The sequence below is a fragment of the Bubalus kerabau genome, chromosome 18 (genome assembly GCF_029407905.1).
Source record: "Bubalus kerabau isolate K-KA32 ecotype Philippines breed swamp buffalo chromosome 18, PCC_UOA_SB_1v2, whole genome shotgun sequence".
Lineage (NCBI taxonomy): Eukaryota > Metazoa > Chordata > Mammalia > Artiodactyla > Bovidae > Bubalus > Bubalus kerabau.
This window is the reverse complement of record NC_073641.1, coordinates 38,143,885-38,215,973: the sequence shown is the minus strand read 5'-3', so window position 1 is coordinate 38,215,973 and position 72,089 is coordinate 38,143,885.

Below are 72,089 nucleotides of genomic sequence, written 5' to 3'. Positions count from 1 at the left end.
CAGTTTGAGAACAAATACAGCATCTGAGGCAGTAAACTTGCCTTCTTCAACATTGATGTCAGAAACGACAAGCTGAGTGTCTAGGATTCAGGTGGCTTATCTTCTTTATCTTGTCTTTTGAGGCTGTGTGGAGCAAACATTCTTTTGTGTGTTTGCTGCCATGTCTTTTGGTAATAGTAAGAGCTGAGCAGAGGAAGACATGGCTGTGGCTTTCTGACCCCTTTCTAACCAGGATGGTAAATATAATGACAATAATGAAAACACCCAGAGTGCTTCTTTATCTCTCCATGGGAAGTCATAAGATTGAATAGGACCTTCATTTAGTGGATTCCAAGGGTGGGAAGATATACAAACAAAGCCAAACTCATAGGAGCTGTCCTGGATCATAGGCTCCACTTCTGATCCCAGGTAACTGGAGGATACTGAGCAGACAGTGGAGTTAGATGGGGCTATCTCTTCATTATTCTGCTTGTAAGGGACATATGAACTATGTACTTAGGATAGATCTGGGGGGACATAGGCTACAAATTGTATAGGAATGTATAAGAAATGACCAAGAACCAAGGTTGGGATGGGGGTCAGATGAATTCTAGCAAAATGCTTTCCTTTCAACTAATTCTGTTATGAAGTCCAAATGGCCATTTTGAGCACCTCCATGATGTACAGGAATCATGTGGCTTGGGGACACTCCCCTCACCCAACACACACACACACACACGCACACACACACACATGCACATACACCCATGCATGTGTGCACATACATAGATACTTTAGCACAGACCAATCACTCTGTGAATTAAGATTTCTTAGAGAAGATTTATAAGTCTTAGGTCAGTAGATCATCATGCAACCGAGGCTGCACATTAGAATTATCTGGAAGTATTTGGGGGGAAAATAAGACCAATTTCCTTGACCTCATTCTAGACCAATTATATCCGATTCTTAGGGCAATGAGGTTTTTTTTTTTTTAATGGCCCCCAAATGATTTTAATATATGACTAGGGAGAAGGCAATGGCACCCCACTCCAGTACTCTTGCCTGGAAAATCCCATGGACGGAGGAGCCTGGTAGGCTGCAGTCCATGGGGTCGCTAAGAGTCCGACACGACTGAGCGACTTCACTTTCACTTTTCACTTTCATGCATTGAAGAAGGAAATGACAACCCACTCCAGTGTTCTTGCCTGGAGAATCTCAGGGACGGGGGAGCCTGATGGGCTGCCGTCTATGGGGTCGCACAGAGTCGGACAGGACTGAAGCGACTTAGCAGCAGCAGCAGGGTTGAGACACATTTTTTCAGGTAGTATGCTGAAATGGGTACCCTGACACTCTTTCTTCTCTTCCAAGTTTATAAGAATTTTCTGTTAGATTCTAGGTTCCTTGAGGGAGAGGTGGGCTTACATAGCTTTTTGCTTCCGGAGCATCTAGCTTCCAAGGAATAATTGTTTTGTGAGTGACTTCGCAACAGAAAGGGCACCCAGTTCTGGTGCTGCTTCATCTAGTCATTAGCTGGGTGACCCAGAGATAGGGTAGCCGGATAAAATACAGGCTATCCAGTTACATCTGAAATTTAGATGAACAGTGAATGGCATTTTAGTATACATGTTTCCCATTGAGTGTTTTCACATACATTTTTATTTGCTAAATCTGACAATCCTACACAGGAGTGTCTTCTTGGTCTCAGATTATTTGCTTCTAAAATGAGGAATGCAGGCTTCAGAGGTTAAATTATTTCATTTGGAAGGTAAAAAAAATTGTAAGAAATCAGAATTACTTCTAAGTATGGGTAAATTTAAGTTAAAGTGTGGCAAATCCTTTCATTTAGGTTTGTAAAACAAGTTTTTCAATGGGTACACATAATAGTGACCAAACCAATAGACACAGTGGTCATTATGAAAGTGCTTCTTTTTCTCCATATAGTGACGTTCATTTGGATTTCAAAGGGGCTCCTTCAGGTTAACAACGAACTGTGGTCTTTTTAGTTTCTCTTAAAGACTGGAGATGTTTGATTTTGAAAAGCCTTTCTCTCAACAGTTTTTTAACTTCAAAGCACACAGAAAGTCTCTGTAGTCCACTTGGTGGAGAGCACTTTTTTCACAGGCATATGAAAATTTTTGTATCTTTCAGACCTAAACTTAAATATCATTTTGTGTCTGCATTTGTGTGTGTGAAATTTTGTCCCCTTTCATAAACTTCCACGATAAGCAGCAACTTTCAGAGTCCTAGTACCTTATTATACAGTATTTATTATACAATATTTGCACACACACAATTATCTAATGCTAAAATGAGGGAAATAGAGATTACACCCTAAGGCAATTTCTGTAAGTTGAAGAATCATTAAAATTGGAATTGCCAAATGAGTTTTTCCATGTCTTAAACTTCATGGAATGGATTGAGTCAGATGTCCAGGAAGGTAATTAGCAGCATTATTAAAAACAAAAAAAAATTGCAACTTTTGTGGGGCAAAGATATTCCTAGTTTTACCCAACATTAATTTAATACTGTGGAGTCAGGAAAGCCTTCAAAGGAGGTGTGCTTGGTAAGGTCACCAGAGGGAAATTTGAAGAGTTTTTGGACTATTATGTGAATTTTACAAATATAGTCAACAGGAGAAATACTAAAATGTAAGTGTATAAAAAATGAGTTTCATAATATCTCACAGATACTGCCATTTTCTGTGGCTTTCATGGCAGTCACTTGGAAACTAGAAATCACTGGATTTACAAGTTTCTTTCTCTGTTCTCCAGTTTTTCTTCCCTCCTTCACCTAGAAGCTCTTAGAGAATGAGCCCTTTCTGATGATTCTTCTTATCCTGACTGCATCCTCAGTGGACAGTTTATTTGTATATTTAAAAGATTGAGTGATTGGTTTTTATTTTATTTTTGCCTGTGCTGGGTCTGCATTGCTGTGGGGGGGGCTTTTTCTCTAGCTGCAGCAAGCAGGGGCAATTCTCTAGTTGTAGTGCGCAGGCTCTCATTGTGGTAGCTTCTCTTGTTGTGGCCCAAGGTTCTAGAGTGCGCAGGCTCAGTTATTGTGGCACACAGGCCTAGTTGCTCCGTGATATGTGGAATCTTCCAGGACCAGGGATGCAACCCATGTCCCCTGCATTGGCAGGTAGAGTCTTAACTACCATATCACCAGGAAGTCCTTCAGTGGACAATGTATATGCTTCCTCATTGGCTTTCCCCCTTCTCTGGTATTCCTTGGAACCAAACACCACAGTGGGCTGCAGGATATCCTACTCCTCTCAAAAAGATTCTAGTCCTTGCTATTCTGTTTTATTTTAGTACTTGTACTTCTAACAAATTCTGCTCCAGAAAACATTATACAACGCTAATGCTGAGCCTTGTGTCAAACATTTTATATGCATGATCTCATTTGCTCTTTAGAACAATCTTATGAAAGAGGCAAAATTACTTTCAGTTAACAGATGAGAATTTTGAGGTCAGTAGAAGTTGAACACTGTCCCTAAGGCCATGTGGATGGTAAGGGGCACCTGCAGAATTTGGACCCAGGGCTCTGGATTTCTTGACTGCTATGTTATAGTAAGATCTTAGTTTTATAGTGAACATGACAACATTTATTTAAAAATAATGACTATTATTCTTATGGTAACATTCAACTTACAAATAAATCACTCTTGGTTCTTCCTAAATATCAGACAACTCTGGAATCAATACTCCAATACTTTGGCTGCCTGATGTGAAGAGCCAACTCATTCATTAGAAAAGATCGAAACTGGGAAAGATTGAGGGCAAGAGGAGAAGGGGATGACAGAATGAGATGGTTGGATGGCATTACTAACTCAGTGGACATGAGTTTGAGCAAACTCCAGGAGATGGTGAAGGACAGGGAAGCCTGGTGTGCTGTAGTCCATGGGGTCACAAAGAATCAGACATGACTTAGCAACTGAACAACAACAATGAAATCAATTGGTATTTTAATTCAGAAATCTGAGCCTTAGTCCAACTCTACATGTTCTTAAGATAGATCTGAAATATGATAGAACTAATGAACATTTTACCTCTTCTCTCCCCATTTACAGGGCCCTCCACTAATACATGGGGCTTCCCAGGTGGTGCTAGTGGTAAAGAACCTGCCTGCTGATGCAGGAGAATGTAAGAGACATAGGTTCGATCCCTGGGTCAGGAAGTCCCCTGGAGGCGGGCATGGCAACCCACTCCAGTACTCTTGCCTGGAGAATCCCATGGACAGAGGAGCCTGGTAGGCTAAGGTCCATAGAGTCACAAAGAGTAGGACATGACTGAAGTGTCTTAGCACACTGCTAATATATATGGTCACTTGGTAAAAACTCAAAAAGGGGCTTCTGTCCCCCTGCAAAAGCTTTGTGCCAGGATGCTCCCTGGACAAAGGAGTGTTCGATGGATCTTAAGCTCTAATTATCCTCTTGATTTAGGCCAAAGGTAAATGTGAAGTGAGATGAGTCAAGGACTCTAAACAAATCACATTTCAGATAATCATTGAGATAGGAATATGTGCGTTTCATGTGTTCTAATTTTATGAGAAGCAGGATGTTATTGATAGAGGAGAACTCAAACAAATGTTAAAGGATAAAGCCATTAGTTCTTGGACAGACCTCCTGGGCTGTATGTCATAGTTCTCATCTGTCTCCTTACAAGAGCTCCACAGTAGGAGGGCACACCAGGGCTTCCTTATATCAGAGCAGGATGTTGCCAAAAAGCACATGGCTTCTCCACATCCTTTGCTCTCTCTTTGCATCTGCAATCCTTGCTGAGGCTCCCTTCTGCCCTCTGACTGATTTCCATAAGTTTGAGATATTAATACATACAAGGACAGGGTGCTGTTATGCAGTGAATAACCAATATCAGAGGAGTGATAGAGAGCAACCCAAGTTGCTGTATGCTATGCTAAGTCATTTCAGTCATGTCCGATTCTGTGCGACCCCATAGACGGCAGCCCACCAGGCTCCACCGTCCCTGGGATTCTCCAGGCAAGAACACTGGAGTGGGTTGCCATTTCCTTCTCCAATGCATGAAAGTGAAAAGAGAAAGTGAAGTCGCTCAGTCGTGTCCGACTCTTAGCGACCCCATGGACTGCAGCCCACCAGGCTCCTCCATCCATGGGATTTTCCAGGCAAGAGTACTGGAGTGGGGTGCCATTGCCTTCTCCGAAGTTGCTGTAGTTCTAATCATTTAGAAGATCTCAACCTCAAGCAGTGAGGAGCAATGGGCCTGAATTGCCAGGGAAGGAGGAAGACTTTGGGGAGGGGGGATCCATAAAAGCCCTAATCTGCTTATGAAGCCCTAAGTTTAAACTCTTGATAAGATGTTCAACTTGTCTGTAGTTCCCATGGAACTTCATTCAGTGATCTGCATATCCTCTACTTAAATCTTACTTGAATAATGCTCAGTGCACAAAGTGTTCAAGCAAGGCCAACTAAAAAACCCTCATCTGATTTCTCCCTGGACTCTCATGTGAATAGAACAGATGTGACTCCCAAATATGAGGATAACGATGGCACCAAAGGAGTGTTCTGATTGCCCGTTATACTTGGAACTGGAAGGACTTGTAAAAGAAGTTAAGGTATTTTCCCTCTTCAACCACATTTATAAAGAGTGTCCCAAAGCCCTAGGCCAGGGTGTTACAGGGAAGGAGTATTGTAACTTTTTAGGGGCTTTCAGTCACTCTAATTTTGGACACATACCTTACAACATACAGGAGGCATGCCTGAATCAGTGCTCAGAAATGCCCTGGCTGACATGTCTCGTGGCTTAATTATAGCAATGCACACCCACAGCACAGCACTGCGTCTTGAATTACTCCCATAGCTATATCTGCCGCAGATTTCTAGGTGATTCAGCCCAGAGATGGGTACTGAAGTGCTGTACCATAATTACAGGTGTCCTGCCGGTAGGTTCACTTCAACTCTTCAGTTCAGTTCAGTCGCTCAGTCGTGTCCGACTCTTTGTGACCCCATGAATCGCAGCACGCCAGGCCTCCCTGTCCATCACCAACTCCCGGAGTTCACTCAGACTCATGTCCATCGAGTCGGTGATGCCAGCCAGCCATCTCATCCTCTGTCGTCCCCTTCTCCTCCTGCCCCCAATCCCTCCCAGCATCAGAGTTTTTTCCAATGAGTCAACTCTTCGCATGAGATGGCCAAAGTACTGGGGTTTCAGCTTTAGCATCATTCCTTCCAAAGAACACCCAGGGCTGATCTCCTTTAGAATGTACTGGTTGGATCTCCTTGCAGTCCAAGGGACTCTCAAGAGTCTTCTCCAACACCACAGTTCAAAAGCATCAATTCTTCAGCACTCAGCCTTCTTCACAGTCCAACTCTCACATCCATACATGACCACTGGAAAAACCATAGAATAAATATATCCAGAAGTCCTATACCTTAATTCTAATCCACTGTTTTATAAATTGTAGGTTGCAACTCATTAATGGATTTGAAATCAACTGAATGATTTATTACCAGTGTTTTGGGAGAAATGACATTGGCTAGAACAGTATTCTTGCCTGGAGAATCCCAGGGACAGAGGAGGCTAGTGGGCTGCCATCTATGGGGTCGCACAGAGTTGGACATGACTGAAGCGACTTAGCAGCAGCAGCAGCAGAACAGAGTAGTCAATATCAAAGTGGACTACACATAATAAAGGTTATTTTTTGTTTCTTGAAATTTCTTCTATATTCCATCCAAGACATAGCATTCCATCTAAGACATACATTTTTCATCATAAATCTCTTAAATCAGGATGAGTTTTGCAATAGACAGCACTTTTTTCTTTATCAGTGGTAAAATTATGGGGTATCTTACAATTGATAACAACTCAGATTTTTGTACATGTAGGGTTTCGGTGAACAATGTATTTCCCTTTGTGGGTCATGGCCGAGAGAGCTAGAAACTGACCATTTAACCCAGCCTTTCTAGGTTGCCTTCTCCACTGAAAGTTGGACGGTCTCCTGCTGCCTGTAGACTGCATGCAGAATTTCTGAGCCTCCAATGTCACCTCATTTCCTGATGAGGAATGGCTGTCTTCCCCTCACAGGGAACTATGCATTCCAGAATTGGCCCTTTCTATGTAGTCTCTCCTTGGATATTAAAGATGATTCAGCTAGGGTGGTAATAGTGTCAGAGATCTTAGGTAATGGGGCTTCTTTGGTTTGACCCTCTTGTCTACTATTGATGCCAGTGCCTCCTGGAAGAGACTTCTTGGTAATAAAGAAGCCTTGGAGGTAAAAGAAGGATGCTTCTAGATTTTGCTTTTGTGGGCACTACCTCCTAAACTTTCCTATGGTTTCCCCTAGGGCTTCCTGTGGCCACTCTCAAGAGTGAGGGTTTGCCAGAGCAGTGGCCTTCCAAGGTCCTTGGCATTGCTCATGTCTCAGGTGGTTTCTGCGTCTTTCTGGGGATGACAGTGCAGTAGGACTCCCAGCATCACTTACAGAGGGCAAGTCACAGGGTCCTGTGAGCCTCTGGCTCAGATGCTGTCCTTTATAGATGTGTATGGGCAACAGACCACCTGACCTGCCTCTTGAGAAATCTGTATGCAGGTCAGGAAACAACAGTTAGAACTGGACATGGAACAACAGACTGGTTCCGAATAGGGAAAGGAGTATGTCAAGGCTATATATTGTCACCCTGCTTATTTAACTTATATGGAGGGTACATCATGAGAAACACTGGGCTGGAGGAAGCACAAGCTGGAATCAAGATTGCTGGGAGAAATATCAATAACCTCAGATATGCAGATGACACCACCCTTATGGCAGAAAGTGAAGAAGAACTAAAGAGCCTCTTGATGAAAGGGAAAGTGGAGAGGGAAAAAGTTGGCTTAAAGCTCAACATTCAGAAAACAAAGATCATGGCATCCGGTCCCATCACTTCATGGCAAATAGATGGAGAAACAGTGGAAACAGTGACAGACTTTATTTTTTTGGGCTCCAAAATCACTGCAGGTAGTGACAGCAGCCATGAAATTAAAAGACGCTTGTTCCTTGGAAGGAAAGTTATGACCAACCTAGATAGCATATTAAAAAGCACAGACATTACTTTGCCAACAAAAGTCCATCTAGTCAAGGCTATGGTTTTTCCTGTGGTCATGTATGGATGTGAGAGTTGGACTATAAAGAAAGCTGCGCGCCAAAGAATTGATGCTTTTGAACTGTGGTGTTGGAGAAGACTCTTGAGAGTCCCTTGGACTGCAAGGAGATCCAACCAGTCCATCCTAAAGGAAATCAGTCCTGAATATTCATTGGAAGGACTGATGCTAAAACTGAAACTGCAATACTTTGGACACCTGAGGCAAAGAACTGACTCATTTGAAAAGACCCTGATGCTGGGAAAGATTGAAGGCGAGAGGAGAAGGGGACGACAGAGGATAAGATGGTTGGATGGCATCACCGATTCAATGGATGTGAGTTTGAGCAAACTCCGGGAGTTGGTGATAGACAGGGAGGCCTGGCGTGTTGCAGTCCATGGGGTTGCAAAGAATCAGACACAACTGAGTGACTGAACTAAACTGAAAACCCTAAAATATCTTGTGTTTGACTCCAAATTTATTTTCTGTCTTCAAATCCTGACTACTTTCCTTGAGTTCAAGTGTTACGCTTCCCCAAAACCTGACTTCAACTGCAGACCCACAGAATAACTGTCTCTTTTTGCAGGTTTTATGTAAGTGGAATTATATGGGATGTGCTCTTTTGTGTCTAGCTCTTTTTTGAAAAGGTTTTATTGTCATTGTTATTTTTTGGCTGCACTGTGAGGCATGTGGAACTTCCCCGACCAGGGATCAAACCTGTGCCCTCCGCACTGGAAGGGTGCAGTCTTAACCACTGGAACACCAGGGAAGTCCATGTTTATGAAATTTATCCATAGTTCTGCACATTCTTGTGGAGCATTCATTCTCATTGCTGTAAAGTATCATATTTTTGTGAATATACCACAAATTAGTCCTCCATTCAACTACTGAGGGTATTTGGGTAGTTTCTACTGTTAAACTATTTCAAATAGAGCTGCTGTGAACCTCCTAGTACCTTCTAGGATGTATACTTAGGAATAGAAATAATGAATCATGTGTGTGTGCTTAGTCACTCAGTCATGTCTGAATCTTTGTGGACTGTAGCCTGCCAGGCTCCTCTGTCGATGGGATTCTGTAGGCAAGAATACTGGAGTGGGTTGCCATGCCCTCCTCCAGGGGATCGTCCCAACCCAGGGATCAAACCCAAGGATCTGCATTGCAGGCAGATTCTTTACCGTCTGAGCCACCAGGGAATCCCAAGAATCTAATGAGTCTTAGGGAATATATATTCATCTTTAACAGATTCTGAAAATGGACTTTTTCATTTCAGCCCATCTGGTGAAAGTGTAATAGTATTTCATGTGGTTTGAATTTGCATCTCCCTGATGGCTAATGGAGTTGAGAATCTCTCTGTGCTTATTGATTATTCAGAAGGATAGCTTATTTTCTGAGTTGTCTATATAATCTTATATTGGGTTTTCTGTCATTTTCTTCTTACTGATTTCTGAAGGTTTTTTAATTGTTAACAAATGCTTATTTATTTGACTGCACTGGCCCTTAGTAGTGGCACATGGGATGTTCTAGTTGCATCATGGGAACTCTTAATTGCAGCATGTGGAATCTAGTTCCCTGACCTGGGACTGAACCCAGGCCCCCTGCATTGGGAATGTGGAGTCTTAGCACTGGACCACCAGGGAAGTCTCTGAAAGTTATTTTGGATGTGATTCCTTTATCAGATGTATGTAATTACAAGTATCTTTTCCACTGTGGAGTTGCCTTTTAATTCTCTTAATACTGTCTTTTGATGAACAGGTCCTCTTAGTTTTAATATTGTCTAATTTATCAACTTTATGTTTAAAGTTCTTTGTGTCCTCTTTAAGAGCTTTTTGCTTGCTCTAAAGCCATGAAAATATTCTCCTATGTTTTAACAATTTTAGAAAAGTTCCAACTCCTCCTTTTCTTCCTTCTCTGCTTCTAATCTTTACTTTTCTTGCTCTCTACAACTTCCCCTTTACCTGGTTCTCCCTTCTTTCTTTTTTCCCCTCTGGTTCTCTGTCCAAATAAGTAGCATAAGAAATCTTTCATCTTTTCATTATGAAAACCAGATTCATCCTCTGCTTAAAATATTCCACAGTCTACCAAAGCTTTCAGGATAAAGTTGGAATTTCTTAGCTTAGAAGCAAAGTCTATAATGATCTTTCTCCTCTCCACCCCTCTGGCCTCCCTTGGTTAATGTCTCCACCTGAAACATATTCTTCATTCTCTTCATTCCAACTATACTGTGATATTAAAGTTCCTAAAGATGTTTGTTTTCTTTTGCTTCTGTGCTTTTGCATATGCTGTCTGTCTCCCTGGAAATGTTGGCAATGATGTGGAACATCTAACTGGAACTCTTATATACAGATAATGGGAGTATAAATTGGTATAAACACTTGGAAAAAGCTGCTTGGAAATATCTACTAAAACTCAAATACCCTTACCTTGTGGATCTAACAGTTTCTCAGAAGTGAATACTTGTGAGTCCACCAAAATACTCCTAGATTACTACTAGAATACTCCTAGCAGCTTTTATGCATCATATCTCTAAACCTAAAATAATGTAATGTCCACCAATAGTAGTAGATACATAAATTCTGGTATATTGATACATCATCCATTCATACACAGTGGAATACCACATGTTAATGAAGAAGAACTGCCACGTGTAATAACATGGATGTGTCTCATAGACATAATTTCTAGTGAAGGAAGCCAGACATCAGAGATTAGACACTGTATGAATCCATCTGTATTGTGATCTAGGTCCAAGGGTGGTTGTCTTTTGGGTCTGAGTATTGACTGGATCGGAGAAGGCAATGTCACCCCACTCCATAACTTTTGCCTAGAAAATCCCATGGACGGAGGAGCCTGATGGGCTGCAGTCCATGGGGTCACTAGAGTCGGACACGACTGAGCGACTTCACTTTCACTTTTCACTTTCATGCACTGGAGAAGGAAATGGCAACCCACTCCAGTGTTATTGCCTGGAGAATCCCAGGGATGGGGGAGCCTGGTGGGCTGCTGTCTATGGGGTCGCACAGAGTCGGACAGGACTGAAGCGACTTAGCAGCAGCAGCAGCAGCATTTACTGGATAGGAGCAGGGGGTGTCTTCTGGAGTTCTGGAAATGTTCTGTATTTTGATCAGGATTGTGGTTATATGGGCAAATACCTATGTAAAAATTCATTGAGCAGTTCATTTAAGATTTACACACTCTACTTCAATGGCATAGTAAATAATAAACACACATACACGCAAACATTTTACAAAGTCTCTTTCTATATTCCAAGTTCTCCCTAGAAATAACCCGTATTATCAGTGTTTTAGATGAATCTTCTCCAGGATATTTTGTACAGGTATAGACACATGAATATATATGTACCTGCATGGATATTTACATGTATGTGTGCTTTTTTTTTTCTATTTTATAAATAGATAGTAGCTTTTAATGTGTGCTATTTTGTATCTTTCATTTTTTCCTCAACAATCTTGAAGGTTTTCAGGATGCTAGGGTATTTAAGTTTTATGCATTATAACATAAATGATAGCCTGAATTATTCTCTATGCTGATCAAAGAAGAATGTGGCAAAAAGCAAATAGAATGAGTACTGGCAGATGTTGTTAACTGTTAAGTTTGTTTTGTACTGATTATCTCAGTGTTAATGGCTTCGCTACCCTGGAACTGACATTAAAGCCAGTTTAGACTTGAAATTGGTAGATAATTTTTAAAATAACCATTCCGGAGATTTGTAATTTTCCAATTCTAGTCGAATGGTTTGTGTCCTTCTTCAAGTTGAAGTATGGAGTGATGTCTTCATTAAGACACAGGAAATTAAAAACCATTTTAAAGTCTCCTGAGCCCAGAGCCTGTTTGGAGGTTCAGGTTCACTCTTGAGGTCCCAGTGAATGTCATGAAGTCATCAGTCGAGCATAATTTTTGAGCATGTGCTGTGCCAGGTGCTGTCCCACTGTGTGCTCACCTGGCCTTTGTTCTGTGCACACAGTGGGAGAAGGGCTCCCTTCCTCTTCTATGAGGCCAGTGGATCTATGGGATTAGGGTCCTACCCTGTTGATCTCCTTTAACCTTAAGGACCTCCTAAAGACCCTATATCCAAATGCAGTCATATTGAGGGTTCAGTTCAGTTCAGTCACTCAGTCATGTCCGACTCTTTGTGACCCCATGGACTGCAGCACGCCAGGCCTCCCTGTCCATCACCAACTCCCGGAGTTTACCCAAACTCATATCCATTGAGTTGGTGATGCCATCCAACCATCTCATCCTCTGTCATCCCCTTCTCCTCCTGCCTTCAATCTTTCCCAGCATCAGGGTCTTTTCAAATGAGTCAGCTCTTCACATCAGGTGGCCAAAGTATTGGAGTTTCAGCTTCAGCATCAGTCCTTCCAATGAACATTCAGGACTGATTTCCTTTAGGATGGATTGGTTAGATCTCCATGCAGTCCAAGGGACTCTCAAGAGTCTTCTCCAACACCACAGTTCAAAAGCATCAATTCTTCGGCACTCAGCTTTCTTTATAGTCCAATTCTCACATCCATACATGACTACTGGAAAAACCATAGCCTTGACTAGACAGACCTTTGTTGGCAAAGTAATGTCTCTGCTTTTTAATATACTGACTAGGTTGGTCATAACTTTTCTTCCAAGGAGTAAGCGTCTTTTAATTTCATGGCTGCAGTCACCATCTGCAGTGATTTTGGAGCCCCCCAAAATAAAATCTGCCACTGTTTCCACTGTTTCTCCATCTATTTGCCATCAAGTGATGGGACCAGATGCCATGATCTTTGTTTTCTGAATGTTGAGCTTTAAGCCAACTTTTTCACTCCCTTCTTTTTCACTAGTTAGTTAGTTCTTCTTCACTTTCTGCCATAAGGGTGGTGTCATTTGCATATCTGAGGTTATTGATATTTCTCCCAGCAATCTTGATTCCAGCTTGTGCTTCATCCAGCCCAGCACTTCTCATGATGTATTCTGCATATAAGTTAAATAAGCAGGGTGACAATAAACAGCCTTGATGTACTCCTTTCCCAATTTGGAACCAGTCTGTTGTTCCATGTCCAGTTCTATCTGTTGCTTCCTGACCTGCATACATATTTTCTCAAGAGTGAGGTCAGGTGGTCTGGTATTCCCATCTCTTTCAGAATTTTCCAGAGTTTATTGTGATCCACACAGTCAAAGGCTTTGGCATAGTCAATAAAGAAGAAATAGATGTTTTTCTGGAACTCTCTTGCTTTTTTGATGATCCAGCAGATGTTGGCAATTTGTCTCTGGTTCCTCTGCCTTTTCTAAAATCAGCTTGAACATCTGGAAGTTCACAGTTCATGTATTCACAGTTCATGAAGCTCTAAGCCAGGCTTCAACATTGAGGGTTAGGGCTTTAATTTATGAATTTTAGGAGGACAGAAGTCAGTCCATAGCAGTTACTAAACCTCCCTGAAAGCTTGTTTCCTCATCTGTAAAATGGGTTACTGGGAAGGTTGAAAGACTATAGTGGCATACCCAAATTATCTGATGTTTGTTTTCTTTTGTCTTTTAACTTTCTTCCTCTGGGAACAAAATGATGAATGTGAGGACTGTCCTGACTCTGGTAATGTGTGGGCTTATTGGTAAAATAAGTCGGAAGGTCCCGCAGCATTTAAATGACTTGTCCAAGGTCACCTATTAAGCGAGTTGTAGAAACTGGATGGAACCCTAGGTCTCAGGCCCCTCAGGTCTGTGTTACACTACACTGGATGACTTATTTCACTCAGGGGTGACAGGAGAGGGAGAGCTTCTCAGCCGGCTTAGATTTGTCTTGGGTATTTCACAGCCATGCCGCCCCCAGACACATGCAGGCATTATGTGCTGAGGGGAACGCTATGTACTCTTTGGAATGCTATCCTTTCATTGGATTAGCGGGCTGGGGCGGCCTCTTTTGCTCTGCACAGGTCTGGCCTCGCGGTATCTAGTTTCAGAAGAGCATGATTGGCTGGCACGCAGGTCAGGGAGACAAGGTTCTGTGGGGGTCACCCATGTCCTTGGGGAAAGGGGATCGTGCTTCTCGCCGGGCAGGAGGCTCTGCACCAACTGTGTTGTAAAGCTCACCAGCTCAGGCAGCTGAAATAATTTGCTCTCCAAGGGCTTTGGGTTTTGAGAGACAATATCTGCGATTGAATGACTCTCTCCTCTGAGCTCCACGTGGCTCCTGTTACCCCATCATTCCAGCCTGCATAAACATTCTCTCTCTAGCCTGGGCAGCTGGGTACAGAATCCCAAACCTGCTGGTGAGAGTGTTTCCCGAGTGATAGGATTTAAGGGGCAGTTGTCCTCAAAGAATCCTCCAGGAGGGTGGCTCCATGCCTGAGCTCCCACCATTGGCAAGGAATTCTTTTGTGTGTTGAAGGCTTCAGGGTCAGTTCTTATCATCCCCCTTGGAGACTTTAGGACCACTAGGTAGGATGAGAGGAAGCTGGTGAGTCTCTGCTATCAGGCAGCTGACAATGATGTCCCCTGGAGGGGGACAGAGAATAGACTGTCTTGCCTCAGAATAGATTGACTTGCCTCAGAATAGACTGAGGCAAGGTGAGGTTGAAAGACAACCTATTATGAGTTTATCCAACCCCTTTGACTTATAGTCAAGGAAACCAAAGTAAAAAGACTTTTCTGAGGTCACACAACTGGTTAGGACAGAGCCAAGCCCAATATCCAGACATTTGGCTTCTGCTTCTGTCCTATTTATTGGATATACGTAATGCTGAAGAAAACAGACACAGCAGAAAAATGAGGCCCGGAGCACAGGGAATGGAAGGAGACCAATGACAAACTCTGACTGCCTCTCAGGTGTACCTCAGGTCAGTCCTGGCATCGGCACTCCTGCAGGAAATCCAGGTATAGCAAGAGTCCTATTCCAACAGTTCATTCTTACAAAGTTTCTCTCTTGAATCATGGGGCTTGCTTTCCTATGGAAACAATAATTTAAATGTTTTAAATGGTGAATTAGGTTCCCCAAGATCTATCTACAGAAATATATTTAATTCTTGCAGTATCTGAAGGGAAGTGTTAACAGGAGTACTTCAATTAATCCTGCTTAAAACTTGTCACACTATGACGTCTATGGGAATATAATATATGATGAATCTTCAATCAGGTTAGAAGAAAGGCATCCAGGAGTGGCTCTTCTAGAACAGAAGCTGGAGGATGGGATGGGGTACCAGTTAGGAAGCGGGGTGAGGGGGCAGCCATACTTTCTGAACCTCAACTCTAAAATAAGAACAGTAAGAATAATGTTGCCCTGCCCACTTCATAGTGTTGAGTGAAGGAATGAGTGAGATAGTAAACGGGAAACTGCTTTGAAAAAAAGAATGAGAATATTTGTCTCGGATAAGCCCTTTCTAGGTCAGTCACTCCCTAGATGGTTAGGTGGGATGGTCAAGGGAAAATGCTGGAGTGGTGGTGCTGTGGGGCTGAGGCTGGGCCTTAGTTAATAGCAGTAATGATAGTAATAACAACCATAGTAGTGACAATAAGGGCTTCACCAATGGCTCAGGGGTAAAGAATCCGCCTGCAAGGCAGGAGATGCGGATTCGATCCCTGGATGGGGCAGATCCCCTGGAGGAGGGCATGGCAACCCACTCCAATTTTCTTGCCTGGAGAATCCCATGAACAGAGGAGCGTAGTGGGCTACAGTCTGTAGGGTCGCAAAGAGTCAGACACGACTGAAGCGACTGAGCGCACACACAGCAGTGACAGTAAGCTTATTTTTATAGAGAGCTTTCTAGGTGCCAGCTGTGGTCCTGATGCTTTATAGTATTAATCTGTTATACCCATTGTAATGGCTAATTTCATGTATTAATTTGGCTGGGCCACAGTACCCAGATATTTGGTCATATACTAGTCTAGCTGGTGCTGTGAAGTTATTTTTCAGATGAGATTCATGTTGAAATCAGTAGACTCTGAGGCAAGCAGGGCACCTGCATAGTGTGATGGGCCTCGTCTAGTCAGTTGAAGGCCTTAACATTTCAAGATTCTCCAAGAAAGAAGGCATTGTGCCTGCAGACTGCCTTTAGACTCCGACAAACTCTTGCCTGTCAGCCTGCTCTGTTTTCAGACTTGCCAGCTTTTAACAATGATTGTGTGTGTGTGCGTGCTCAGTCATGTCCAGCTCTGTGACCCCATGGACTGTAGCCTGCCAGGTTCTTCCTGTCCATGGAATTTTCTAGGCAAGAATACTGGGGTGGGTTGCCACTGCCTTTTCCAGGGGTTCTTCCTGACCTAGGGATCAAACCTATGTCTCATGTCTCCTGCATTCGCAGGTGGGTTCTTTACCACCAGCGCCACCTGGGAAGCCGCACTTTTAACAATCACCTGAGCCAAATCTTTGAAATCAATCAGTCTCTCTCTCTCTCTCTCCATACACACATACTCACTCACACACACTCTCACTCTCTCTCTCTCTCACACACACACACACACACACACACTCACATTTCATGTGTTGTTTCTCTGGAGGACCCTAACTGATATACCCAACCAACAGCGGAAGAGGGAACATAAACACATGAAAATAGAAGACAAAACATAGAAACTTTCTTAAGTAAGCAGATATGGCAGAGGCTGGGTTTGTTCACCATCCCGGTTTCCTTTTCCCTCTGGGCCACAGCTAGACTACACTTCCCAGCCTCCCTTGCAACAGGCGAGATCATGTGACTGAGTCTGGTCAGTGGCTGGTAGGTGAGCATTGAATACACATCTCCAGACCTTGACTCCACACTCCTCCCTGACCTGCTGACTCCAAGGCCCTGGATGCTGGCAAGGCTGTGGGATAGAATGAGCCTGAGTCCCTATTAACTGCAGGGAGCTGGGCCTCTTAGCCAAAAGCACACAGGACAGTGACCCGAGTAACCAGTAAAGCTGTGTTATGTTTAGTTGTTGGGATTTGGGGGTTTCTTTGTTAATTATAACACTTACCCTGACAAGTACAGTGATGGAGCTAGATTCAAATCCAGGCCATCAGGATCCAGTCTGGATGCCTCATCTCTCTGTTGATCAAACAGCCTTTGTGTTCACTCATCAAGAAGTCAGAGTAGGAAATGTCTCCTTCGCTTTCCCCCGCCTGCTCCAAAAAGCGAGGATGCCTCAGAGGTACAGGGCACCACATCTTAGAGTGGGATGCTGAACACCATCTGTCAGGTGCCCGAAGTTTTGCAGAGCAAGTGAGCCCCGGGTATAAGGTGAGGGAGAGGAGGAGGATGGGCACCAATATGTCTATTTCCTGACTTCCTTGGATGTGGCTTTTGTCTTCCCAACAAGGGAGTTCCTGGCTCGTCACTAACTAAAAAGCAAAGCCTGTTTATGCTGGAGTGGACTGTGGAAACACACAGCCTGTTCTTCCCAGTGCCAGCCATTCCTTGCAACTTGGCGCTTTTCTTTCCAAGCTCAGTTCAACAAAGGAGGAATGAACTGTCGCAGGGCTGCCCGAGGAGGCTGGCACAAATGCATTTTTCCACAAAGTTTGCCATCTATAAACAAAATCAAGGTTCAGGGGAATGAGGTCTGCTTTGTTTTACCTTTTCTGTGTGTTGTGGATGCTCAGCCACACTTATCCAGGACAGTCACCCTGTCCTGTCCACAGTCCAGGGTGGTTACACTCCTTGGATTTTGCTAGGGTCAGAATACCTGGGTGGGCTTGTAACAGATTGGGTTTTTGATGTTTTTGAACTATGGTGCTGGAGAAGACTCTTGAGAGTCCCTTGGTCTGCAAGTAGATCAAACCAGTCAATCCTAAAATTGGAAATCAACCCTGAATACTCATTGTAAGGACTGATGCTTAAGCTGAAACTCCCATACTTTGGCCACCTGACACAAAGAGCTGACTCATTGGAAAAGACCCTGATGCTGGGAAAGGTTGAAGGCAGGAGGAGAAGGGGGTGACAGAGGATGAGATGGTTGAATGGCATCACCGACTCAGTGAACACGAGTTTGAGCAAACTCCAGGAGATGGTGAAGGGCAGGACTGCCTGCTGCAGTCCATGGGGTTTCAAAGAGTTGGACATGACTTAGTGACTGAACAACAACAAACTGAGAGTGATTCAAGGAGCTGCCCAGTCTCTTTACCCTATAGAACAAAGAAATGCCTGGAAGGAAACTGAACTGGAAAGGGATATGGTGGTACATCTTCTCCTGGAGCCACCCCAGAAACCCTGCCTGTATTTGTATGGAAAGGTGACCTTAAACACAAGCTCAGGTACAAAATCTGAATCTTGAGGCATGTGTTGTCTGGCTGAGTCTGTGAGAAGAAGTTGATCAGTTTAAGAAAACACGAAGTTAAACTTAGTTTGACAATTCATGAAATAAAAACTTTTTGACTGGCATTTCTCTTTTCAGCTAGTGGTAGCTTCAGCTTTTTCCTAATGCATTCCTTTCTAATTAAAAGAAAATTGGGATAAGTTTTTGTTGAAATTGACTAGTTCATTTATTTTTAACACAGTGACCACTGGCTACCTTTGTTTAAATAAAACAATGGTTGATTTCCTCTGGCATAGTAGAACTCAAGTATTTCAAATCAGAATGCCAGATTTTGGTGCATGGGGTATGTGGCATGACAAAGCTTTCCACGTACCTCTTATCTTTCCAAACTACAGCTCTGGATTTTGTTTCTTGGGTTTTTTGTTTGTTTGTTTGTTTTTTGGTGGTGGCTTGCTAGACATTTATTGAAGCTTGGGACAACTAAGGTTTTTGATTACAAGCAACAGAAGGCAGCTTTGGCCAATATCAGTTAAATGGAGTTTTATTTTTTTGTATTAGTAGTCCTCAGCTTTGATGAGAGGCTGGGAGACCAAGTTTAGGAACCACCGTAGGCCCAGGAAGCAGGAAGTGGGAAACATAGCAACAGTCTCCATCTCCTACCAATAACCAAGTGGCTGGGTTGTTATCACCACTGCTGCCTCTACAATGATGATGACCTCCCAATGTCCCTAGCTGTGGTGGGCAGAACGCTACAGAGGCTCCAAGATTCCTGTCCCCTTTTTATTCAATGGCACACTTATCTAGGTAGCGATATGAAAGGATTTTGCAGATAGAAGGTCCAAAGTCAGTTGACCTTAAGACATGGAGATTATCGGGATGCACCTGATCTAATCATAAAATCCCTTTAAAGCAGAAGAGGAAGGCATAGGGGGAGTCAGATTCAAAGCATCAGAAGGATGCTATGTGTTGTTGCTGGCTTTGAAGGTGTAGGAACCTGTATGCCAGGAATGCAGCAAAATGGCTGCAAGGAGCTGAGAGTGACCTGTGGCCAACAGCCAGAAAGGAAACAAGTTCCATAACTGCAGGAAACTAAGTTCTGCTAAAAACAGACTGAGCTTAGAAGAGGTGTGTCAGATGAGAATGTAGCTGGCCAACATCTTGTGAGATCCCATGTAAGCCAGGATTCTCTGCAGGAACAGAACCAACAGGACATACATAGTTAAAGTTGACCTTGAATAACTTGGGGGTTAGAGGTGCTGATTTTCCCTATAGCTGAAAATAAGCATATATTATAACTTCATGGTTGGTCCTCCATAGTCTTACATCTGTGATTTCAACCAAACTCAGAACATCTAGTACTAATCAGTTCAGTTCGGTTCAGTTGCTCAGTCGTGTCTGACTCTTTGCAACCCCATGGACTGGAGCACACCAGGTTTCCCTGTCCATCATCAATTCCCAGAGCTTACTCAAACTCATGTCCATTGAGTTGGTGTTGTCATCCAACCATCTCATCCTCCTCTTCTCCTCCTGCTTTCAATCTTTCCCAGCATCAGGGTCTTTTCCAATGAATCAGTTCTTCACATCAGGTGGCCAAAGTATTGGGAGTTTCAGCTTTAGCATCAGTCCTTTCAGTGAACATTCAGGACTGATTTCCTTTAGGATGGACTCTTTGGATCTCCTTGTAGTCTAAGGGACTCTCAGGAGTCTTCTCCAACACCACAGTTCAAAAGCATCAATTCTTCAGCACTCAGCTTTCTTTATAGTCCAACTCTCACATCCATGCATGACTACTGGAAAAACCATAGCTTTGACTAGATGGACTTCTGTTGGCAAAGTAACGTCTCTGCTTCTTAATATGTTGTCTAGGTTGGCCATAGCTTTTCTTCCAAGGAGCAAGCATCTTTTAGGTTTCATGGCTGCAGTCACCATCTGCAGTGATTTTGGAGCCCCCCAAAATAAAGTCTGTCACTATTTCCATTGTTTCCTCATCTATTTGCCATGAAGTGATGGGACAGGCTGCCATGATCTTCATTTTCTGAATGTCAAGTTTTAGGCCAGCTTTTTCACTCTCTTCTTTCACTTTCATCAAGAGACTCTTTAGTTCTTCTTCACTTTCTGCCATAAGGGTGGTGTCGTCTGCATATCTAAGGTTATTGACGTTTCTCCCAGCAATCTTGATTCCAGCTTGTGCTTCATCCAGCCCAGCGTTTCACATGATGTCCTCTGCATATGTTAAATAAGCAGGTGACAACTACATATTTATTTTAAAAAATGTGCATATCTTTACATGAATTTGAACTGTGAACTCACACAGTTCAAATTCATGCTGTTCAAGGGTTAACTGTATGTATAAGAGGATATTTATTGTAGGCATTGTCTCAAGTCATGATGGAGGCTAAATTATATAATCTGCAAGCTGGAGACCCAGGAAAGCTGGGCTGTAATTCAGCCTGAGTCTGAAGGCCTGAGAATCAGGAGGCTGATAGTTGTTAAGTCCTAGTCTAAGTCTGAAGGCCCAAGAACCAGGAGCACCTATGTCCAAGGGCAGGAGAAGATGATGTCCCAGTTCAAGCAGAGAGCAAGTTTGCGCTTCTTCCAACTTTTTGTTCTATTTGGGCCTTCAGTTGAGTGATCCCTCCCCACCCCCACCAGACTGGGGAGGGTCATCTTCTTTACCAGTTCAAATGCTAACCTCTTTCAGAAACACCCTCACAGACACACCCGGAAATCATGTTTTACCATCTCAGTGGGCATCTCTTAGCCCAGTTAAGTTAATGTAGAAAATTAGCCATCACAAAATCTGAGCCACAATATCCCTGACCTACAGAGTTATGATAATATACACTTGTGTTATTTTAAGACACTAAGTTTGTGGTCATTTGCTACACAGCAACTGTTAACCAATATACTGTGGTCTGTGTCATTTAGGACTTACAGAGTCTGGGAGACAGTGTCCCTTTGAGTGAGATGAGGGCACGTACGGGTCCCTGACCATACCTGTGGGCAGATATTGTATAGATGGCTCTCTCCTTGTAGTTGAAAGGTGGGCTCTAAGAAATACCTTCTGTCATGGTTTCACACTGTGGGAAAGAGCCGATTTGCCAAAATGAAATTAGGATATGGTTACCAAAAAAGGAATGGGAACTGGATAACCCAGGTAAACATCTACCACACAGTTTTCCTCAGGGAATGTTCTGGTATGCCTCTGCTCAATCTGGCTTTGGCCAATTTATGGCCAGTTTGCTAACCACACCTGAGTTCCTAACACATCCCTTCTTACTTGTGGGCCTCATGGGTAAAATCGGGGATAATGTGTTGTGTCTTAAGTGTCAATGTTTCAGGATAGACTTAGATATGTTTGAGAGGTGGAGTGGTGTGAGGAAGGGGCTATAAGTTTAGGAGTCTGGACAAGTGGATTTTAATTCTGGGTTTTCTGCCGCGTTACTTTGGGCAATCACTGAAATGCTGTCAATTTAAGCTGCCTCTCTGAAAACTGAAGGTCTGTGATTAATGAAACCTAGTCTCTTCCAGCTGGAAGTGCTTCTGATTATCTGTATTTACTTGTTCATTAAATAATTATTGAAATTTGCTATGTGTCAGGTTCTAAGGATAGAGTAGTGAGCAAGGCTGTCAAGACCTCTGAAGGCCTTCCCATTACATAGAGGTTATGGAAAACCAAGCCAAAGAGGTAATATTTGAATGGGAGTTGGGGGCCTGAGACTGGGCCTACTATAAGATTATGAACAATGTATTGATTGCCTGAATGTTGAACCAATATGGTGGGGCATAGTATAGATACAGCCCGTGGGCCATATTTAGCTAGCTGCCTGCCTGTTTTTGCATGGCCCTTGAGCTAAGAATTGTTTTCACATTTTAAATGAAGTTTTAGTTTTCTAGGTCTGCCATAATAAAGTATCACAAACTGAGTGGCTTAAACAACAGATATATTAGCTCACACTTACAGAAGCTTAGTCCAAAATCAAGGGGTCAACAGGGTCATTTCCTCCTGACAGTTGTGTTGGAAAATCTGTCCATAGTTGGTGGTGGCCTCAGGCATTCCTTGGCTTGTAGGTGGTGGTCTCCTGTGTCTCACATCTTCTCTCCATGTGTTTCCCTCTCATTATGAAGACATCAGTCACATTGGATTAGGGTCCACTCTAATGACCTCCTCTTAACTTGATGACCTCTGCAAAGACCCTATTTTCTAGAAGGGCCACACTCGTAGGTACTAAAAATTAAGATATCCACCTATCTTTTTGGAGGAGGATAAGATACCATTTAAAGCACAACAAATGGGCAAATTTTAAACAGTTACATAACTACAAAATAAATCCTCAGTTTTGTCTCTTAGCCCACAAAACCTAAAATATTTGCTGTCTGACTTGTTAGTAAAAAGTTTGTCAGCCTTGGATCTAAATCGGTGGCTCTCAAATTTTAGCCTGCACCTACTGCTTAGAAGGTCTCATATCTAGAATTTTGAGAATCGTGATGCTGATGCTTCTGGTCTAGAGGGTGGTTCCCCATTTCTGGTCCTTGGATGTGCCACATCATCTGGGGAACTTGTTGATAGTACAGATTCCTTGTGCCCAGACTCAGTCCATCAGAGTCTCCAGGAATGAGGCCAGAGCTGATTCTAGTATGTAGCTAAGTGTGGAAACTATTGATCAGGTGTAGTTATCTTGATCAGGAGGAACCGCTGATTGGATTATTCTTTTGTGATTGGATTGGTTGCTTGGGCCTCATCTGTCTGTGAGAAGTCAGGGCATTGGGGAATCCCATTTTTCTTGTCAAGACTTGTGTTGAAGGAAAACATCATCAAGAAATGTATGGTCTGAATTCTTCCAAGGACAGAGATCTTTATTTAGGCTGTTTCATAAATATTATTATCATTAAGTGGCTTGTCAGCAGCTCACAGTAAAAAAAGACGTATTGACTGTAAACTCAGTTGGAGCCAGCAACAACGTAGGACATCTGCTGAGAGACCCCAGGCCTTCTGGGCTGCTTGCAGAGCTGTTTACTACCCAGGCCAGAGAAGATAACACTCCTCTGTATCCCAGGCCCCATGCGCTGTGACTCCTGGTTAATTAAGCAAACTTTAAGAGAGACACTGACACGCTGGAGTATTTCCAGGGAAGGGAGATAAAGAATCTGAAAACTATGTTCAGGAAGGGAGGACTGAAAGAGGACTTGTAAAATGGTGGCCTGCAGACCCAATCCAGTCACAGACATGTGTTATGCTCAAGAATTCTAGTGATGCAAAAAAACCAGCCTCTGTGCCCTGGTGCTGAATCAAATCTTGGAGATAGAGTTTTCAGTGAAGTAGAAAAGAATATCTTTACTGCTTTGCCGGGCAAATGGAGACATAGCCAGCTCCTTCCCTCAAAAACTGTGTCCTAATGCAGGAGGATTTGGTGAGGAGTTTTATAGCAATACTTCAACGGTGGGGTTACTGATAAAATAAGGGTTAGTGCAGGACTTTCTACTAATCTGGCCTCAGGTGCTCCCCTAATCTTGATGAGCTTCTCTCGTTCCTTTAACTGGAATGAAGAATATAAACACCTGCGATTTGGTGGATTATTATTATTATTTAGTTCTTTAAGGAGTTCAAAGATACTGTTATATGTATCCCTTGAGGTGAACCCAGACCCTGCCCCAAGGCTCCACTATTGTTTCTTGACTGCTGCTTCCTCGTCTCTGCATCCCCTCCCTTCCCTAGTTAACAGCTGTTTGAACCTGACGTTTGGAACTCAGGGAAGGTCCTAGAGGCTGCACAGAAAGGTTTCTGTGCCCAGGAGCCCCACCAGGTCCTGCCTTTTTTATGAGTGTTAAGAGGTCAACCTAGAATCAGACTTCTAGAGCGGTCAGCTGACGGAGGATGTGCTGGTTCCATTAATACAAAAAATACCCGCTGAGGTTCAAGTATTAGCAAAGGTGACATCGGAATTGGTTTCTCAGCAAAACAAACACCTCCCTTCTAACAACGACTTCAACTCCTGACTTCAACTTTCACCATCTTCTTTCTCTCAGGCTATCTTTTCTCCTTAATAATAATTTCAGCAACTAATTACATGAGAAGTGTCCATATGCCAGGCACTATGTGCCTCCCATATATTGTCTTCTTTAACATTCATAACAATCTTTGCTTCAAGGATCCTTGCTTTAACAATCCTTGCTTAAAAATCCATCAGTAATTTTATTGAGGATGAAATTGAGACCCTGAGAGGCAGGGATTTCAGTCCAAGTCACAGAGCCACTCATAGACACAGACAAGCTTTGTGAATTTAGGTTTGCTTGGCTCCAGAACTGGGTTGCCACTCATTTTTGAGGAAGATCACTGACACTAAATTTTTTGGTCATTTTCTTATGATTAAAAATGTTAAGAAATTCCCTTTGAGTGGACTCTAAGTAAATATAGTCAGATTGCTAGAGTGGGAATCTCAGGTTGTGTAAAAATTTATCTCTTGGACAATCCTCTTCTATGTGTGTCTGTTTTTTTAAAGTAAAGCTTTGGGCATTTGCTTGATTTTATATTATTTTCTTTGTGCTTTTCCCTGGCATTGTGAAGTCATGTTTTTGTAATAGTTTCAATATTCTGGGTAGAGAATAGAATCTACAGTTTAGTAGATCTGTATGTTTTTCATGTAGTTAAGTGTGCCTGATTTCATGATCTTTTTCTCTTTTTCCTCCTTCCTGTAATAAGGAAATAATTTACATAGTACAGTGAAACGCACAGATCTAAGTGTAATGGGTTTTGATGAATGTGGCTAATCCTATGTTACCATTAATATTCATTATCTTGAAAGGTCTCTACTTCCACTTTCTAGTCCATTTCTTCATTCCCCCAGAGGCAACCACCGTTCTGATTTCTATCATCATATATTTGTTTTGCCTGTTCCTGGACTTAATATAAATGAAATCAGACAGTCCTTAGTCTTTTGTGTCTGGCTTCTGTTACTTCACTTATATTGTTGCGTGTGTCTTGAGTTCTTTTTTTTGTTGCTGAAAAGAAACCTATTCTGTGATTATATCACCATTGACTTATTCATTCTTTTTGATGAGCATCTGCTTTGTTGACAGTTTTGGGGGATTATGAATAAAGCTGCATTTGTATACAAGTCTCTGTTTAGGCATCTGCCTTCATTTCTCTTAAATATATTCCAAGGAGTGGAATTGTCATACAATAGGTAGAGTATGTTGAACTGTATAGAAAACCTGTCAACTGTTTCATAGTGATGGTATCTTTACATTCCCACAATCACCAACATTTGATATGGCCAGACTTTAAAGAAGCAGAGACATTTCCCTGGTAGTCCGGTGGGTAGGACTCCATGCTTCCAAAGCATGGGCTGCAGGTAAGATCACACGTGCTGTGCAGTGTGACCAAAAAATAAATTAATAAATACACTAAAATACAGTAAAAAGGTAAACATATTTTAAAAAAAAATAGAAAGTGACTTCTCATGGTTTTAATTTATATTTCTCTGATAACTTATGATGTTAAATATCTTTTCATGTGCTTATTGGCTACTCTTATACATTTCCTTGGGAAGATTTCTTTTAAAACTTCCCCCCTTTTGGGGGGCTTCCCTGGTGGGCTCAGACAGTAAAGAATCTGCCTGCAATGTGGGAGATTCAGGTTCGATCCCTGGGTCAGGAAGATCCCCTTGAGGAGGGAATGGCTACCCACTCCAGCATTCTTGTCTGGAGAATTCAATGGACAAAGGAATGTGGTGGGCAGTCCATGGGGTTGCAAAGAATTGGACATGACTGAATAACTAACACTTTCACTTTCCTGTTTTTTAATTGGATTATTTTTTATTTATAGAACTTCTTTATGTATTCTAGAAGACTTGAGAGTCCCTTGGACAGCAAGGAGATCAAATCAGTCAATCCTAAAGGAAATCAACTGTGAATATTCGTTGAAAGAATTGATGCTGAAGCTGAGGCTCCAATACTTTGGCTACCTGATACAAAGAGCTGACACATTGGAAAAGATCCGGATGCTGGGAAAGATTAAGGGCAGAGGAGAAGGGGCCAGCAGAGGATGAGAGGGTTGAATGGCATCATCAACTCAGTGGACATGTTGTTGCTGTTGTTCAGTGCCTCAATCGTGTCCAACTCTTTGCGACCCCATGGACTGCAGCATGCCAGGCTTTCCTGTCCTTCACCACCTCCCAGAGCTTGCTCAAAGTCATGTCCATTGAGTTTGTGATGCCATCCAAGCATCTCATCCTCTGTTGTCCCCTTCTCCCCCTGCCTTCAATCTTTCGTAGCATCAGGGTCTTTGCTAATGAGTCATCTCTTCTCATCAGGTGGCCAAAGTATTGGAGTTTCAGCTTCAGCATCAGTCCTTTCAATGAATACTCAGGACTGATTTCCTTTAGGATTGACTGATTTAATCTCCTTGCTGTCCGAGGGACTCTCAGGAGTCTTCTCTAACACTACAGTTCAAAAGCATCAATTCTTCGGCACTCAGCCTTCCTTATGGTCCAACTCTCACATCCACATGTGACTACTGGAAATACCGTAGCTTTGACTATAAGGAATTTTGTTGGCAAAGTAATGTCTCTGCTTTATAATATACTGTCTATTTTTGTCATAACTGTTCTTCCAAGGAGCAAGTGTCTTTGATGAACATGAGTTTGAGCAAACTCTGGGAGATAGTGAAGGACAGGAAAGCCTGGCATGCTTCAGTGCATGGGGTTGCAAAGAATCAGACACAACTTTGTGACTGAAAAACAACAACAATATATATATGTGTGTGCGTGTGTGTGTATTATGAATTTTTTCTCATTGTCAGCTTGCCTTTTTTCATTTTCTTGATGCTGTTTTTTTTTATTAGCAGAAGCTTTTAATTTTAATGAAATTAATCATCTTTTTCCTCTTGGTTAAGACTTCTTGAATCCTGACTAAAAAAATCTTTGACCATCCCATTCATGAAGATATTTTTTTTCCCTAGAAGTTTTAGAATATTTTTTTGCACAAAGATCTATCCCCAGTAATTGTTTTTTTTTGCATGCTGTAATGTAAAGAGTCAAAATTAGGTTTTTTTCTATGTACATATTTATTTGTTTTAGCACTATTTTACATAGCACTATTGCTATTTTTCCATCAAATTCATAAATTTTTGTTGGGAATCTATTGATCACATCTCTGTGGACCTATAATAGACTCTATTCTTTTTCTTTTTTATTTGCTTTTTTTCCTGCCAACACAATATCTCAATTAATACAATTTTATAATGTCTTAATATCCACAAGAAAAAACCTGCTAAAATTTTGATTTGGATTATTTTAATCCAAATTAATTAATTAATCCAGACTAATTTGGAGAGAATAGACATCTAAACAGAAATGAATTTTCAATTGTTGAAAATGGTGTATCTCTCCATTTATTTCAAATTTTTCTCAGGAATGTTTTTGTAGTTTACAATAATAGAGAACTTGCACATATATTGAAAATTTATGTTTAGATATTTGCTGCTATTATAAATGATATTTAAAATTTTTTTTCCAGGGTTTTTTTAATTGTTGTTCTTGCTAGGATGTAGAAATACAATTGATTTTTAAATATTACCATTTTATCCTATGACCTTGCAAATGCATTCAGCAGTTTTAGTTGTTATATTTTTTTCATTCCTTTGCATTTTCTACAATCATAATTATATTGCCTAAAGCAAAGATTGTTTCTTCCTTATCAATCTTTATTCCTTTTAATTTTTGTTTTAAATCATTCCTTTTTTTCTGATACATGCATTTAAAGTTACCACTTTTCTTCTAAACATTGCTTCACTTATTAGATCTCACTAATTTTAATATTACATTTTTTTTTGTTTCAGATATCTTTTTTTCTATTCTAGTACTTCTCTTTGGGTCTTCTTTAGAGCTTGACTCTCTCTGATGAAATTTCTTTCTGTTTATCCATTGTGTCCATCTTTGATAATATTTAACATTAATTGTTTAACATGTTTAAAATATTTATTTTGGAGACCTCATCTACTGATTGCAATATCTGGTCATCAGCAGGTCTGCCTCTATTGACCGTGAGTAACATTTTCATTCTTCTTTGTATGTATAGAACTTTTAATTTTATGTCAGACATTTTGCATCCTTTCCAAGTGGCTCAGTGGTAAAGAATCTGCCTGCCAATGCAGGAGCCACAGGAGACACAGGTTCAATCCCTGTGTTAGGAAAATTCCCTGGAGAAAGAAATGGCACCCCACTCAAATATTCTTGCCTGGAAAATTCCATGGACAGAGGAGCCTGGTGGGCTACAGTCCATAGAGTTGCAAAGAGCTGGACATGATTGAGTGATTGAGCACTCAGTCACTCACTGTCACAGACATTTTGCTTAAAAGAACAATAGGGACTAGATTGTATGTTTTTGTTTTGGTTTTCCCAAAGAAGATTTCTTGCTGTCTCTAAGCTGAGGAAGGGAAGTTTATCTAGATCCTATCATGAGTTTAACTGAGCTGGGGTTAGGATATAACTTCAATTAGTTTTCGTTTATCTCTTGCCAGTGAGATTATGGTGAGTTCTCTTGGCCTTTCAGTCTAACTCCTAGGTTCTTGCTTCAATCTAGGAAGTTGATGAATGTAGGATTCTCAGTATTTGAACCAGAAAGGACATTGTTTTCAGTTTTAATTAGTTTGATTTCACCCCCAGACTCAACTGTAGGAGGCCTCTGGACCCTAAGTAGCACGAGGGACTGGGAGATCACTCTTTACCTCCAGCTTCGTCCCCAACTGTTGCTGACTCGGCCAAATTTCCAGGGCGGAGAATTGCCATTTTGAGAGATATATTTTTGTGTTTGGGACTCATCCAGATTTCAGTGTTTCATGCTACCCCACACTCTTGTTAAAAGTTCAGGTGATTTTTCTCATTCCAGCAAACTGCCATGTCTATGTTAGACTTCCATTTTCATCCCCCTGTACTCAGATTAGGCAATTTGCTCTAAGTATGAAAATAATCACCGCCCCCCCCCCTTATTTTTGCCTTTTTCCAAGGGCATGTCATCTTTGAAATTAGTTTACTTGGACTCATGTGTGTGCCTAGTAGCCTTTGAAGGCTTTTAAGAAAAGAAAAATAGAATTTTTAGTTTATCTTTTTTTTGTTATGATAAAAGTGATAATCTTTATGGCTTTCTATATCTTAACCAGAAGTAGCACTCCCATAGTTTCTTAGAATTTTTAGATTAGATTTCTTAGATTAGCTCTGGGAAGCAAGTGTAAGGCCTCAGAGCAACATAAAGTAATCACAATTCTGGATTTAGACTTATTTAGATTTTGAATGCCAGTTGCCTGAGTCATGAGCAGTATTTGGCCTTGTAAAGTATTACTGTTGTTTTAACCCTCCCTCCCTGCACCAAAAGCAATTAGTTTTACTTCATATGCTTGTTCTGTAAGCCTCTTTCCGTCTTCAAATCTAATTCAAGTCCTAGTAATTTTTCTTTCTATCCATCTCCACTGGTAGCATCTTGGTCTAAGCTACCATCATGCCAGATAATGTTGTTGTTGTTGTTGTTCAGCCACTCTGTCGTGTTTGTGATCCCATGGACTGCATCACACCAGACTTCCCTGTCCATCACCATCTCTTGGAGTTTGCTCAAACTCATGTCCATTGAGTTGGTGATGCCATCCAACCATCTCATCCTCTGTCATCCCCTTTTTCTCCTGCCTTCAGTCCTTCCCAGCATCAGGGTCTTTTCTAATGAGTCAGCTTTTCTCATCAGGTAGCCAAAGTATTGAAGCTTCAGCTTCAGCATCAGTCCTTCCAATGAATATTTAGGATTGATTTCCTTTAGAATTGACTGGTTTGATTTCCTTGCAGTCCAAGGGATTCTCAGGAGTCTTCTCCAACACAACAGTTCAAAAGCATCAATCCTTTGGCGCTCAGTCTTGTTTATGGTCCAGCTCTCACATCCATACATGACTACTAGAAAAACCGTATCTTTGACTAGATGGACCTTTGACAGCAAAGTAATGTCTCTGCTCTTTAATATGCTATCCAGGTTTGTCATAGCTTTTCTTCCAAGGAGCAAGCATCTTTTAATTTCATGGCTGCAGGCAGATAATAGCTACAGCTTTTTCTTAATAATCTAGCTAGTTTCCCCATAGCTCCTCTGGGCTTCCTCTAACCCAATCTTCACACTGGATTCAGACTAATTGTTGCAAAACTATATTTCTGACCACATTACCCTCCTGCTTAAATTGTTTCCTTGACTGCCATTGCTCTTAAGGTATGGACAAAGCTTGTATCCTTCCCTTGTTTTCCAGTGTTCCACTGGCTTTCTTTGATCACTTCTCTCCTTGCTTTCTCCCACCTTTCATGCACATGCTGATTCTTTGCACATGCCTTTCTTTGCACATGCTGATCTCTCTCCTTGGGATATCCTTCCTTCTTGTTTTTATCTAGTCTATGCCTGTCTTTGCACATTATTTGCACATGCCTTTCTTTGCACATGCTGATCTCTCTCCTTGGGATATCCTTCCTTCCTGTTTTTATCTAGTCTATGCCTGTCATTTTTTTCCCCAGGTATCTCCTCAACCATCACTTCTTAGAGAAGATGTCCCTGACCTTCCTTACTTTTTCAAATCCTCCTATCTGTTTTTCTCTTATTTGTGGTTATTTGACCCAGTAATGAATTTTCTGTTTGTTTTTAAGACTATCTAATTATTGGCAATATCTATTAGACTAGAAGGTCTAATGAGGGCAGAAAAAAATATTTGTTTTTTGGATAACCACTCCATCTCCAATGCCTCAACAGTAACTGGCATTTAATAAAATGGAAAGAATGAATGGTAACAAATTAACAAATGTGGAGAAAATGATAAACTTTTTTGATCTGGGGTCTGTTCTCTAGATGATTTCTATGTATCTACCTACCTACCTACCTATCATCTTCTCCATCATCATTACCTATTTATTTTGTTTTTAAAATCTTTAGGACAAGGCCCTTGGACTTCAGGAATTTGTCTTAAATTAGATTGAAAACATAAGTTACATATAAAATAAGAAGTATGCCTACCTTTAAACTCTGAGTTGACTGTTATAAGTCTGTTATTTGGGTCATTATAGCAAAGGAATCTGTCTCATAGAGCAATGAAGGAATTTTCTATTCTTTCTTTCCAGGCTATACTGACATGTTTATTTCTCCTGACCTAGATCACTAGAGTGGATGAGAACTGAACATTTGCCAATTAATTAGTGACTTAAATCACTTGTGAAAATGGCTGTAAAAATGAACTCAAGCTGACATAGCTAGATTTTCAGATGCCACATAAACAAAAGTAGTCCTTTCTTTTTTTGTGGTGATGTCCAAGGAATTGTGGCTAAGAGTTGATATCATTGAAGACCTCCCCCTTTGAGTTCTTCTTCAAAGGCTGGGTCTAGTTACCCAAGGTATTCTTAAATTATCTCCAGGTTTCCAATTCTCTTCCTCATCAGTCTTTTGATCCAGTGTGTAATTACTGGCTTTGAAAATGGTAGAATTATAAAGGAAAAATCTCTCCTTCAAAAGTTAAGAAGATTGAGTTTCGCACTCACATGGGAGTGATTTTAATGTTTTGGTTCTTAATAATTCTTTGGCCTAACATCTCAAATGCTACTGGCACCCCCAAGATGACTCAGAGATGGGAAACTCAAGTATCTCTCTCAGTGGCCTTGCCCTAAACCTCAGGGAAAATTAGCACACATGGCCACACTTCCACATGTAAGTTTGAGATCCTCTGCCTTTCTGTCTTTTAACACATGCTAAAATGTATTGCTTGAGTAAAAGCAAGAAGACATAATTAGACTGTCTGCTAAAGGAAGGAAGCAGTCAGCTGCTCCCTGCCATGTCTTTTATTTTTTTAAAGAACAAGTAAATAAGTTCAAGAAGGACCAGATTGTATCTTTAATACTTAATTTTCTTGACATTTTAATATGATTAACTGGAATTGAGCCAATCTGGAATGGTTTAAAATGTCAAGAAATGCCTTTTTGTGGAGTGTGTGTGTGTGTGTGTGTGTGTACTTGCGCACACACACAGATGCATGCTACACAGATTATAAAAGAGGATACTTACTCTGTGATAAGCCATGTCTCTAAAGAACACAGGTCTCAAGAAAATGGAATTATTGCTCTGACTATGAATCCCTAAGCATTTATCCTCTTTTTACTATTTCTTTTTTCTGCATGTGTATAAATATGTGGTGATCATAGAGAGAAAGCTATACCAGAAGCCTTGAATAAGAATCTCAATACTATTTTATGTATTCACACTTCTTGAGGAACATTATTAGTGAAGCTTTTATTTCTCAGTATTCACATAAAATCCTCAGCACGGCACTGGTAGAAAGACAATATGATCTTCTTTATATTTACTAGTTCAACATGTTTTTTGAGCACCTGCTCTGTACAAGGTGTTACTTGAGGTGTTATTAATTATATATTAACTTGGAAAAAATAATAACCTTATTTGAAAAATACTATTGGTCTTCCTTTCTCTGTGTCTCTTACATCCTGATTCTTCATTTCAGCAGTTGCTAAGAGAGACTTGATGAAAGAGAGGCTTTTGTGTCCTATGATATAACAAAGGTAATAATAAAAAAAATTAATAGCTAACACTTATTTGGGGATTAGTCTGTTCACCGTAGTATGAGCTTTACATGTATCATTTCATTTAATCCTCACAGGAGCCCTGAGGTCATGAGAATTATTACCCCGCTTTACAAATGAAGCAACTGAGGCAGAGAGTTCAGGTAACTTGCCCAAGGTTAGTAAGTTAGTTAGTAAATGGCAGAGCTGAGACTGAATAAGCTAAAGAAGCATACAAATGGTATCCATAGAGCTTGGTGATGAGAGCTAATTTGTGCAAAACTGACATGATGCATAGGAAAGAAATGACTCCTAGTGCTTTTAAGGATAAGAAACCAAGGCATCTTAAGAAGTTCCAAGTTCATTCTGCTCTTTTCAGAAATACTGACATGAACCCTTTTAAAACTTGACAGAGGCAAAAGTAGACACACTAGTCAAAAGAAGAAAACAAAAATTTGAGAAACAGATCCACATATAGATAAATAATTAGTCCTTCACAAATGTAATATAGCAAAAGAAGAAATGATAGATCTTTCAATAGAGGTAACAACAAAGTCTACCATTTGCTATGTTCTGGGCAATGTTTTAATTCTTTCTGTGTTTTCAGCACATTTCACTGTCAAAATCACCCCAAACATACCTGTGTTATAGATGAGACATAGATAAGATGCCTGACTTTCAGAGCTCACAAACCTACCAGTCTAGCTCCAGAGCCAGCCCTTTTAATAACCAAGCTTTTTAACAGCTACATTAGGAATTCTGTTTAGCCACTTAGAAAAAAGTAGCTTTATGGCCTGACCTCATATCTTACAGCAAAATGAATTCTAGATAAATTGAGGATTTAAAAATAAAATATGAAACAATAGTTGTACTAGAAGAAAATATAAAATAAAATAGAGATAATTGGTGTGGAAAATATTATTGCTCAAAAAGATGTTTAAGACAACAATCTAAAAAGAAATATTTTATAATTTTGATTACATCAAAATGTAGAACTTTTATGTAGCAAAACAATAAAAAATCAACCAAAGCCCACCATAAACAAAGTATAAAGGAAAAGACAAGTGAGAAAAAAATTACAACATATGACAGATAAAATTTTAGCATGTAAATAAAGATGAAGGACCAACTGAGAAATGAACCAGGATATCAACAGATAGCTCATTAAACATTAATACATAAAAACTAAATATCAGTAGATAACTAATGTCAGAATGATTTCATCTTTGATAGTGCTCAAAAAGACACTTATTTAAACAATGAAATATTAGTTTTTCCTGTAGAAATGATGAATGATACTATTTATTGGTGAGGTTGGTTATGGGAGGCTAACAATGCATATACCACTGCTGAAAGTATAACTTTTGGGGAAGGCAATTTGGCAGGATGTCTAAATACCTTAAACTAATTTTTTTTGAGTCAACAATTCAATATTTAGCAATTTATTCCAAGAATATCATTCTATACAAATGTAAGATTGAATGTACAATTGTGCTGGTTGAAGTATCACTTTTAACAGTGAAAACAACTATAAAATCAGTAAGATGGGATTGGTTAAATAAATGAAGACAAAAGTTTTCATTGACATCTGTACATTAAAATTGGAATCATGCCCTATGTATCACTTCATAATCTTATTTGAACAATGGAAAACATGGTTCCACATTGTGGTTAACACCTACTGTTTGCTGGCTAACATCAGTTTCTCCTAATTCTTGGTGACAGTGTCCCATGATTCCTTTGGGGAATGTACCATTTGGTTTGATTTTTTTCCCACCTCCAGGGGTGGGAAGCTGGTTGATTAAAATAACTAATCATGCGGTGTCCTCCTGGCCACAGTGATGTTGCAGAGGTGAAAGCGTCATGCAAGGAAACGTCTAGCCGGGTGTACTTTCTGATTTTTGCTGGAAACTGTTGGGACAAAGACTGACTCAATTCTTATCTGTTTGCCAAGGAAGAGGCAAGCAGCTTTGGGAGCTGCTGGCAGCCATCCTTGCAGCAGAAAGAGGTAGACAAGGTTAAAGCTAATGGAGCTGAGAGGTAGAGATGAGAAATGGTGAGAGAAAAGCCAGGCTCCCTTTGTAGCGTTGAGCCCAAATGAAGCCTGATTTGAAGCTAACATTATGTGCCACGTCAGACTCTTCAGGTATGTGAGCCAATAATTCCTTTTATTCATCCTAATTTTTTAAAACCATTTGGGTAGGAATGTCTATTTCATGTAACTGAAGGCATCCTAACAGATATACATCTCTCTGTCTCAGACATATAATGTACTCTATGCTTGGGGCATGTTGATTACAATTCAAAACAGCAAGTGACTGAGGATGAAAGTATGTGTTCTGTTGAAGTAGAGGCTCTAATAGCCAAATATCAGGATTTCATTGAAAGATTCCTGGGCTAGAAGAGTAAACAAGAAATTGTATGCAACTGATTAAATTATAATAGTTTGATTATTAATACTTAATAGTCCAAAATTTTAAAAATTGTTATTATCCTCTGGGAACATTATAATAGTCACTCAGAGCTGACAACTGTTAAGTGGTTCTTTCCGTCATTATTCTGCATGTTTCAATACTGAAGAAAGGGCTAGTTTCAACCGGGACATTTAAAAATGTTATTATTCATTTTGTTCAGAAAGGATATCATAATCTTCCTAAGTTTTCTGGCTAGTTCATTCTCTATTAATATTTGCATTCATTTATTCTATATTAATGGTGTATTTGTAGTTTAATATTTGCAAAACATTCCCTTATTTAAGCTTTTGAAAGTTTCTAATAATCATTTTAGTGCATAAAATTAATAATCTTTCTAACTATTCATAATTACTCTCCCTACACACACACACACACACACACACACACTTGTAATATTTGTACTCCAGCTGTTAGAATTTCAATATAAAATTCTCTGCAAATAGAGATTTCCCCCTCCAGGTTATATCTAAAATGCTTATGTATATTTTTAGGTAAATATTCAGGTATTAACTGGAATCTCGATTATGTCTTATTCAAGTTACCGACATTATTCTCAGCTAGATATAATGGTAATCTGTTCCATCACATGATCACTGAACATGCATGACTCCAAGGTTGCCAGATGGTGATGAAGTTAGCATTTACCTCTTTCACTTGCCAAGGCCAAGGCCAAAGATGAAACCAAAGAGCAGATTTTGGATAAACACTAACTGAGGCCAAGGTCCAAAGTCGGTGTATCATGTATGTATCCTTCTTAGAAGCTACATTTTATGACTGTACCAGCATTTACTTGACCAGTCTCCCAGAGAAAAATGTCTGAAAACACATGCCTCAGAATGATAAGAGTGCTTATCTCTGGGTGGCGGAATGATAGATAATTTTTTTCTCATTGCTTATCAGTATTTTCCACCTTTTCTCTAATGAACATGCATTGCTTGAGTAGTGATGAAAAAACATGAAAGTCTAAAACTTCTACAATTTAGAATGAATAATAACAACAAAAACCCAATTTACACAAACAACATCACACTTTAAAAAAAAAAAAAAAACAAGCAAGCAGAGGTACATCGGGAAATCCCTTTTGGGAAGACAGTGCCAGGGCTTATAATAGTCAGGAAGCTTTTTCTTAAGATGTATCCTCAGTTCTTCTTGCTATTAGTTAAGCCCTTCATCAAAGGAGTCAGGACAGCTGCTAATCCTCATCTAAATCCACCACCAGATCACATTTCCTTCCCTCTCTTCTCATTTTTAAGCTGAACTTTCCTTTTCGTGTCCTTTCACCACACCCTTATTGTGAACAATTATAGCATTAAGAGTAAAGGAGCAGATTCCTCCTTCAAGGACGTGTTCTTATTCTGTTTTATTGCTTTAAACCTCATTGGAAGAATAACTAAAAAATCTTGTTGAAAATAGGCTTTGGAGCCCCAACCTGAAAATGAATCCTAGAACCTAGCAAATAAGCAGAGCTGGAAAGGTTAGACCACTCTATCCTGGAGGCTCAAAGATAGAAAAATCACTTGAGAGAAAGACCCCATCACACACACATATTTCCCATATATATTCTTTTTCATATTTCCTGCCAGAAAATACAGGAGAAGTCATTGCCTCACTGTGTTAGGCCACTCATTGGAAGAAAGCACAGCCTTTTCTCAGAGTGGAAGCTGAGAATAAGGATCTGACACATCTTCCCAGTCCAGGCATTTAGTTATTCATAGTCTGATCCAAGCATTGCAGGTTCAAATTCATGCCATGTCTATAGAATTGAAAACACAAAGCAAAGCAAAATGGAAAAAAGTTCACATTAAAGAGTCACCAGCTCCCTGGTTTTTGATATTGGTCCCAGTTCATGTGGGACCTTAGAGCTAATTTACAGCAGGGCCTCAGTAAAGAATTGTGGGCATGTTGCTTGATCCATCCTGCCAGGTGGTTGCCTGCGGAGGAGGCTTTGTGATGCATACCATAGATATACATAGACTTTGAGGATTTAATAAATGATATTTTCTGGGTTTATTAGAATTTTTCTCTTTCTTGAGCCCCTAAACTTACAGAATCAGGTCAGAGTTTGGGTAGGAGGTAAGGAAGGGGCTGACCACAGACATGATCCTGGCTTCACCAGAAATGGATAAAGTAATAACGTGAACACTAGAGGAAAAACTACTTGGATCAGTTACTCATCCTGTAACTGTGAAAATGTTGCATATTAATTATGAATATGAATGTTGAACTATGACAATAGATGATAAGCCATTAGTGAATGTCTGAAGATTGAACTCCAAGCTATAATTTTGTTTTAGACAGTGGAGTAAATATTCTAACTGGGAGAATTTAAAGTACAATTACATTGTGTCAAAGAACCTGGTGAATTTGCTTGGCATACACACTCAGTGACTCATTACCAAGATCCTGGTCTTTTTCAAAACTGTAATATAAGCCTTTAGGCACAATCTACAAGAACTCAGAAATCTTTCCAGTTTCTCAGTACATTGCTGTTTCCCTTGGTTTAGTGCGAAGTATAGAGTGTATTCATTTAAAGCTGCAATTTAATAGATATAAGCCAGCTGTTCAATCTTGGAAAATATCATATCCCAAGTATTCCACTTTCCTATAAGCTTTAGACTTGGTACAGAAACAGGCAGGGGTGGGAGAGACGATAAGGGTCATCCAAGTCATCGAAATTTGATTACCATCCTGCTCAGAACATTCCAGCCAAATGAATGCATCAGATCATCATCGGCCAATGGAACCAAAATGGGCTGTGCCCAAAGATGGGGCTATGCCACCAAAGGCTCTAATCCAAAAACAGTAGGACTGTGCCCAGGAATTGAGCTCCTGTTGCCCCTTGAGCTCTCTTTAGATGGCTCTTGTCTAGGACCCTTAGTGTATTAAGGCGACTGACGTTGCCAGAGCTGAGTAGAGCAAAGAGTCTGTGACTTTGCCAAGAGTGAGGCGGTTGCTATGGGAGAGGTAGCCTAAGAGGGGCTCTTGGGCCCAGCTTCTGCAGAATCTTCTGAAGGCAGGCTGATGAGAGTTGACATACCATTGTCCTCTAGAAACCTCATAGGACACACATACTTTTCCAGTAAGTGAAACAATTGCAAAGTTCATATTTCATAAATGCTTAGAAAGAGATCTCACACGCACAAGAAAATAAACTCATAACTAATAGCCCTTTGGGGGGAAAATTGTATTTTCATTTACCATGCTCACATGGCCTTCCACTTAATCTTGAACACTGTTGTCGGAACTGGGCTGGAAGCCAGTTCTCAAAATAGCGTAAATGGGAAATATTTAGGCAATCCTTGGGATATACACTAGGTGTGTTTGGTTATTGTAACACACTTCCCTTTAGTACTTTCAAAGTTATGTGTGATGGATTGTGGGGTTTGAGGTTATTATAGTAGGTGTCACGTCCCTTGTATGACACAGCTGGACTAGAGGTCACAGGAGTCAGAACTCACTATTGGCAAGATCAGGGTACATATGCCATATTTGGAGAATTGCTCGAAAATGACAAAATCTTCCAGTGGAGTAGAATGCATAAACATATTTAACTCATCTGTAAAATGGGGGGTGTTGATCTCTGAAGTTGTTTGCACCTCTACTACTATATGACAGAAACCAATTTTCAAGCAGTTGGTTTCCGATTGTCTATAAAACAGGGAAAATAATGGTAGGCACCTTGGGTATTAACCTCAGCTTGGTATGAGGATTAAATGAGTTAATATATGAAAATGATCTATATTGGTCCCTGGCACATAGGAGGTTCTCAGGAAGTATGAGAGGCTGAGATTGTTCTTTTTATTGGTGTGTGTCTAGAGCCCTCTTTAAAACCAGTACCACGATGCTCAAGCTAGTCCTTCTGTTCCTATACCTCACACACATCCTCATAGAAAATACACATTTCTTTCAGTAATGTTGCTGTTGCTCAAATATCTCCAAATTTTATCTTAAAAATGAAGACAGTTGCTGATAGAATTAAAGCAATTGAGATATGTACTTTGTAAACAAAAGAGGGCTGCTCAAATAGAACAAAAAGTTGGGAGTTGTCTGTTGCTAGTGCAGATGCCCTCCACTGAAATCTCCCCAAAATCCATTTGTTTTTAAATGTAGTTTTATTATTAGTCTGGTATGTTGAGGCCAACAGATCTGGAAATAATGACCATTGAAAAGGTAGTTTGTCACAGTTCTCAAGAGGAGGGGGCATGTCATGTCCTATAGGGCCACTTGGGGAAGCACCAGAGTTATTCAGGAGATGGGAAGAATGAGCGGAAAACATGGGCAAGAGCCTTTATCGTGGATTTGTGGGAAGGAATGAACCAGGCTTGGTAAGCAGGCTGGACAGATTAGGACTGGCTAGTTTGAATAATTTCAACAGGTTCTAGGATGTAGGGACTATCCCTAGTTGCCTTGTACCTGGCCCTGGACTGATTAGGGCAGGGGGATATGGCTCAACCTGTGAGATCTACGAGAAAGGTGTTAGCTGGCAAGTTTGGACTCTGGATTGGTTGGTTATATTTGAATAGCCCTATTTTGTTTATAGAATATCTCATGTACACCTTCTCAATTGATTTAATTATATCAGTAGTTGTCTTCATTTTAGAGACAAAATTTGGAGATATTTGAAGATATTAGATGTAAGACATTCTCTCAACAGAGTTATTTGCTATCTCTGGAAATTAGCTAGCCTTGGGAGGGGCATTCTCCAGAATCAGCAAGGCCCCTGATGCCAGAGCATTAAGAATACAGAATATAAGAAAATAAAGTTAATATACCATTTCATATTCAGGGCATCTTTAGTTTCATTGTCACCTAGGGAGGAGGGCTGAGGAACTTTAAAGGAGGATGGAAATCTAAAATTTTAGCTGGAGTGGAAGGTGTCTGTCCTTACCTGGTCCCTTGGACTGATTTTGAGATCCCGGTGAATAAAAGGGCTTAGTAGCAGACTCTGATGAAGTGTTCCTTATCTAGTCACGAGAGATGTACAGGTAGGTTCAGTAAAAACTGTGGCATGGAGTTGGAGAGAAAATCATTCTTTCCCATCTTCTCTCCTGGCCTCCCTATATGATTTGGACCCTTTCATTCAAGAGAAATTAGAAGATTTGGAACTTCTTTCAGTGGTCCCTGGGGTTTGGTGTTCCCAAGATGGACAATAGTAGCCATAGGACTTTTTCGAGTGGTTTTCCAGGCAGATGTAAAAGAAGTGGGAGCCAGAGCAGAGTGAGAATAAGATGAACACATATGAGAAATTTTTTTGGAGATTCCCGAAGAATTAATGCTTTTGGATTGTGGTGCTGGAAAAGACTCTTGAAAGTCCCTTGGACTGCAAGATCAAACCAGTCCATCCTAAAGGAAATCAACCCTGAATATTCATTGCAAGGACTGATGCTGAAGCTGAAGCTCCAATACTTTGGTCACCTGATTTGAAGAGCTGACTAACTGGAAAAGACCCCGATGCTGGAAGAGATTGAAGGCAGGAGGAAAAGGGGCCAACAGAGGATGAGATGGTTGGATGGCATCATCAACACAATGGACATGAGTTTGAGCAAACTCCAGGAAATAGTGAAGGACAAGGAAGCCTGATGTGCCTCAGACTATGGGGTCTCAAAGAGTAAGACTTGACTTAGTGACTGGACAATGGTAGCCTCAACAAGAATAACTTGGAGATCCACCCTGTGCATCCAAGCCAGTAGACATTTAGGCAAAACTATAGGAGATGACATTATTTTATTTTAAAGCCTTTGCACTTATTCAATAGTTAACCAGTATTCATTGAGTCCCTTTTATCAGTTATATCAGAAAAGTCATTTTATTTTATAGCTACTTCTAACATTTCCCTTGAAAGTTGCTCAGTCATGTCCAACTCTTTGTGATCCCATGGACTATACAGTCCATGGAATTCTCCTAGCCAGAATACTGGAGTGGATAGCCTTATTCTTCTCCAGAGGATCTTCCCAACCCAGGGATATAACACAGGTCTCCCATATTGCAGGCAGATTCTTTACCAGCTGAGCCACAAGGGAAACCCAAGAATACTGGTATGGGTAGCCTATCCCTTCTCCAGGGAATCTTGCCAACCCAGGAATCAAACCAGGGTCTCCTGCACTGCAGGTGGATTCTTTACCAACTTAGCTATCAGGGAAGCCCTGAGCCGGTTGCTAAACTGTTGGTACTTTGAAATTGGCCATTGTTAAACAGGTTGATGACTACCCCTCATCCTTTCACTAAACCTGGTACTATGGGCTGGATCTGCTGAGCAGATGCCAAGAAGATGTGCAAGGAAAAGGTGGAAGCAAGGAAAGCAGGAAGAGTTTTGAGACTGTATTGCAGGTCTGACTTGTGCGGAAGGAGAGAAGAATGAAAGAAGGTCTGGGTGAGAAGAATCTTGGCCACAGCACAGTTCTGAGAAATGTTCAGCCAGGCTGATGGGGAGCCCTTGAGCCCCAGGTCTTGTTGAGAAGGGGCTGCCTGCCTTCATTCCCCATCATGCTGTCACTGTCTGGAAACCAAATGGCATAAGTGCAGTGCGTCCCAAGGGGCGGTAACTGGGGCCATTAGTCGATTGTGCTCCCAGCAGCGGGAGATCTGAGTGGCACACTTTCATTGTTGCCACCTCTGGGATCAAATAATTTTGACTGTTTCCCAAATCAAATTTAGCTTTAACAGCCAAGGATTTGCTACCATTGGAAACAGTAAATGAATGCCCACTGGGGTTTGAAGTCAATCCTGGAAGAAGCATCCTAAAAACATCCTGAATTTATAGAATTCCATCAGGGTCACTGAGGATGACTGAGCAGGTTATGCACTACACAAGGCCATTTGGTCAAGGGACCTGAGATCCAGCCCCCAGTTTGCTCATTAGGCTGCATGCCCTGGGCAAGGCTGCCTTCCCCAGAGAGGTCACTCGTGCTTATTTGCATAAATGTTAGCACCAAGACCTGGATTCCAATGTGTTTGTTCAAAGTTCAATCACATATATCAATACTTAGCTAACACACAATCGCTTAAATAATAAAGAAGTCAAAAGGTTAGCCAGTTTCTGCGACTGAGTAATGTGGCCAGAAACCTAGGATCTTTTCAGCTTTCCATTCTTTCCAATGTGTTAGATTGCTGTTCCTAGGCTTCTTGCCTCATGATCACAAAATGGCTGCTGTTGGTCCAATGTCTGTTTTTAATGGTTGTATTCAAAGCAGATAGAGAAGAAAGAAGAAGATCACTATCTCACTGCCAGTTTCTTTCTTTTCAGAAAAAAAATCTTTCTCAGCATTATTTCCCTCCCCACGTATCCTCCTACCATACTGACTTCCCTGTATATCTGCCAGAACTGAATCACCCTAACTGCAAAATAGTTTGAAAAGTGAACATACGCTCTTTAAACTTCTGTAGTGGGAAGTAGGTTTTGCCTTCAAAGCAAAGAGAAGAAATGACTGGGGAGGCAACTGTACCTGTTATCTATTGCTACAATAGTGCAGCATAACAAATCACCCTAACACTTGGTGGCCCAAACAACAATTTATTGTTTTTTTCATTAGTCTATGGATTGGCTGGACAGTTCTGCTGGTCTGAGCCAGGGCTGGCCAGTCTTAGCTGGGTTTGCTTGTGGATCTGCAGTCAGTAGGTTGATGGGCTAGAGATGGGCTGGCTGGTCTAGACTGTCCTCAGCTAGGATGATTTGTCTCAGTTCCAGGTGGCCCCTCAGTCTCTATCAGACTAGCCTAGGCTTGTTCCCAAGGTAGAAGAAAGCATTCAAAGGATAAGGCAGAAACATACATGTCCTCTAGAGGCCTAGACACCACATGCAGCCATTCCCCCCATATCTATTAGTCAAAGAAAGTCACAAGGCCAGTCTCAATTCAACAGACAGAGAAATAAGCTTCAACAACCCTATAATTGAAGTGGCAGTCACATTTCAAGGGATGCAAATACAGTTGTTTTTTTGGAAAAACTGGGGCTATTTCTGCAGTCAGCCTACCATAGCAATCAAGAGAGTTCTTAATAAATGAATGTAATGAAAAATGAAAGTGTTAGTCACTCAGTCACGTTGACTCTTTGTGACCCCATGGACTGTAGCCCACCAGGCTCCTCTGTCCATGGAATTCTCTGGGCAAGAATACTGGAATGAGTTGCCATTTCCTTCTCCAGGGGATCTTCCTGAACCAGGTATCAAGCCCGGGTCTCCTACACTGCAGACAGATTCTTTACCATCTGAGCCACCAGGGAAGCCTGTGGACAAAATTTAACCTCTCAGCTTCAATTTCCCCAAGTGCAAAATGGAGATAATAATAAAATCTAACAAGGTTGTTCTGAAGATTATATATGTATCAATCTATATCAAGGAGCTTATAAGACTATCTTCATTTGGTAAGCTACCATATATTAATACTAACTGATGTTTATCGGCCAATGGTTGATCATCGCAGCCCTGGTCTCAAGTATCTTATTGACAGAGTCATAACCAACTAAAAATTCTGATGTTTAGGACAAAGAGCAAGAATTTCATCCTCACATTTTGTTAAATTCACTTTTAAATTTATAGCACTGTTCATACATCGGTCTTAGAGACAATGTTGTTTGGGGCTATAGTTTAACCAGTTCTTCTTGCTAACTGAGATCTACCTCTGTTGTTTCCATCCACTGAAAAGGGGCTCATGTTCCACTATCACATGAATGTCACTAAGGTTTAAATTACATAGTCCTTTTGGATCCTCACAGACTCCTGGTTAGTCTGGCCCAAGTTGCTACCCTTGCCTTCAGGATGTGCTGAATGGAGCAGTTGGGGAAAACTGGGGGAGAACATTTGCTGAGAGCACAGCTTTGCCCCTGGGGCCTTTGCTTCTCTAATAGTCAGGCAGGAGCCCTAAACAGAGCGTTAGTTGAGCTTAGGCCAGTGTAGCTGTCTACAAAGTTCCCCGCTTCTCCAGGGCCAGATAAAGGAGGAAGCAGATTAATCTAGCACCCAAGTGTGAAACAAACTCATTTGACCTTGACCCGCAGTTAAGAGTACATTGTCTGGAGGTGGGGTAGGGGGCTGGATAGGAGGAATAAGTTAAGAGTTTGGGATTAACAGATACACACTACTCTATATAAAACAAATGAACAACAAAGATGTATTGTATAGCACAAGGAACTCTATTCAATACTCTATCAGTTCAGTTCAGTTCAGTTCAGTCGCTCAGTCGTGTCCGACTCTTTGCAACCCCATGAATCACAGCACGCCAGGCCTTCCTGTCCATCATCAACTCCCGGAGTTTACTCAAACTCATGTCCATCGAGTCGGTGATGCCATCCAGCCATCTCATCATCTGTCGTCCCCTTCTCCTCCTGCCCCCAATCCCTCCCAGCATCAGAGTCTTTTCCAATGAGTCAACTCTTTGCATGAGGTGGCCAAAGTATTGGAGTTTCAGCTTTAGCATCAGTCCTTCCAATGAACACCCAGGATTGATCTCCTTTAGAATGGACTGGTTGGATCTCCTTGCAGTCCAAGGGACTCTCAAGAGTCTTCTCCAACACCACAGTTCAAAAGCATCAATTCTTTGGCACTCAGCTTTCTTCACAGTCCAACTCGCACATCCATACATGACCACTGGAAAAACCATAGCCTTGAGTAGACGGACCTTTGTTGGCAAAGTAATGTCTCTGCTTTTTAATATGCTATCTAGGTTGGATGTGAGGAGAAGGCAATGGCACCCCACTCCAGTACTCTTGCCTGGAAAATCCCATGGATGGAGGAGCCTGGTAGGCTGCAGTCCATGGGGTCGCTAAGAGTCGGACACGACTTCACTTTCACTTTCACTTTTCACTTTCATGCATTGGAGAAGGAAATGGCAACCCACTCCAGTGTTCTTGCCTGAAGAATCCCAGGGACAGGGGAGCCTGGTGGGCTGCCGTCTATGGGGTCGCACAGAGTTGAACACGACTGAAGTGACTTAGCAGGTTGGACGTGAGTTTGAGTGAATTCCGGGAGTTGGTGATGGACAGGGAGGCCTGGCGTGCTGTAATTCATGTGGTTGCAAAGTGTTGGACACGACTGAGCGACTGAACTGACTGACTGACTGAGGTTGGTCATAACTTTCCTTCCAAGGAGTAAGCAGCTTTTAATTTCATGGCTGCAATCACCATCTGCAGTGATTTTGGAGCCCAAAAGAATAAAGTCTGACACTGTTTCCACATTTTCCCCATCTATTTCCCGTGAAGTGATGGGACCAGATGCCATGATCTTAGTTTTCTGAACGTTGAGCTTTAAGCCAACTTTTTCACTCTCCTCTTTCACTTTCATCAAGAGGCTTTTGAGTTCCTCTTCACTTTCTGCCATAAGGGTGGTGTCATCTGCATATCTTAGGTTATTGATATTTCTCCCAGCAATCTTGATTCCAGCTTGTGCTTCTTCCAGCCCAGCGTTTCTCATGATGTACTCTGCATATAATTTAAATAAGCAGGGTGACAATATACAGCCTTGACGTACTCCTTTTCCTATTTGGAACCAGTCTGTTGTTCCATGTCCAGTTCTAACTGTTGCTTCCTGACCTGCATACAGGTTTCTCAAGAGGCAGGTCAGGTGGTCTGGTATTCCCATCTCTTTCAGAATTTTCCACAGTTTATTGTGATCCACGCAGTCAAAGGCTTTCGCATAGTCAATAAAGCAGAAATAGATGTTTTTCTGGAACTCTCTTGCTTTTTTCATGAATATCCTATAATAACCTATAATGGATAAGAATCTGAAAAAGGATATATATATACACACATGGGGTCACAAAAGAGTCTGATACAACTTAGTGACTAAACAACTATATATATATACATATAAAATCCATATATATGTATATGAATGACTTTATTATACACCTGAAACTAACATAACATTGCAAATCAACTATACTTCAATTAAAACTTTACAGTTGTCGGTACATGTATGCATGCCCAGTTGCTTCAGTTGTGTCCAGCTCTTTGAGACCCCATGGACTGTCGCCCACCAGGCTCCTCTGTCCATGGGATTCTCCAGGCAAGCATACTGGAGTGGGTTGCTGTGGCCTCCTCCAGGGGATCTTCCTGACCCAGGGATCGAACCTGAGTCTCTGGAGTCTCCTGCTTGGCCACTTATTAAAGGTGTGACCCTAGCAGAATTACTTAATCCCTATCTAGCTTTAATTTCCTCCTGAAAACATGGGGATGATATTACTCCTTCATTACTGTTGTGAAGATGAAGTGAAATCACTTGGCATAGCACCTAGACATTATCTATTCCTATTACCTCAAGAGGTGTTGTCAACCTTTAATCCTCCATGAGGCTATGTGGTCCAGTGTTTTTCTAGTGAAGAACTAGCTGGCAGAGTGGTACACAATGGGACTCAACATAAATCTTGGTACAAAAAGAATAGCATATTGGGGGAGTCCTAGAGGTGACCAGCCAGAGAAGGCAATGGCAACCCACTCCAGTATTCTTGCCTGGAAGATCCCATGGACAGAGGAGCCTGGTAGGCTGCAGTCCATGGGGTCTCTAAGAGATACGACTGAGAGACTTCACTTTCACTTTTCACTTTCATGCATTGGAGAAGGAAATGGCAACCCACTCCAGTGTTCTTGCCTTCAGAATCCCAGGGACAGGGGAGCCTGGTGGGCTGCCATCTATGGGGTTGCACAGAGTCCGACACGACTGAAGTGACTTAGCAGCAGCAGAGATGAGCAGCAGCAGCAGCAGAGGTGACCAGCAGGCGAGGGACAATGAAGTAGGGGTGGAGTTGGTGAGGGAAAGATGTCCCACCAACCAGGAGAGGTTCTGAAGAAAGAACCAGGTGGGGGCTGGCCGTTCTTGCACAGATGTGCCTAGGTCTTTGATGCTGTGTGCATGCTCAGTTGCTCAGTTGTATCTGACTCTTTGCAACCCCATGGACTGGTAGTGGGCCAGGCTCCTCTGTCCATGGAATTTTCCAGGCAAGAATACTGGAGTGGGTTGCCATTTCCTGCTCCAGTGGGGTCTTTCCAATCCAGGGATCAAACCATGTCTCCTGCATTGGCAGGTGAATTATTCACCACTATGTCTCTGTGATGCAGGTGTAGAGCCCCTCTTTCTACAAGAGTGGCTCTATTTAGTATGAGGTTGGCCAAAATTCCATAAGATGGCTCTAGTAGCACTTAGCAGTTCTCTTTAACTTCATTCCAAACAGTCTTGTTAGGTTGTAATGTGATAGCTATCATATCAGCATGAATTTTAAAAAAGCTTATCAATATTGGTGAATTTTTTGAGACTTTGTTGGTGGTCCAGTGCTTAAGAATCTGCCTTGTAATGCAGAGAATGAGAGTTTGATCCCTGGTCAGGATCCCTGGTTGGGGTAGGTTCCACATGCTGTGGGCCAACTAAGCCCAAACACCTCAATTACTGAGCCCACATTCTAGAGCCCCATGCCACAACTAGAAAGAAGCCCACACTCTGCAGCTAGAGAAGCCCGGGCACTGCCAGGAGAGATTCTGCATGCCACAAGGAAGATTCCACGTTGCCACAACTAAGACCTGATACAGCCAAATAAATACCTTTCAAAAATCGGTGAATTTTTGTGTAGCCATTTTAATATTAAAAGTTGGAAGGAAACAAAAAACATTTTCAGCTTATTATGCTTTATTATTTCAAGAAAGGTAAAAATGCAACTGAAACACACACAAAAAAGATTTATGTGGTGTATACAGAAGGTGCTGTGACTGACGGGAGGGGCCAAAATTGGTTTGCGAAGTTTCATACTGGAAATTTCTCTCTGGACGAAGCTCCATGGTGGGGTAAATCAGTTGAAGTTGGTAGGGATCAAATCAAGACATTAATTGAGAATAATTAATGTTATACTATGTGGAAGATAGCTGACATATTCAAAATATCCTAATCAAGCATTGAAAACCATTTGCACCAGCTTGGTTATGTTCATTGCTTTGATGTTTGGTTTTCACAGAAATTAAGTGAAAAAATCCTTCTTGACCATATTTCTGCGTGAGATTCTCGACTGATATGTAAGGTAAACATTCTGTTTTTAAAACAAATTTTGACAAGTGATGAAAAGTGGATACTCTATAATAACGTGCAATGAGAGAGATCATGGGGTAAGTGAAATGAACCACCAAAGGCTGTGCTTCATCATCCAAAGAAGGTGATATTATGTACATTGTGGGACTGGAAAAGAGTCCTCTATTATGAGCTTAATTTCAACAAGTACTGCTCTCAATTAGACCAACTGAAAGCAGCACTCGACAGAAAGCATCCAGAATTAGTCAACAGAAAATGCATAATATCTCCTCAGGGTAACACAAGACTGCATGTTTCTTTGATGACCAGGCAAAAACTGTTACAGCTTGACTGGGAAGTCATGATTCATCCACCATAATCACCAGACGTTACACCTCTGGATTTCCATTTATTTTGGTTTTCACAAAATTCTCCTGATGGGAAAAAAAAATTCCATCCCTTGAAGACAGTAAAAGTCGCCTGAAACAGTTGTTTGCTTGAAAAGATAAAAAGTTTTGAGAAGATGGAATTATGAAGTTGCTAGAAAATGGCAGAAGGCAGTGGAACAAAAAAGTGAATATGTTGTTCAATAAAGTTCTTGGTGAAAATGAAAAAGGTGTCTTTTATTTTCATTAATACTTAAAAACCAAAGGAACTTCTTGGCCAATGCAATAACTCAGTGCGGGAACCAGAGTCCAATTCTAGGCAGTCTAGATTGTAACCACTATGCTGCACTTGTGGAAAATTGAGTGCTGTTAAGGCTATTAAAGCTCTGGACTTCAGAGGCCCAAGTGACTATTGATTGAGGTCATCAACGAGGCTTGTTGTTGGTATACACTGGGGTAGGCCCCTGCCAGGATCCCCAGTCCTTTGGCTAATACCACCACAGGGCCTGAAGCACAGCTTTCTTTGTGGAGTCAGAAGGATCTCAATTTTTTTTCTAAAGACTCAGAAGCAGCAGGATGGAGAAAGGAACCATAATCCCCACTCTGTACCACAAACCCCACCCAATACCCCTACACTCCTCTGGCCCCTGGGCCAATTTCCAATGACAACCAAAACTGTTCCAAATTTGTTTTAACATTTAAAAACTTCTTCATATTGTCTTGATTCATCAAATTGCCATATTTCATGTTCGTTTGATCACAAAATTACTTTGCTATTAATATCTTTGATCTTATAGACCTAATTAAGAAAAACAGGCTTTCTTAGGACTTCCCTAGTGGTCCAGTCGGAGAAGGCAATGGCACCCCACTCCAGTACTCCTGCCTGGAAAATCCCATGGACGGAGGAGCCTGGAAGGCTGCAGTCCGTGGGATCGCTGAGGGTCAGACACGACTGAGCGACTTCACTTTCACTTTTCACTTTCATGCACCGGAGAAGGAAATGACAACCCACTCCAGTGTTCTTGCCTGGAGAATCCCAGCGACAGGGGAGCCTGGTGGGCTGCCGTCTGTGGGGTCACACAGAGTCAGACACGACTGAAGTGACTTAGCACAGCCGCAGCAGTGGTCCAGTGGTTAAGATTCTATGCTTCCACTGCAGGCGGTGCAGGTTTGATTCCGGGTCAGGAAATTTCCGCATGTCATGAGGTACGGCCAAAAAAAGGAAAAAGATGAACAGACTTTCTTTGCACAGAAGAGCCTCTATCAGACTATATCTGGATCTTATGTTTATTGGTTATTGTTGTTGTTTAGTTGCTCAGTTGCGTCCAAGTCTTTGGAGACCCCAGGGACTATAGCCCACCAGGCTTTATACAATCTCTTCAAAGCTAAGCCCAGGGACATTTCTGCCCTGGCATTTCTGTCTATTCCACATCCCCTCTGGGTAGTCATGTCCTTTGGTCCAGGCTCCTTTCTTGTTCCCCTAGAGTCTAATTTTTATAGATTCCTTCTTGGGAGTAACACGTCTTTCCGCCTCCTCTTTTCCTTGTATCATAACTCCTGATCTGCCTCTCACTCTCTTGTCTAATCCCCACTCCTTGCCTGGGTCACCCCAGCCAGCTCTGTCTTTGGCCACCCACAACCCAAGTGTTTGCATTAGTGGACTCGTTTATCCCTTTTCCTGTTACTTAGCTAGACGAAATCCCAGGTAGATCAATCACAGTTTTGATCTTAACAAAATACAGTCCCTCCCTCCCCTGTATCCCACACCTGACCCCACAACACATGCAAAAAGTCCAGCATGAAAGTCAGAGGTGGGGAAAATAAGAGCCAGTGCTGACGAATGTGCACTTGGGGAAAATGCTAAGCGCCCTGTGTTTATCTTTCAGCGGGGCAAAGGACACGGGGCGGGATGGGGGAGCTGTCATGCGCAAAGATATCAGCATCAAGATGAAAAACTGAATCCCTTCCTCGAGGCATTCCACCTGCCTTGCAAACAGTTGTTTAAGTAGGTAAGACCTCCCAGATCCTGGAGAGAAAATTGTACCTTGTGGCTGCAAGACCTTTCAGGAGCACAGCTTGTGTGGGCATTTTGAAGGCTCCTCTTTTCTGTTTCCTGCAAAACTTAACAAAGCTTTTACAGAGGAAGAAATATGCAATCTAGAGCCATCAGCCTGGAGTTTTACCAAGAAAGAAAAAAAAAAAAATTGCTGACTACTGGCTCCTCAAAGGCTGTCAGTCGGTCAGTTCAGTCACTCAGTTGTGTCCAACTCTTTGTGACCCTATGGACTGTAGCATGCCAGGCCTCCCTGTCCATAGATGATATTGACTCAGTTTTGACATTAGACTTGCCTGCCAGCCTCAGGGCAATTTCCCTTTGAAGTAAGGGACTCTACCATCCAGGGCCATCTGGAGGGGCAGTAAGGGTGAAGCACACAGGACCTTGTCCAATCTGCTGTATACTGGTTTTTGTTTCAAGATAGAAAAACTATGTAGATGTGGGTTCTCACCAGGGGAAGGCCAGCCTGTTATCTCCCCTGAACACTTGAAGGGTAAGGCCTTCCTTTCATGAATTCCAGCTAACCTCAGCCCTGCAGATTCAGAAACCCATCATCAGCTCACCTAGGCTTTTGGAGGTGGGCTTATGTCAGCCAAGTTCATATGACTGATAAGTAAAACTGGTCACGGGTTCATACATTTACAGTAAGAAATAATTGTCATAGTTTTGATTCGAATGTGAAGGACTGGAGCACTCTCTCCCTATGGAAAGATTGGAGGAAGCCAAATTATGATGAGAATAGCTCTAGGTTAGCAACAAATCAGATGATTGAACCATTGAGTGGCAGGAGTTAAAGACCACATGTCACTCCTCTCGCTCTATTTTAGGGATGATCTTGTTGATGGGACCAGAAACTCAAAGTCCACTGCCCAAGGTACTCTTTCCCTTTGGACAGGGCTCTTTTCTCTGTTTCTAAGGCTGGTTGACACTTTCTTTAGATATGTTAATATAGTTAGTCAGATCACACCATCTGCTCTAGAAGGGCTGGGAGTCCCTTTATGAAGGTGGCAATGCATATTTCTGTTCCAATCTATTGTATATTGATTTCAAAATATTAAATGTTAGGGATGATTCCATTTCTTTCATTTTCGAGGTCTTAGGGGACACTGTCTTATTGTCAGGTATGGCCAGTGGGTCGTCCAGCCATCTTTCTGCTTGGAGGTAGACAGGTGGGCTCCGTGTCTCTCAGGTGTCCCTCTCAGCTCCATCATTTTGATCCTGTGTGGTCCTGTTTTCTTCTTAGTTCTTCCAAAAGCTCTGTAGCTTTGTGGTCAAAACCATTGTCCCTAATATTTCAAGTGCTATTAAAGATTCTCTACACCCACATGTAACTAGAGAAAAGCAAGGAACTTTGCTAACTGAAACCACTGGTGTTTCATTTGTAGCTGCGCTGCTACTCAATAATCATTTTATTCCATTCAAGACTTCTCCATGGCATTCTCCTCTGAGCAATCTCTAAGCCTCTCCGTTTTCCTCTGGCCGTCAAACTCACTTCTCAGCCCTTGGCTCCTCATGGAATTTTACAAGTATCTGGCCATGCACTTTCTTGTTAATCCTAAAATTTCCACCATTTGCTCCTTTTCTTTTTTTCCCAGAGGAAGAAAACATCTCCAAACACCAGTCCCATCCTATAGATCCTTGATCCCCCACTTTTTCCTGGATTTTGTTTTATTTTACTCTTATTTCCTCTCTCTTGAGTTTTCAGTTCCTCCCTCTGCACAAGCTCCTGCTCCTTGTCTTACACACAAGTGCAGGCCATCCCGTCTAAACATCATTTTTTATCTTAACTCTCCACTCTCTTGAGTTTGCATCTTATCTTTGTGCCCTGTCATTTACCCCCAACATTTTTAAGTGGAGGCTAATTGCCTGCCTCCATTTCCTCACTGCTGTTTTCTCCCTAATGCATTTCAGTCTGGCTGTGATCCCCACTGCTCTACCAAAACTGCTCTCTTGAACGGATGAAGGGGAAGAAAATAGGCAAAGAGCTTCATATGGTGTTTAGCAGTAAATCTGTTACCACAAGGAACTATATTCAGTATTTTGCAATAACCTATAATGGAAAAGACTCTGAAAAAGTATTTCTATATCTACCTGAATATATATGTACGCATGCAGGCTAAGTTGCTTCAGTCATGTCCAACTCTTTGGCACGCTATGGACTATAGTTCGGCAGGCTCCTCTGTCCATTTACTGGAGTGGGTTGCCATGCCCTGCTCCAGGGGATCTTCCTGACCCAGGGATCAAACCCATGTCTCTTATGTCTCCTGTATTGGCAGGCAGATTCTCCCACTAGCGCCACCTGGAAAGCCCATATACATATACATACGGGCTTCCCAGGTGGCTCAGATTGTAAAGAATCTGCCTGCAATGCAGGAGACCTGGATTTGATCCCTGGGTTGGGAATGGTTACCAGTCCAGTATTCTTCCCTGAAGATTTCCATGGACAGAGAAGCAGGCTACAGTCCCTGAGGTCACAACTGAGCAACTAACATTTTTACTTTCACACACATACACACACACACACAAATACACACACACACATATGAATCACATTGCTGTAGACCTGAAACTAACACAACATTGTACATCAACTCTACTCCAATAAAAAATAAACTTTTTTTAAAAAAGCAAATCTGTTAGAACCACAAATTTGATTTTAAACACAAGTTTTTGAGGAGAAAATTAGGACAAAAGGATCTATCGTGTAGATCATAGTGAGAGAATACAGTGTGGGTTTCACAAAGTTGCTGACCATTGACACAGAGCTGGTGTGTACATTATAATTTAGAAAAGTAAGTTCCATTTTACTATAACAAACATATTCTAGCAAAAATTACTTTTATAGTAAACATGAAGTGTCCAAATATAATTTTTACGCCAACTATGTAAAGGAAGATTTGCAGTTATCATAGCTTTGTAGTCAAGGTTTACATTCCATGGGAGATAACTATAAAACTTTTGTGGTTAAAAGCAGAAAATCACAGGAGAGCTTCTTGCCTTTTTCAATAAACAATTCAATTTTATGATGACAAGATACAGAGTATGTATAGATTTAACTTAAACAGGAACTTCCCCCACCTGGATAATACTTCTTATTCTTTGTGTCTTATCGTACTTAGTATGTAAAATTCTGTATATTTTTGCAACAAAATAGGATTCTAATCTAGACCCTTGATACCTTTAAAGAACTTCTGTCAACTTTTTGTCAACCATCTTTTCTGTCTAAATTACTCTTTATTAGTTTCTTCTTGTTATCTTACAAACAAGCTCAGGTCTTCCAATTCCTAAAAAAGATAAAATATCTTATCTCAACCCTGCTTTCCCTTGAGTTAGTACATTATGCTTGCCTTTTCTTATTCTTGAAATTTGGAAAGTAAAGGCTATCTTGTTTATCTCTACCCTCAAATTTCTTATTCACCATTTTGATCTATGACATATGATTTGATAATGATTTTAAAAGAGATTGAATCAACATTTTAGGGGGTAATAAATTTTTATTTTCATGGACTTAACTTTATTTAGGACCAATCACACCTCAGGTGCTCTGTAGATGTTGTGTAATAATCATAACCACACCGAGGTAGGTACCATTTCTTTCATTTAATAGTTGAGGAAAAAGATGTTCAGAACATTGCACAAAGATCGCCCATCTGGTGACAGTCACTCAGCTAGTAAGCATGGTGCTTGGATTCAGTCTAAAAGAGACAGGTCTCCTAGTTGCAAGGAACAGAAGCTAAGGCCGCCTGATTTCAGCAGAGAATGAATGAATTATGTTGTCAGGTAGACTTATAGAACCCCAGGCAAGTCTGAAGACCTAGACTGAGGGCTATATAGTCAGGGGTGATCTCGTTCGCACAGAGGTGCATGAATGAGGACACTTCTGGCGGCTTTGCACATTGTAGCTTTCGCTCTTTGCACTGCCAACACTGCCAGATGGGTACCGGATGCCTGCATCAGCACCAGTCTTGTTGTTTCCCTAGGACGTAATATTTCTGCAGCTACTGCTGCACCAGGGACAGTTTTTCATGGTCCGCTGATATGAGCTATGTTTTTCTGACTGGCAAAACTTAGATCATGGGCCTGTATCCTAGCTACAAGTTTTCTTGGGAAAGTAAATTTCTGGAATTTTCCACGTTTGTCATGGAAGATAGGTTTTGTATCCCTTCAAGAATCATAGTTTGTGTGTGTGTGTGTGTGTGTGTGTGTGTGTGTTGTCGGATAGGAGGATTCTTAAATAAAGGAAGTTGTGTTCATACAATGGATGGTCAAAAAGAAAAACAGATTCCATTACCAGAGCTCAAATGTGTCTGATTCTAAGTCTTTCCTTTATACGATGAAACAAGTCCCTGATGGTCTCCTATTTGCCAACTTTAACGACTTTCTCATTCTTTATGTTAACTGCTCTAAAGATTTGACATTGTTGAATATATCTCCTTCTTTCTTTCTTTATTCCTAAAAAGAAATCAAGTTATTGTTTTTGTAAGACAAAGAAGTATAAGGAAGAAAATAATAGAAGAGCAAAATTCAATGGAATAAAAAATATGAAAAAATAAGCAAAATAAAGAAAACCAATAAAAAGGAAAGTTGTTTCTTTAAAGTATTAATAAAATGAATAGTCCCACAGAATGACTGACCTGACCCCTCAAAAAAGTGAGAAATACAAATTCGATGATATCTGTATAGACCCTACAGACATTAAGAGAGTGATAAAGGGGATATTATTAGTAATTTTATTATGATACATTTGACAACTTAGAACAATGGGAAATTTGCTTACAAAAATCAACTGACTGAAATTATTGAAAGTAAATATAGAAAATTTGAATGAGCAGAAGACCGTAATTGACATTTTTCCAAGAAGACATACAGATGGCCAATAGGCACATGAAACGTTGCTTAGTTATTAGAGAAATGCAAATCAAAACTATAATGAAGTACCACCTCACACCAGTCAGAATGGCCATCATTAAAAAGTCTACAAATAACAAATGCTGGAGACAGCGTGGAAGAAAGGGAGCCTTCTACACTGTTGCTGGGAATGTAAGTTGATACAGCCATTATGGAAAACAGTATGGAGGTTTCTCAGAAAACTAAAAATAGAATTGCTGTATAATTCAGCAATCCCACTCCTAGGAGTATATATCCAGATAAAACTATAATCCAAAAAAATACATACAACCTTGTGTTTAGGGCAGCAGTTTTCAAAATAGCCAAAACATGGAAGCAACCTAAATATCCATTGGCAGGTGAATGGATAAAGAAGATGAGGTATGTACAAACGATGCAGTACTACTCGGTCATCAAAAGAAAAAATAAGGCCATTTGCAGTCACATGAATGCAACTATTATAGAGATTATTACACTAAGTGAAATCAGTCAGAAATGGAAAGACAAATACCACATGATATCACTGATATGTGGAATCTAAAATATGGCAGAAATGAACCTATTACAAAACAGAAACAGACTCATAGATGTAGAGAACAGACTTGTGGTTCCAAGGGGAGGAGGAAGAGGAATAGACTGAGAGTTTGGAGTTGGTAGAGGCAAACTATTACATTTAGAGTGGATAAACAACAAGGTCCTAATGTATAGCACAGAGACCTGTAGTCAATATCCTATGATAAAACATAATGGAAAAGAAGAATATATGTGTGTGTATAACTGAGTCAATTTAGTATACTGCAGAGATTGGCACCACACTGTATTAATCAATCAACTATAATTCCGTAAAAAGTAGAAAATGTGAATACTCCCATATTTGTTAAAGAATTCAAATAATTAGAAGTCTACCCAAAAGGAAATCCCAGACCCAAGTGCACACTTGGTTTGTGAATAATACCAAACATTTAAGTAAGAAATAAGATAAATATTAAAAGCCTTTCAGAGAATAAGAAGAGGGAACATTTTCCCATTCAATTTTATGAGTCCAGAAAAGCCTTCATAATAAAACTGGACAAGTACAAAAAAGAGAAGTACTGACCCCATGAATCTCATGAACATCAGTGGAAAAATTCTAAACGAATATAAGTGAATAGCAGTATATAAAGAAGATTAAACATAATGACCAAGTAGGGTCATGCAAGTTTGGTATAGTATCAAAAAATCAATCAATGTAATTCACCACATCAAAGCATAAAGGGGAAAAATTATGCAATCATGTTAATAGATGCAGAAAAACACTTGATAAAACTCAACACATGTTCATGAAAAAAAAGTCTCACCTTAGGATGAAATAAAGAGAACCTTTCCAATCTGATTAAAGCATTTACAAAAAACTTAGGGCAAACATACAATCTAATGGAGAACTGTTGTTTTCCCTTTAAGGCAAAAATGTTCCCTCTTATCCCTTCAATTCAACATTGTACTGGAGATAGTGAATATGATAAGGCAAGAATAAGAAGTAAAAGGCATAAACACAGGAAAGAAGATGTAAAACTATCAACTATTTTCATTTACACATAACACACTGGTGTACATAGAAAATTCAGTGGAAAATTCAAAAAAAGAAAAACAGGAAGGAGGGGGAAAAAACCCACTATAATTAAAAATCCACTTTGTAAGATCCAAGAGATAAAAAGTCAAAATTATTTGTGTCTCTGCTTATTTGCAACAAACAACTGGAAAAAACATTTTTTTTAAATGCCATTTACACCTTCCTCTGAATATATTTAGTAAAATATGTGCAAAGACCTATATATTGAAAAGTATAAAAATATTGCTACTAGAAAATTTTAAAAGCTGAAGTGGAAAGACATATGATGCTTATGAATTGGGAAACTCAATATTGTTAAGATTGGTTGAGTGTGGTGGTGGTTTAGTCACTAAGTCGTGTCTGACTCTTGCAACCCCATGGACTGTAGCCTGCCAGGCTCCTCTGTTCATGGGATCCTCCAGGCAAGAATACTGGAATGGGTTGCCATTTCCTTCTCCAGTGTATCTTCCTGACCCAGGGATCAAACCTGGGTCTCCTGCATTGTAGGCAGATTCTTTACCTACTGAGCTACAAGGGAAGATTGGTTAATTCTTACCACATTGATTTATTGATTAAATGCAATTCAATCAAAATTCCAGCAGGTGTTTTGGAGAAATTGACTATCTGATTCTAAAATTTATATAGAAATGCAAAGACCTAAAATAGCTATCTTACCTTGAAAAGGAACAAAAGTGAAGGACTCACACTATTAGATTTTAAGACTTACCAAAACTTTAATAATGAAGACAGTGCAATTGACGTAAGGGTAGATAAATGAAGTCATAAAGCAATGGAACAGAAAAGAGAATCTGTGGAGTAGGAAATGGGAACCCACTCCAGTATTCTTGCTTGGAAAATTAAATGGACAGAGGAGCCTGGTGGGCTACAGTCCATGGGGTCGCAAAGAATCACACACAACTGAGCAGCTGAACATAAGTAAACAGACAAGTCACTTCAGTCGCGTCCGACTCTGTGCAACCCCATGGACGGCAGCCCACCAGGCTCCGTCGTCCCTGGGATTCTCCAGGCAAGAATAGTGGAGTGGGTTGCCATTTCCTTCTCCAATGCATGAAAGTGAAAAGTCAAAGTGAAGTTGCTCAGTCGTGTCCGACTCTTAGCGACCCCATGGACTGCAGCCCACCAGGCTCCTCCATCCATGGGATTTTCCAGGCAAGAGTACTGGAGTGGGTTGCCATTGCCTTCTCCGAGAAACAGACAAGGGTCTACCCTAAATCCAGGTTGATCTCATCTCAAAATCCACAATTACATGTACAAAGATCATTTTTCCAAATAAGGTCACTTTTGCATGTTCTGGGGTCACAACTTGGGCATTCCTTTGGGGGCCACTATTAAACCTGCTATAATCTGATAAGAAAAAAAAAAGAGAGAATCTGGAATAGACCTATACGTATACAGTGTTAAGTCAATTCAATAAGGAAAAGAGTGTTTTCAATAAATGATGAAGCTGAAACATACCTATGTGGGGGTGGGGTGGGGGGCAGGAAGGAGCTTTGACTCGTAAGTTGTGTTGCTCTGTTGCTAAATCACATCCATCTCTTTGCAACCCCATGGACTATAGCATGCCAGGCTCCTCTGTCTTTCACTATCTCCCAGAATTTGCTCAAATTCATGTCCATTGAGTCAGTGATGCTATCTAACCATGTCATCCTCTGCTGCCCCCTTCTCCTTTTGTGTTCTATCTCTCCCAACTTCAGGGTCTTTTCTAATGAGTCAGCTCTTCACATCAAGAGGCCAAAGTATTGGAGCTTCAGCTTCAGCATCAGTCCTTGTATGAATATCAGGGTTGATTTCCTTTAGGACTGACTGATTTGATCTCCTTGCAGTCCAAGGGACTCTCAAGTGTCTTCTCCAGCACCACAATTCAAAGGCATCAATTCTTTGGTGCTCAGCCTTCTTTGTGGTCCAACTCTCACATCTGTACATGACTGCTGGAAAAACTATAGCTTTGATTATATGGACCTTAAACTATTAAGTTTCCTTAAAGGAAATATAGAGGAATATTTTTATAATATTGAGATAAAGATTTCTTAAGATATATAAAATACTAATTATAAAAGAAAAAATGATAAATTAGACTTCATCAACATTAAAAGTTTTTGTTCATAAGAGACATTGTTAAGAAAGAGAAAAGCCAAGCCACAATCTAGGAGAACATATTCATAAACATATATCTGATAAAGAACTTGTCCCCTGAATGTAAAAGAACTCCTATGAATTAAACATTAAAAGGACAAATAATTTAAATTTAAAAAAGCAGATGACTTGAATAGACACTTCACAAAAAGAGATCTATGAATAACCAATAGTATGTGAAAAGGTGTTGAGACTCATTAAAGCATGCTTAGTTGATTCAGTCATGTCTGACTCTTTGCGCCCCCATAGACTGTAGCCACCAGGTTCCTCTGTCTGTGAGGTTCTCCATTACCTCTCAGGGCAATGTAAATACAGACCATGATGAGATATCAAAACAATTAAAAGTAAAAAAAATGGCTGTTGTGGATGTGGAGCAGTTGGAATTCCCATACAGCTCTTGCAGGAGTATAAAATAATTCAACCCTTTGTAAAACAGTTTCTCACTCTTGAATAAAGCTAAGCACACACCTATACTATGACCAAGTATTTCCATTCTTAACTGTATTGCTAAAAGAAAGGAATGTCACTATCCTACAAAAGATTTATTCAAGAATGTTTATATCAATTTTATTTATAAGGGCCCCAAACTGGAAACAATCCAAGTGTCCATCAACATTAAAATGGAAAAAAACTGTATACTATTCAGAAATAAAAATCAAAGGTATGGAGAACAAGATGGTGGAGGAGTAGGTGGACCTGGAGTACATCTCTCTCCACAGATACATCAGGAATACACCTTCAGACGCAGAAGTGCATGCAGAACACCAGCTGAGAGCAGACAGGAGTACCTGACCTGCAGCAAAGAGTATATAGAACCATGCAGAACTCGGTAGGATGAAAGAACTAGGGGGAAAAACAGGAGTGTTAGTAGGACTGGACCTGCCCCCAGAGGGTGGGGGGACTGAAGTAAGGATACGACCCCCACATTGGGGCAATTGTCTGAGTCAGAGGAGAAACATTTAAGGCTGAGAGTGAAACAGCTGATCTGTGGCAGCCTTAATGGAATGAGAATCAGACAGTCCTTGCCACAGCCACACATATCCTGTACAGGGACATAGATCCCCTGGAAGGTGCAGCAGCTGGAAACTGGAGTTTAGGGATTGTGGAGCAGTCCCAGGGTGAGGGCTGCTGTTGACTGTGGAGAGACAGATTGAGGGGATGTGAGGAAGGAGTGTGGTGGCAAATGTCTGTGAAGCCATGGAAGCAAGGTGATACTGCTGAGTCACGCATAGGGGGTGGAGCCATCAGCAGCTGAACAGTAGAGAGGCTGGTTCATCAAACACCAGAGGCACTGAACTACAGAGTAGGACCCCAGCCAGGGTGCCCCTTTAAGTGCCTTATGCGCCAGTCTACAGAGTAGGACCCCAGCCAGGGGGGCCTCTCTATGTGCCTGACACCCAAACAACAGAGAAGGACCCCAGGCAAAGGAGCCCTCTTAAGTGCCTGAATGGGCGGAGCAATGGAGAAATACTGGCCAAAGAGGTCTTCTTATCGCCAGCTACAAGAGGCTCAAAAAAAGACTCTGATAGGGCCAAAACTCCTGCCACAGAGGCAGACCGTGTCCCTGCACACTTGGCGCTGCCAGGGTCCCTGCCAGCCAAGCAGCTGTGCCACCCTCACATTCAACTCTCACTGGAGCACAGCTGCCACAGGTAAAAAAAAGTCTTGCATCTGTGCATGCAGGGTTGCTTTGGTAGTGTCTGACTCTTTGCGACCCTGTAGACTGTGGCCTGCCAGGCTTCTCTGTCAGGGAGGGGGTTGCTCCTGGCAAGAATACTGGAGCGTATTGGCCAGTACTGGTTGCCATACCCTTCTAGAGCACTATATTTCCTGCTACCCTAGCCGCCAACTCCCCTGAGTACTTGGTGCTGCCAGAACTCCTGAAACCCAAGCAGCTGCACCACCTCCACACCTGGCCCTCACAGGAGCAAACCTGAGTCCTCCAGGGCAGCCTCAGGAGCAAACCCCAGTGGACAACTGACATGCAGAGGTGGAAATAAAACCACAGTTGAAACCCAGGGGCAGTGTGGCTAAGGAAGAAGACCCAAAACCTTCTCACTAGCTGTACAAGCTGCAGATTTAATCCACACGATCAACTAGGCAGACTCTGTGTCTATGGAATATATAAAAGGTCGTTGAGAGCTCCCAAAAAAGAAAACACACTAGTTCTGATATTGCAGACATTGGAGGCAAGAACACAGAGGAGTAGGACGAGACTGGAATCTGAGCTGCCCCCACAGCAGGTTCAGAGATCAGCACAGTGTGTATATGTGTATATTCCATTGTTTTAATTATTATTTGCCTGGCTTTGCAACTACAATTTATCTGGGGTTCATCTTTGGTTTCTCATTTTTGAATATATTTTAATCTTACTTAATGCCATAACAAACCACTTGTGAAATCTTCATTCCTGACCAGAGATCAAGCCCTGAGGCTTTGGAGTGGGAGCACTGACTCCAAGACACTAGATTACCAGAGAACTAACCCTAGGAAGTATCAAATAGTGAGAACTCACACAAAAGAAACCACTTGAATATAAGACCCAGCATCACCCAACCACCAGTAGCACACTGTGCAGGATGTCTCATCTAAACAACAAACAAAACAAAGATACAAACCCAGTCATCAGCAGACAGGATTACCACCTAACTCAGCCTTGCCTATCAGAGCAAAAACAAACAAACAAAAACTCAGCACAAATCTTACCCTGTACGAAGATTACACAAACCACTAGACTAACCTAAGGAGGGCAGAAACTAAAAAGAGGAAAGAATTCAACCTTGAAGCCTGGGAAAATGAGGCCTCAAACACAGTAAGTTAAAAAAATTAATGAAAAGGCAGAGAAATACTACACAAATGAAGGAAAAAACTAGAAACACAGAAGTCCATATAAATGAAGAGGAAATATGCAAGCTATCTGAAAAAGAATTCAGAATAATGATAGAAGAGATGATTTTTAAAAAAACCTTGAAAACAAAATGGAAAAAATGCAAGAATCAATTAACAAAGACCTAGAAGAATTAAAGAATAAACATACAGAGACTAACAACACAATTACTGAAACTAAAAATACTCTAGAAGGAATCAATAGCAGAATATCTGAAGCAGAAGAACAAATCAGTGAGCTGGAAGATAAAATGGTAGAAATAACTTCTGAAGAGCAGAATAAGTAAAAAGAATGAAAAGAACTGAGGATAGTGTCAGAGACCTCTGGGACAATATGAAATACACCAACATTCGAATTGTAAGGGTCCCAGAAGAAGAAGAGAAAAAGAAAGAGCATGAGAAAATTTTTGAAGAGATTATAGTTGACAATTTCCCCAACATGGAAAAGGAAATAGTCAATCAAGTCCAACAGACACAAAGAGTCCCATACAGGATCAGACCTAGGAGAAACATGCCAATACACATACTAATCAAACTAACAAAGACTAAACACCAAGAAAGAATATTAAAAGCTGTAAGGGAGAAGCAACAAGTAACATGCAAGGGAAACCCCATATGTTTAACAGCTGATCTTTCAGCAGAAACTCTGCAGGCCAGAAGGGAATGGCAGGATATATTTAAAGTACTGAAAGAAAAAAATCTAAAACCAAGATTACTGTACCCAGCAAGGATCTCATTCAAAATTGATGGAGAAATAAAAACCTTTTCAGACAAGCAAAAGTCAAGAGAATTCAGTACCACCAAACCAGCTTTACAACAAATGTTAAACGGACTTATATAGTCAAGAAATACAAGAGAAGAAAAAAGATCTACAAAATTAACCTGAAACAATTAAGAAAGTTGTGATAGGAACATATATATCAATAATTACTTCAAATGCAAATGGATTAAATGCTCCAACCAAAAGACACAGACTGGCTAAATGGATACAAAAACAAGACTCAAACACATGCTGTCTACAAGAAACCCACTTAGACCCAAAGACACATATAGACTGAAAGTGAGAGGATGGAAAAATGTATCCCACGCAAATGGGAAGCAAAAGAAAGCTGGAGTAGCAATCCTCATATCAGACAAAATAGACCTTAAAATAAAGAAGATTACAAGAGATAAGGAAGGATACTACATAATGATCAAGGGATCAACCCAAGAGGAAGACAATTGTAAATATCTATGTACCCAGCATAGTGAAAAGTGAAGTTGCTCAGTCGTGTCCGAACCTTAGCAACCCCATGGACTGCAGCCTACTAGGCTCCTCTGTCCATGGGATTTTCCAGGCAAGAGTACTGGAGTGGGGTGCCATCGCCTTCTCCAAAGCATGAAAGTGAAAAGTGAAAGTGAAGTCGCTCAGTCGTGTCTGACTCTTAGCGACCCCATGGACTGTAGCCCACCAGGCTCCTCCATCCATGGGATTTGCCAGGCAAGAGTACTGGAGTGGGGTGCCATTGAGCACCTCAATACATAAGACAAACACTAACAGACATAAAAGGAAAAATTGATAGTAAAGCAATAATAGTAGGAGACTTTAACACCCTACTCACACCAATGGACAGATCATCAAAGCAGAAAATTAATAAGGAAACACAAGTCTTAAATGATACATTAGACGAGATGAATCTCATTGATATCTTCAAGACTTTCCATCCAAATGCAGAAGAATGCATCTTCTTCTCAAGTGCACATGAAACACTCTCCAGGATAGACCACATCTTGGGGCACAAATCAAATCTTAGTAAATTTAAGAAAATTGAAATTGCATCAAGCATCTTCTCTGACCACAATGCTATGAGACTAGATATCAATAACAAGAAAAAACCTGGAAGAAACACAAAGACATGGAGATTAAACAACATGTTTCTAATAACCAACAGGTTACTGAAGAAATAAAAAGGGAAATCAAAAAATTTCTAGAAACAAATGACAATGGAAACACGATAACTCAAAACCTACAGGATGCAGCAAAAGCAGTTCTAAGAGGGAAGTTTATAGCAATACTATCCTACCTGAAGAAACAAGAAAAACACCAAATAGACAACCTAACTTTACACCTTAAACAACTGGAAAAAGAAGAACAAAAAAAAAAAAAAAATTAGTAGAAGGAAAGCAATCATAAAGATCTGAGCAGAAATAGATGAAAAAGAAAAGAAAGGAACAATAGTAAAGATTAATAAAACTAAAAGCTGATTCTTTGAGAAGATAAATAAAATTGACAAAGCTTTAGCCAAACTCATCAAGAAAAAAAACAGAGAAGAATCAAATCAACAAAATTAGAAATGAAAAAGGAGAGGTTACAACAGACAATGCAGAAATACAAAGGATTATAAGAGACTATTATGAACAATTATATGGCAATAAAATGGGTAACCTGGAAGAAATGGACAGATTCCTAGAAAAGTTCAATCTTCCAAGACTGAACCAGGAAGAAATAGAAATTATGAACAACCCAATTACAAGCACTGAAACTGAAGCTATGATCAAAAATATCCCCAAAAAACAAAAGGCCAGGACCAGATAGCTTCACACGAAAATTCTATCAAACATTTAGAGAAGGGCTAATGCCTAGCCTTCTAAAACTCTTTAAAAAAAATTGCAGAGGAAGGAACACTTCCAAACTCATTCTACGAGACCACCATCACCCTGATACCAAAACCAGACAAAGATAACACAAAAAAGAAAACTACAGGCCAATGTCACTGATGAACATAGATGCAAAAATCCGCAACAAAACTTTAGCAAACAGAATTCAGCAACACATCAAAAAGTTTATACACCATGATCAAGTTGGGTTTATTCCAATAATGCAAGGATTCTTCAACATACACAAATCAATCAATGAGATACACCATATTAACAAATTGAAAGAAAAAAACCATATGATCTTCTCAATAGATGCAGAAAAAGCCTTTGACAAAATTCAGCACCCATTTATGATTAAAAGTCTTCAAAAAATGGGCATAGAAGGAACCTACCTCAACATAGTAAAGGTCATATATGATAAGTCTACAGCAAACATTATTCTCAATAATGAAAAACTGAAACCATTCCCCCTAAGATCCGGAGCAAGACAAGGGTGTCCACTTTCACCACTATTATTTAACATAGTTCTGGAAGTCCTACCTACAGCAATCAGAGAAGAAAAAGAAATAAAAGGAATCCAGATCAGAAAAGAAAAAGTAAAGCTCTCACTGTTTGTAGATGACATGATACTGTACATAGAAAACCCTAAAGATAGTATAAAAAAATTACTAGAGCTAATCAGTGAATTAGGGTACAAAATCAATACACAGAAATCTCTTGCATTTCTATATACTAACAATAAAAAATCATAACGAGAAATTAAGGAATCAATCCCATTCACCACTGCAACAAAAAGAATTAAATATCTAGGGATAAACCTACCTAAGACAAAAGAACTGTATGCAGAAAATTGTAAGACACTAATGAAAGAAATCAAAGGTGACATAAACAGATGGAGAGATATTCCATGGTATATTCCAGATATTCCTGGGTAGGAAGAATCAATATTGTGAAAATGACTATACTACCAAATGCAATCTACAGATTCAATGTGATCCCTATCTAATTACCAATGGCATTTTTCACAGAACTAGAACAAAAAAATTTCACCGTTAATATGGAAACACAAAAGACCCTGAATAGTGAAAGCAGTGTTGAGAAAGAAGAATGGAGCTGGAGGAATCAACCTTCCTGACTTCAGATTATACTACAAAACTACAGTCATCAGGACAGTATGGTACTGGCACAAAAACAGAAATATAGACCAATGGAACAAGAAATAAACCCATGCACTTCTGGGTACCTTATTTTTGACAAAGGAGGCAAGAATAAACAATGGGGCAAAGACAGCCTCTTCAATAAATGGTGCTGGGAAAACTGGATCGCTACGTGTAAAAGAATGAAATTAGAACACCTCCTAACACCAATAGGAAGGAAGTTTTGCTATCAACTTCCCTCCTCAGTGGGGACAAAGAAAGTGAAGTCACTCAGTCATGTCTGACCCTTTGCAACCCCATGGACTGTAGCCCACCAGGCTCCTACATCCATGGAATTTTCCAGGCAAGAGTACTGGAGTGGGTTGCCATTTCCTTCTCCAGGGGATCTTCCCAACCCAGGGATCAAACCTGGGTCTCCCACATTGCAGGCAGACACTTTACCATCTGAACCACCAGGGAAGCCCACCATATACAAAGATAAACTCAAAATAGATTAAATACCTAAATGTAAGACCAGAAACTATAAAACTCTTAGAGGAAAACATAAGCAGAACACTCGATGACATAAATCAAAGCAAGATCCTCTATGACTCACCTCCTAGAGTAACAGAAATAAAAACAGAAGTAAACAAGTGGGACTGGATTAAACTTAAAAGCTTTTGCACAGCAGAGGAAACTATAAGCAAGGTGAAAAGACAGCCCTCAGAACGGGAGAAAATAATAGCAGATGAAACAACTGACAAAGGATTAATTTCCAAAATATACAAGCAGTTCATACAACTCAATGCCAGAAAAACAAACAACCCAATCAAAAAGTGGGGGAAAGACCTAAGCAGACATTTCTCCAAAGAAGACATATAGATAGCTAACAAACACATGAAAAGATGCTCAGCATCGCTCATTATTAGAGAAATGCAAATCAAAACCACAATGAGATATCACCTCACAGTGTTCAGAATGGCCACCATCAAAGTCTACAAACAATAAATGCTGGAAAGGGTGTGGAGGAAAGGGAACACTCTTGCACTGTTGGCGGGAATGTAAATTGATACAGCCACTATGGAAGACGGTATGGAGATTCCTTAAGAAACTAGGAATAAAACCACCACATGACCCAGCAATCCCACTCCTAAGCAGATACCCTGAGGAAACCAAAACTGAAAAAGACACGTATATCCTATTTTTCATTGCAGTGCTATTTACAATAGCTAGAATATGGAAGCAACCTAGATGTCCATCAACAGATGAATGGATAAAGAAGTTGTGGTACATATACACAATGGAATATTACTCAGCCATAAAAGGGATGCATTTGAGTCAGTTCTGATGAGGTGGATGAACATAGAACCTATTATACAGAGTGAAGTGAGTCAGAAAGAGAAAGATAAATATCATATTCTAACTCACATATATGGAATCTAAAATATGGTACCGAAGAATTTATTTACAGGGCAGCAATGGAGAAACAGACATAGAGAATAGACTTATGGACATGGGGAGAGGGGAGGAGAGGGTGAGATGTATGGAAACAGTAACATGGAAACTTACAGTACCGTGTGTAAAATAGATCACTAATGGGAATTTGCTGTATGGCTCAGGAAACTCAAACAGGGGTTCTGTATCAACCTAGAGGGGTGGGTTGGGGAGGGGAGATGGCAGGGAGGTTCAAAAGGGAGGGCATATATGTATACCTATGGCTGATTCATGTTGAGGTTTGACAGAAAACAGCAAAATTCTGTAAAGCAAGTATCCTTCAAGAAAAAAATAAAAAGAAAAAAAAAATCTGAAGCTATAAAAAAAAGAAAAAGTCCAGTTTTGACAAGATGCCCAACTGAACAATTTAATACCAACAATAATAAAATAAAATAACTAATTTCCTCTAAATGTTAAAAGCAATAAAAGTTCTGACATATATCACAACATGAATGAAATATAAGAACATAATTTAGAGCTGCTGCTGCTGCTAAGTCGCTTCAGTCATGTCCGACTCTGTGTGACCCCAGAGACGGCAGCCCACCAGGCCCCCCCCATCCCTGGGATTCTCCAGGCAAGAACACTGGAGTGGGTTGCCATGTCCTTTTCCAATGCATGAAAGTGAAAAGTGAAAGTGAAGTCGCTCAGTCGTGTCTGACTCTTAGCGACCCCATAGACTGCAGCCTACCAGGCTCCTCCATCCATGGGATTCTCCAGGCAAGAGTACTGGAGTGGGGTGCCATCACCTTCTCTGAATTTAGAGCTAAAGAAGCTAAATAAAATAGTAATACTGTACTATTTCATGTATATAAATTTTAAGAACAGGCAAAATTAGTTAATGATGATAGAAATCAGGAAAGGATAAAGGCTTGTCTACTGGAAAGAGACACCAGGAAATTTTCTGAGGTGACTGAAATATTCTAAATTTTGATTAGAGTGATGGTTACACAGGTCAAAGTTCATTGAACTGTACACAAAAATTATTAATTCCACTCTATATAAATTAAATTTCAACCATATTTGCTCTTAGAATTAAAAATCAAAATAAAAAGAAAACTCTTAAAGGCTCTGTTGTAATAATTTATTCATATTTGAAAACATCTGGTTATTTTTATTACCCAGTGTTGTGCCTAGTTCTGATATTCTTGAAACACACTCTTGTTTTCTCTTAGAGCTTTGTAGGCATTTGTACATTATCTTCTGGCATCAAATGTTGCTGCAGAGAAGATTGAGGTCAACTGTAATATCCATACCCCATGCTCTGAGCTGATTGGTTATTTGTCTGTCTAGATAGATGAGTTATCTATAAATTCATTATCTTAGTAGTAAAAGTAGTATCCATGAAAATTTTTTAACAAATTGATATGATCTTGAGGTTGATTTTTGTTAATTAATTTATTTTTTCTTGAAGGATACTTGCTTTACAGAATTTTGCTGTTTTCTGTCAAACCTCAACATGAATCAGCCATAGGTATACATATATGCCCTCCCTTTTGAACCTCCCTGCCATCTCCCCTTCCCAACCCACCCCTCTAGGTTGATACAGAACCCCTGTTTGAGTTTCCTGAGCCATACAGCAAATTCCCATTAGTGATCTATTTTACACACGGTACTGTAAGTTTCCATGTTACTGTTTCCATACATCTCACCCTCTCCTCCCCTCTCCCCATGTCCATAAGTCTATTCTCTATGTCTGTTTCTCCATTGCTGCCCTGTAAATAAATTCTTCGGTACCATTTTTTAGATTCCATATATGTGAGTTAGAATATGATATTTATCTTTCTCTTTCTGACTCACTTCACTCTGTATAATAGGTTCTATGTTCATCCACCTCATCAGAACCGACTCAAATGCATCCCTTTTATGGCTGAGTAATATTCCATTGTGTATATGTACCACAACTTCTTTATCCATTCATCTGTTGATGGACATCTAGGTTGCTTCCATATTCTAGCTATTGTAAATAGCACTGCAATGAAAAATAGGATATACGTGTCTTTTTCAGTTTTGGTTTCCTCAGGGTATCTGCTTAGGAGAGGGATTGCTGGGTCATGTGGTGGTTTTATTCCTAGTTTCTTAAGGAATCTCCATACCGTCTTCCATAGTGGCTGTATCAATTTACATTCCCGCCAACAGTGCAAGAGTGTTCCCTTTCCTCCACACCCTTTCCAGCATTTATTGTTTGTAGACTTTGATGGTGGCCATTCTGAACACTGTGAGGTGATATCTCATTGTGGTTTTGATTTGCATTTCTCTAATAATGAGCGATGCTGAGCATCTTTTCATGTGTTTGTTAGCTATCTATATGTCTTCTTTGGAGAAATGTCTGCTTAGGTCTTTCCCCCACTTTTTGATTGGGTTGTTTGTTTTTCTGGCATTGAGTTGTATGAACTGCTTGTATATTTTGGAAATTAATCCTTTGTCAGTTGTTTCATCTGCTATTATTTTCTCCCGTTCTGAGGGCTGTCTTTTCACCTTGCTTATAGTTTCCTCTGCTGTGCAAAAGCTTTTAAGTTTAATCCAGTCCCACTTGTTTACTTCTGTTTTTATTTCTGTTACTCTAGGAGGTGAGTCATAGAGGATCTTGCTTTGATTTATGTCATCGAGTGTTCTGCTTATGTTTTCCTCTAAGAGTTTTATAGTTTCTGGTCTTACATTTAGGTATTTAATCCATTTTGAGTTTATCTTTCTGTGTGGTGTTAGGAAGTATTCTAATTTTGTCCTTTTACATGTACTGTCCAGTTTTCCCAACACCATTTATTGAAGAGGCTGTCTTTGCCCCATTGTATATTCTTGCCTCCTTTGTCAAAGATAAGTTACCCAGAGGTGCATGGGTTTATTTCTGGGCTTTCTATCTTGTTGCATTAGTCTACATTTCTGTTTTTGTGCCAGTACCATACTGTCTTGATGACTGTAGCTTTGTAGTATAACCTGAAGTCAGGAAGCTTCATTCCTCCAGCTCCATTCTTCTTTCTCAAGATGGCTTTTGCTATTTGGTGTTTTGTGTTTCCATTTGAATTGTGAAATTTTTTATTCTAATTCTGTGAAAAATGTCATTGGTAACTGGATAGGGATTGCATTAAATCTGTAGATTGCATTTGGTGGTATAGTCATTTTCACAATATTGATTCTTCCTTCCCAAGACCATGGAATATCTTTCCATCTGTTTATGTCATCTGTGATTTCTTTCATTAGTGTCTTACAATTTTCTGTATACAGTTCTTTTGTCTCCTTCGGTAAGTTTATTCCTAGATATCTAATTCCTTTTGTTGCAGTGGTAAATGGGATTGATTCCTTAATTGCTCTTCTGATTTTTTATTGTTAGTGTATAGAAATACAAGTGATTTCTGTGTATTGATTTTGTATCCTGCAACTTTGCTAAATTCACTGATTAGCTCTAGTAATTTTTTATACTATCTTTAGGGTTCTCTATGTACAATATCATGTCATCTGCAAACAGCGAGTGCTTTACTTTTTCTTTTCCAATCTGGTTTCCTTCTATTTCTTTTTCTTCTCTGATTGTTGTAGCTAGAATTTCCAGAACTATGTTGAATAATAGTGCTGAAAGTGGACACCCTTGTCTTGCTCCTGATCTTAGGGAGAATGCTTTCAGTTTTTCATTATTGAGAATAATGTTTGCTGTAGGCTTATCATATATGACCTTTACTATGTTGAGGTAGGTTCCTTCTGTGCCCATTTTCTGAAGACTTTTAATCATAAATGGGTGCTGAATTTTGTCGAAGGCTTTTTCTGCATCTATTGAGAAGATCATATGGTTTTTTTCTTTCAATTTGTTAATATAGTGTATCACATTGATTGACTTCCATATATTGAAGAGAGGTTGATTTTTTTTTATTTGAGTACAGTTTGCTTGTATTAGATCATTTAATACTTTCTCTAACTCATATTTAAATTCTTTCAGAAACAGTATTCTTATGTTGTATTAATTTTGTTCTCTATATCAATTAGCTTCTTTTTATTGCCTTTGGTTTTTTGCTATTTATTTTGTGCATTTGTAATCACTTTCCTACATACCATTAAGTTTATTTTTAAGTTGGTCTAGCCTGAAGAATTCCATGGACCAAGGAGCCTGGCAGACTACAATCCCTGGGGTTGCAAAGTTAGTCAGACTAACACTTTCTAGTGTATTTCTTGTAGTCTCAAATGTAATCATAGATGCTGCTATTTTTTCCTTCAATTTATTCTCTTACTTCTGTAACTTTCCTGTTTATTTCATCCTCTTGTGAATGAGGGCTGAATCCTATCTACTAGACAACCAGGGAACTTTCATTTTATTGTTTGATCATTTTCACTACGGGCTCTTGTTTATTGAATTTATCTTCTCACTACGTTTTCTGTAGCTCAGAACACTTGTGAAGAATTTCCTTCTGATTTTTGTTTTTGCATCTAAGTTGGTTTCTATCTTTTGCATTATTGACGTGTGTGTGTGTGTGTGTGTGTGTGTGTGTGTCTGAATGTGTTTATGTGTGTATTTATGTGGATGGTTGCCAGGGACTAATTTTCATTTTGCTCAACTGTTCTCTTTGTC